At 41.7% G+C, this 71,631-nt stretch overlaps 1 protein-coding gene across 11 annotated transcripts; it reads left to right on the forward strand.

The window, feature by feature from the left end:
• Positions 1-918: 918 nt before the first annotated feature.
• On the forward strand, positions 919-32,025 carry PJA2 (praja ring finger ubiquitin ligase 2). 11 transcript variants are annotated; one of them, XM_085042598.1, is made up of 11 exons: positions 8,577-9,016; positions 9,840-9,967; positions 12,912-13,112; positions 16,663-17,704; positions 21,973-22,158; positions 23,063-23,101; positions 23,608-23,793; positions 25,874-25,982; positions 30,125-30,239; positions 30,523-30,638; positions 31,856-32,025. In XM_085042598.1, the coding sequence occupies exons 3-11, from the start codon at positions 12,914-12,916 to the stop codon at positions 31,934-31,936; spliced, it is 2,073 nt and encodes a 690-aa protein (XP_084898724.1). In that variant the 5' UTR covers positions 8,577-9,016; positions 9,840-9,967; positions 12,912-12,913; the 3' UTR covers positions 31,937-32,025. The 11 variants fall into 11 exon arrangements, with proteins under 11 accessions (XP_084898722.1, XP_084898726.1, XP_084898727.1 ...); XM_085042596.1 differs by lacking the exons at positions 8,577-9,016; positions 9,840-9,967 and adding an exon at positions 919-1,101; XM_085042600.1 differs by lacking the exons at positions 8,577-9,016; positions 9,840-9,967 and adding an exon at positions 919-1,101 and having other exon boundaries at positions 30,125-30,227.
• Positions 32,026-71,631: the final 39,606 nt, after the last annotated feature.

Raw genomic sequence — 71,631 nt, forward strand, 5'->3', positions numbered from 1 at the left:
CTCATTGAAGGCTGTGTTTTGCTTTTGTGCTGAACACAGGGCTGATAACACAGAGATGTTTTTGTTATTGCTGAGTGTGGATTGCACAGAGCCACGGTCTTTGCTGCTTTTCTCACTGCCATGCTGGTGAGGCTGGGGGTGCGTGGGAGGTTGGGAGGGGACACAGCTGGGACAGGTGACCCAAACGGACCAAAGGAATATTCCAGACCATATGACATCATGGTCAGTGTATAAAGTGGGGGGAAGAAGGAGGAAGGGGGAGATGTTTGAAGTGATGAGATTTGTCCTCTCAAGTCACCATTAGTGTGATGGGGTCCTGCTCTGCTGGGGATGGCTGAACACCTGCCCAGCCATGGGAAGCAGGGAATTCATTCCTTGTTTTGCTTTGCTTGTGTGCGTGCCTTTCGCTTTCCCTATTTAACTGTCTGTATCTCAACCCATGAGTCTTGTAGTTTCATCCTTTCAATTCTCTCCCTAGTCCTGCTGCTGGGTGAGTGAGCGAGCGGCCGCCTGGGGTGGGCTGCTGCGCTGCTGGGCTGCTGCGCTGCTGGGCTGCTGCGCTGCTGGGCTGCTGCGCTGCTGGGCTGCTGCGCTGCTGGGCTGCTGCGCTGCTGGGCTGCTGCGCTGCTGGGCTGCTGCGCTGCTGGGCTGCTGCGCTGCTGGGCTGCTGTCCGGGTTAACCCAGGACAAACCCCATAAAGCACAGCTGCACACCACCTGCAGCCCCATCCCGGGGCATTTAGGGACAACATCTCCCCCATGGCCACCCCTGCCCCGCCGCGCCCCGCCCCGCACCCCGGCCCCCGGCTGGGATTGGTCACTGCCCTCCGCCCTGGTCTCTGATTGGACGCTACGGCGCTGCGGGCGGCGGGATTGGCCGCAGCGGCGGCGGCGGGCGGGAGGCGGCGGCGGGAGCGGGAGGGGTGAGTGCGGCCCCGGCCCCGGCCCGGCAACACGGGGCGCCCTTAAAGGGGGCGGGCGGCGGCCGGGGCGCCAGGCAGAGTCACGGACAGCTGAGGGAAGGTCGCTTGTGTTGTGGAGCAGCGGCCTCGTTCCTTTCCTCTGGGACGGGCCTGCGGCCGAGGGCGGGGGCCTCAGCCGGTGGGTCGAGAGGGCACCGCGGGTGGGCCATGGTGGCCCCCGAGTGGCCGTCCGTGAGGGGCCGGGGTTGCTTGAAGGCTCGGGGGAGCTGGTGGGGTGCGCTTAAAGACAGCAGACACGGGCAGGCCTTCGGGGCAAAGGGCTTGCAATTAATTTACTTTTTTTTTTTTTTTTGGTTTTTTATTGGGTTTTTTTGTTTGTTTGTTTGTTTTCTTTTACTTTTGGTTTGGTTTCTTGTTTGGTTGGGTTTTTTTGTTGTTTTTTGTAATTCTTTTCCCACAACGCCGTGGCAGTGACTCAGTACCCCGGGGAAAGGGGGAGGTCCCTGTGCGGGGTCTGCTCTATCAGCCCATGCTGCCGGCCAACACCCGCTGGTGTGACAGGGTCACTGCCGAAGTGACATCATCGCTCGACATCGCTTCAGCGAAGTTGTGAAACACACCTCTCTCTTTGCTGGAGGAGAAGTGGGCTGAGCCAGCAGAGCCACCCCCAAACACAGGGTCAGAAGGAGTGTGCCTTGGGCCCAGAATCCAGGGGAGATTTGTCAGTGCTTGTAGCTGATGTGCGTTTTCTTCCACACGAGTTGGTTATAGTAATATATGTAGTTATACTGCACCGGGTGGGTTTTGCACCTGCAGGAGGGTAGTATCTCCTGCTGCAGGTTTGGGACTTCTCTTGAAGTGCTTGTCAGGAGCAGTGTTGGCAGTGGTGGAGCTGAGCATTCTCAGGATGCCCTGCACTGCTCATGGGATTGACTGGGTATTGCTGGTGAATTAACACTGAGAAATACATGAGTTACACAGCACGTGAATCTCCATGGTGTACGAAAACTTGGGGAGGTTATTGTAAGTTTAGAGGCTGAGTGCTCTGAAGGATGACTTTGAAAGTGTAGAGACTGTGTTTAGGTCCTTTTTCCATACTGTGGCATATTCAGCACTTCTTTTTTCAGTGCAGTTCTTGATTTGCATTTGTCTGTGCACACAGTTAAGTAGTTTGGAAGAATGACTTTTGATTGGATTTCTGCCACACTATCTAGAAAAAAATATGTACTGTAGCAATGAAGAGTGGTGTCAGACTGTTAGTGTTCTCTTTTAATGCAGAAATGAAGAATACATACTTTATGGATTGAAATTTCATTTGGGAGAAGTATGCTTATTTAAAGTTATGTAAGCAAATGTGTGTAATAAAATAAGTTTATTTGTAGCTGAGTCAGACTCTCACAGAATTGATTTCCTGCTGTTTCTCACCCACTAGAGAAAGGAAAGAGTCTGGAAAAAAGTTGTCCACAAAAGTCTTTATTTTGATGTTGCATTATAATGCAGGATTGGGAAGGTTCTGTGAGATGGGCCTGGTTTTTTAATTTCCTTTGCTGATGCAGTGAATTGCAATGCAGTGTAGGTATGATGCAAGAGTTCTTGACAGATCAAAGCCTCATCAAAATAAGAAATACTTGAGAATTGTTGCCTTGTTAGCTGATCCCATGAAAATGTATACTTCTGCAAAAACAGTTTAGCCTAGCAAATGAAAAACACTGATAGGATATATTGGATGAATTCTACAAACACTGCAAGGGGTATTTGTTGCAAAAGGTTGAGCTGGCATTGCTACCATATTTACACAGTAATCTCCCTGGTGGCCCATAGTACTTGTTGAGCTGTGTTTATTTTGATTCTCGGACTCTTAGGAAGGCTAGAATGAAACCAAAAGTATTGCTGTGCTGTACAGCAGTAGGGGCTGTTAGTGGGGCAGACAGTGTGTGGTTTGCCAGGTGAGTCGTATTCCTTTGGCATCTGAGCTAATTGGAGGTATGGATGTAATTTGAAGCTCCTAATACTGCTGAATACTATTTTGAAGGAAGGGAAGAAATTTGTTCTAATTGATTTATTCACTGATAGAGTAGTGACTGCCCTGCATTTTAGTGAATAGGTTTGTAAGTCTGGCAGAGCCCACTGCAGTTACAGTGGTGCTTCAGCAGTCTTGTGTCTATGTGTTTGGTAGTGTATTTTGACAGGTTCTGAAGGGCAACTTTGCATTCGTTTCAGTTGGAAAATGTATTTAAAGACTTCAGTTAGTACCTTGAAATAATGCTCAAATTACAGAAACAACCTCAAATGCAGAGTAAGAGATAAACCCAGACTACTGGAGAAGGACAATGAGCTCACCTCAGCCTTCTGTTCATAACATCCATGGGCAGGGGGTACTGCGATGGTCCCTAAAGGAGACACTGACCTGAACCAGTGTCTGGAACATCAGCTTCTGTGGTTTTGATAAACTGAACTCTGTGTTTCGAGTCCAAGCTATCAGGGGGATATCCTGCAGCACTTGTAGTGGTGCTTTGCGCATTTAATGTGGGGAGAGTTGTTTGAGTTGTCAAGGTGCAAAATCCAGTCGTTCTTACAAGAGCCTTGATTGTCATGCAGGCCACACCTGGCTGTCTGTTTATGTGGAGCACAACTATGACTTATTTATATAGGAAATTGAGATAATTATTGATGAGCTCATACTAATGAGTGCAGTACTCTGCAAGGGTGACAGAGTGGATGGTCATGTAAATTGCTAAATGCTCATGTGTCATGGTGGGAAAAATACTTATATATTCTGCTGCCAATGGCATTAATCATTCTGACTGGTTTTAAAACAGCTTTTCAAATTTGATTAATTTCAAGTATGATGTTTTTACACTAAATCCTTACACAGCATTTCAGGTAACTAAATATGTGACTGTGGAAGCAGAGAAAATTCCAGGTGGCACCTATGTGTGTGTGTCCTTAACAGTTACTAAAACAGGACCTGCAAAGTTTGTGGTTGCTCAGATTCTAAAGTCCCCTGTGATTTTTATGTATTGTTATAACATTGTCAATATCTCTCTGCTAGAGGCAAGGCAGGGAAAAGAAAATCCAAGGTGATAATAAATTCGAGATTTAAATGATGCCATTAGTTGATACTACAGAAAAGTATAATACAGAGAAATGGTTCTGATCCTGAGGGTACATTGTGGATTATTGCTCAGGAGATTAGTAATAATTGGTTATACCAAAGAGTCGTATCTTGTCAGCTTAGTGTCAGAATGTTCCAAAACATTCAAGAGAAGTTTCCATAACTGAGATGATTTCAAACAATAGCAAAATCTGTCTGCAGTTTTAGTGCTGCTGTAGTGAACTTTGTATGTTAAATAGGTGTTTATTCATTATGTGTTTGGTGAACCAATTATTTGTAGTTTGGCAGCTTAAAAGGTTTTTTTTGGTGTAAGGTTCTGACAGTACTGTCAGGAACCTGCAGCAATAGATTTGAAACCTAAAAACTGGCTCCTAGGTGATGGATTTGTAATGTGTTTCCATGATTGTAATAATGTGCTTTAGGTGAAAAGTAGTTGTTTTTAAAAAGAGATGACAAAAAAGAAAACAAACCAAAAAAACAAGAACTTGTACCATACTGAGTAAAGCCAGTGCAATTTTGTTGTGTAATCTTTCAAAAATTTTAAAAAGAAAAAAAGTGTGTAACAGTGATAAAAATAAATTGTGACTTATCTTCTAAGTTATGTGAAAACAAGCAAATAGGGTCAGGCAGTCATATTGTAGCACCAGTGGTTGGGAGGAAAAAACCCACAGATTTTTCCCTACACCCAAAAATAGATATGTATGACTGTGATTCTAGCCCTGGGGGCAGAATAAATATCTGAAATTTTGGACTATTTGTTTAGAGAAGTGACCGTGGGGCTGGTAAGGACCTCAAACATTTCTCTTGTCAGGCTTTTCCTCTCTTGCAGCTCTTCCTCGCAGTGATTCTTCAATGTATGTTTGTTTGAGTACCTTTCTCTAGGCTATGTTTCTGGTGGATATTCTTCAGCCTTGCCAGGCAATCTGTTTGAGGGGTACCATGTCCCTACTGGTAGAAACATTTCCCTTTTGTCATTTCCATGTGTTGTTTCCATGTGTCAGGGAAAACAGTGATCTTTTTGGATGGATGGTATTTAAAAGCTATGTGCAGAGTATAAGATCGGATTGTTGGTCAGGATACAAGGGTTACTTTCCTGTCTTGTAGTCATCACTCTAATACAGCTCTGTATGTTAGTATTTGCCAAAACAGAGGGAAGCATTGACTTGACTTTCGTATTCTGTGGTCATCAATAATCCTCCACTGCCCTTCTGCTGGACATTGGCAATGGCTCCCCCTTTAGTAATTCCCTCAGTTGTTTATTCCTACCTGACAAAAATATCTCATGTTTCTCTTTTAGAGAATGATCTTTCTTCTTCACAGGTATATTGGAATCACCTCATTCTGTTTCTAAAATTTGTAAGTCTTAAAGGCCCACCTGATTTCAGGTGAGGTCTCTTGTCTGTTGATTGGATGAGATGCTTTTGTTACCCGTATAACCAAGACACAGAGTTAAGTTTATGGAAGAAGAAGAAGCATTTAAAGTGGTGAGATTTCACTGTTCTTCAAGAACAAAACAAAAAACTCCAAACTTAAAAAAAAAGGTAAAAATTGCTTTCATCACTTCTGGTAGTGGTTAACATTTGATTCCATGTTTTTGGTTAACTTTGCTTTAATAAAGACACTTATTTAAGATGGTAGACAACAATTAAAAATATATCTTTGGGTCTCCTAGTGTGATGAATTATATCTCTCCATCATGTAAGAGTTTCCAGGTCCTGAACTTCCACCTTGGGATTGTTTTGTCATTTCTTAGTACTGTGTGATTGTTCTGGGGTCATCTGCATTGACAAAAGCAAAAGTGTGCCTTGTCTGCTTAAACCATAGAAAAGTCTTGGCATTTTTTTGATTATTGGCTTCTACTTGAAGTCTTTCAGCTCCAGAGAGGCTTTTCCTTCTCTGGAAAGTTGGTAATCAAAACTTAAACAAAAATACAAAACGTGAATGCCATAAAACGAGAGGACAGGTATGGGAGTGGGGTGGTGGTGACTGAATTTCTGGATATCTTCTGACTAGCAGTAGGTAAAATTTGCTACTTCTGTGCCTTTAGTACACCTATTTAGAATACGAAAACTTGTGCTGTTGGGGAAGGACAGAGATAAGAAAGTTTGCCTGGTGATTAGCAGCACATCATGGTGTTCTGTATTAACAGAACAGATTGCTACAGGCGCTACTGGCAAAGCTAGGCTTTTTGTTCTTCAAGTTACAATGCTAGCTTTCCAAGGGAGGGTGGGACTTGCTCTTACTTAGTGCATGGCATACACACTGCCCTCATCTTTAAAAGCTTTTAGTACTGCAGTTACTCAGTCTTCCCTCTTGAAATTTAATGTGTAATTTCTGCTGAAGCTATTAGTTAGGATAAAAGTTCAAAAACTGATTACTACTGTGGTAAGGCAGAGCTGTCAGTTTATCTGATCAGATCCAACAGAGGATTGAACTAAAGTCAGGGGAGATGAAAATGATGCATTGAAACTATTTACAGTTTTGTGAAAGAAAGTGAACAGGGCTGAGCTAAAGTCAGTGCAAAAAAACTGGAAATAATGCAGGAGTTGTATATAGCACTGAAGCAGAAAGACCCTTGGAGAACTGTGTGAAATCAGTACTGGAGTGGCTCAGTTCTGCCACCTCAGCTGTGCTAATCCAGCTGCCTGCTGAGCTTCTTAAAAATGAAGACAGGCTTAGATCCTCAAAGAAGGAGATCTGGCAGAGCTGAGTAAATTCATTCGGGCTGCTTTACAGCTTGACAGCCAACCATTGCAGCCAGGCCTGAAGCTGCATGAGAGCGAGCCAGCCTAACCCTGGTTCCTTGGCTGAAGTGACCAGATGGCAGACATCAGTACGGTACATTCTGTGCCCTCATGTTGGTCAGAAGAGCCTGGGTGAGAGAACGGGGCCTGTTCAGGATCTTCAACTCCAGGAGGATGTGTAAGGACAGAAAGGAGCTGCCTCCAGTGCTGGTTTGTAACAACTGACCTCTTCAGATACCTCTGTATGGAAGGTGATGACTGGGTTCCACTTATTAAGGGAGTTTTGGACTTGCAGAAATTTTGTCTCTGCTTTGCTTCATGACTTGCCTTGTGAATATGTCTAATGCATTTCTTTCAGGGCAACCTCTGATACTTTAACACGTACTCTTTAATTCACGTTTGTTAGTATAGTGGCAGCACTTGCTCCATTTCAAGTCTGGCAAAATTTTTCATAGTTTGGATAGAGTTGTGAATTGTCTGTGATGATTATAGGAGGTCATTAGTTGAGATTTGGAGTATACAGACAATATCCAACAAACTAATCCACTTTCTTTTAGACTGCATGTTGACTAATGCTTTGGTAAATGCAGAAATCTAACTCTTTGTAAAATTAATAAATATGGATGTAATATTAATAGACCATAATATTTCAGAACTTCAGTTTTGCATTTATATCACAAATTGCTTATAAAACCACTAGGTTTTGGGGAAATGCAAAACAGAAACTATATAGTATTTAAGTGGAAGGAAGCTGCTATTAGCTTGCTGGTGTTCATCCCCCTCTTTTGGGAGGAGACTCAGATCAGTATCAGAATATTTTGATATGATCGTGGCTTTTGGGGGTCTTCTGTTTCAAAATGTAATCTGAGAGATAAACCAAACACACAACTAAACAATTTTAATTTAAAATTAAATTGGTAGTTTAATTGGTGAAATTTACTGAATTTGGAACCACAGGCTACTTCCAGCCTCAGGCAAAGAGAAAGAAGTATACTGAGTAAAAACATGGACTTCATTGAATCTGTAACTCAAAGGAGAGGTCAGAATAACCAGGAAAGTTGAAAAGAAAATGCCTGGAAAATAAATCCCTGGAGCGTGTTCCATTTGTCAATGTACTTGTAGCTGAGTTGATACACTTATGGAAATAATCACCACTGCATTCTGAAATATCCTAGTGAGAAGTCTAAAGTCACTCCTAAACCAGAGAGTTTAAGGAAGGATCTCTTGGTTGAATTGACTGGATTCATAAGCAAAAAGTTTGATTTTTGCATATGATCCAGTGTACTGGTTTCAGCTGGGATCAAGCTAAATTTCTTCAAGGGTATTTGCATGGGACTGTGTTTTGTATTTTTTGCTGAAAACAGTTTTGATAACACAGGGGTGGTTTTGTTATTGCTGAGCAGGGCTTGCACTGAGCCAGGGCTTTTTCTTCTCACCACACCAGTGAGCAGGCTGGGGGTGCACAAGGAGTGGGGAGGGGACAGAGCCAGGACAGTTGACCCCAGCTGACCACAGGGATATTCCAGGCCATGTAGCATCATGCTCATCTGATAGGCAGAAGGAGGTTGACCAGGCTGCTGTGACTTCGGAACTGTCTGAACTTTGGTGGGTTGCTGGTGAGCAATGAGGGTTTTTTTGCATTATTCCTTTTCCTTGTTTTTTATTTCTTTGCATCCTTTTTTTCTTTTTTCACCTTAAAAACCCCAAAACTGTGTTTATTGCAGCCCATGTGTTTTTTCACTTCTGACTATCTTCCCCCTTCTACTGCGTGGGAGAGTGAGTGAGCACCTGTGTGGTGCTTAGCTGCCTACTGGGGTTGGACTCAGGCATATGGTTTTCTGAGGTTTGGATGAATCCCAGACAGTGAAAGTAAATTTTAACTTAATATTCATTGCTTTGACTACTAATTTGCTAGTGTATGTAGTTTGAAGCTTGTAAGGATAGTAAAAAAAATTAAAGAATTCCAGTGTTAATCTGCCCATAGTGGTAAGAGAAGAAAATTGTGACAGTAATATGTTGCTTCAGTTATTTAAATTGAAATATTCCTCTCCTTTTTGGGATTGTTGTGTGCCTTTCTTCTGTTGACTGAAATGAAGTACTCTCTTTGCAGCCCTGAGCAGTGGTGCTTAGCAAACTGAAAATTCTCCATTCTAATTCAAAATTTTTTAAAATTCATCTGTACTTGGAAGCTTCCAATACTGCATGAAAAAAGAGATGTAGAATACTGGTTCCAGGTAAAGAATATTGGATAGTACAGTTTAAAAGACAGTGTGAATACCTGCAACATTTGAGTTGATCAGGAGTGTGATTTTATTATGATTCAGAAATAGTCAAGGGAGAGGGTGTCAAGAATATGAGATGGTTTTAGGTTTTCCCCATTTGACAGCCAAATGAATTCATATACTTCTGGGAATAAATGCAGATTTATTTTTTTAAGATGGTAACCTAGAAAACAGTAATTGTGTCTGTATTACATGCATTCCCTTTTCAGACCTTGAATGTGACATCCGGTTGTTGCCTTGTAGAAGAAAATATTTTCTGTAATTCAGAGATGTAAGAGAAGAAAGAGCCACTGAGTAGGATAAAGGATTTGTTTGTTACTTCAATGTCAGGTGTTGAGAGTGGGACCGGAATGTGCATACAAGTCTTTTTATGAATGCTAGGAAAATCTGAAGAACATAAAAATATATTAGAAGACTGAAAAAATAGTTCTTAGAGAAATATTTGGGGCTAACTTCACGTTCCTTAAAATATAAGAAAGCTAGTTAAATACTTCCTGCAGAAAAAAATTATGACAACCCTTCCCTCTTTGGGATGAAACCCACTTGGAATTGTTTCCCCCTACCTCCCCAGTTTGTGCCCATTCCCCTTGCAGGCCCCCCAGTCACATTCTCCCAGGTTTTTCTCCTCCTGTATAGTAGGCCTACATGACCTGTAAAAAGTTCCTCTTCAGCTCTTGTAGCCCCACTTTAGGTACTGGAATGTACTGTAAGGTCTCCCTGGGGCCTTCTCTTCTCCAGGCAGAATGACCCCAGGTCTCTTAACCTATCCTCACAGGAGAGGTGCTCCAGCCTCAGATCACCTTTGTGACCCTCAGTCATGCACTCCTTGAGGCAGGGAAGCCGCTACTCTTGTCCTTGGTGCTCAGAGTGTGAGGGAGTTGAGGAGATAGGAGAATACAAAAGGTAATGAGTGGAGAGGGGGGTAAAGGGAGGTGACTGAGTTTCAGTGGGTGAGGACTGGATCCTGCCAGCATGTGTCTGAGCAGGAAACTCCAGTTGTCCCGCATCTGGCTCTGTAAATTGGTTTGGGATTTTTTTTCTCTATATAGTGTTGTGGTCAAGAAAATGGATAATTTATGAGCACTGAAGTTACAGTGCTAGGTTGTGAACACATGTATGCATACATCTACTCTAACCTTGAACACTTACCTCTGGAAAAACAGGGATTTTTATTTTTTTTTAAATCCATGTGGAAGAGGATTGGTTAGGTAAATCAGATGGATTTGGTCACGATTCTGAGGCTTTCTGTGTTTCAGCCTGTAATTTGCTGTCTCTAGGGAGTGGCGTCCTTAGTGCAGTACTGGCAGCAGTAAAGAGGAAGCACGCCACTCTGTCAGTGATTAAGGCAATGCCTGGGAAAGGCTGAACCTACCTGTTTAACTGCGTTTCAGGAGACTGTCTCTCCCATTTTTTTAATCCAGCTCTGGTAATCCAAAATTCTTTCCTGCTCATGATCCTTTTGCGGGATTCAGGTGACTGTAATAATGTTTTTGAAGTATAGAGGTGTGTGTATAAACATCTTAAGCCAGAGAAGTGAGTAACTAGCTTGTTTGCCCTACCTTAGTTACTTATTCACTCGTGTGTTGCTTCTCTAAGACTGATCAGTTTTGCAGAAATGCATTTTGTCAGAGGATGTTGAGTGTGCCTTGAACAGGTCTGCTAAACTGAGCTTCTGAAGCAGTACCTACTTCTAAGGCTGAGCTAGCCTGGAAGAAATACCTGAGAGAGGATATTGTGTGTCTCAGCTTCATTGCCTGAAGGGTTTCTTGTAAATTGGTCTCTGCATTCATGTGCCTAAATGCTGCTCATTTCAGGCATGTAGGTAAGTAAATGTGTGCCTCCTTCTCTAATTTTGAGGTATTTTATATCTAGGTAGAAGTTAGCCTCTCTTGAAAACCAAATGTGATATCCATACTTCCAGTAAGCGGTGAAAGCTTTCACTGTGTTGATCCAATAAATCTTTCCCAGGACAGAAAAATAACTGTCTTCTCTATCTTTTAAGAACAGTCGAATATGTGATGAGATACTCTGTATGCAAGAGCATTATTTGGAACAGAAAATGCAGTGCATTAGACAGGTTTTGTGTGTTGTGAACATCGATTTTTTAAAAATGAAACATTTGTATTCAGAGAGCTTGACTCTGAGTGAACATCTGTTTTTGAACAATACTGATGTTCTAGAGAACAAAATGAAATTAAGAGTTGGGCAATTTTGTTGTATTTTTGCCTTGTTTGTTTCAACCACTTGTTTGAGGACAGATTTCGGCATTGCTGTTCTGATTTACTAATCTAACTGTTGGATTTTGCTCTGCAGGTTTGGATGTGGCTGCTAATTGTCAGCTCCCTCTGGCAGTCTGCTGACCAACCATGTTGTAATCAAGAGAAATTTAAGAATTGTTAGAGCGTGCTTGAATAAAAATAACTTGCTGGTTGACTTAATAAGGATATTAACTACTGGCTAGTAGATCAGAAAATGAATTGTCTGTCCTAGTTTTTCTTGCATTAGTTACCAAGGTTTTTTCGTTTGTGCTTGGTGGTTTTTTGTTTGGTTTTTGGGTTTTTTTGCGAAAATACTAAAGTTTTCACCTTTCTAAAGACTGCAGGAGGGATATAGTTAATAACAAATATTTTAGCTTCTGGTTTTTAATGTAGGATGGGCAGGTCTGGACAAATAACCAAAAATATTTCCAGGGAAGATTATATGTAATCAAACTACATAGAGCTTCATAGATACTTGAGAAAAAAAAACCTTAGATACCTGCTAATTTTTTGCCGCAAAAGTTCAATGTCTTTCATATGTCTCTGTTCACAGATACTCTCTTTTTAAGGGTAGTGAAGAGATTAGTTGCACAGCCAGGAAATAAAAAGGCTTTCATATTTTTCTGAAGTCCATAATACTCTATATTAATGGTTGCAAGCTTTATCTTGCTTGTCTTTAATGTTAACTTTTTAATTTAGTGAGTTTCAAGAACAGAAACTTTTAAATTCCATATCTAGTAAAGATTAAAAGTAACCTAGAGGGACACAAAAAAGTCACTATATCTGAAATCGTTAACTTCTAATTGCATTTGTACAAGCAACAGCCTTTGGGCATGAACCTTTGTGTTAGATTATTAATACTGATAATACTGCTGATTTAAAATCTCTTGCTACAATGTTGGCAGCCTTTCTCCACTGTTTCTCAAGTTCCTTTGTACTCCTTATCCCATATTTTCTTGGTAAAAGCTGTAAGTTTCATCAATATGAAAAGCTGCTGTAATAAGAAGCAGCGTGTGGGCAATGCTTTGTATGGCCGTGTCTGAACATACTACCTCTTGCAGTAAGAATAAAGCCTTCTCCCTGGGACTTTTGTTTTAGAAGGTGTGATTTGATTAATTATAAATTTTCAGTCACAAAGATAAGCTAGCTAGGGCTGCCTGAATTGTGCTGTATTACCTGAAGGATTTTCCATTACAGTACTTGCAAATCATTTCTGCAAGCTGATATATGTGTTGCGTCAGATTTATGAGCAGAATGAAAAAAATAAAAAAAGCTATGACATCTGGGTTTGATTTTTAAGATTTTTTTCTTAAGTCAGTTATTTACTAAAAACTTGTTAAGATGGAGAAACAATGTTTGCCAATATTATTTAGTGCAGATGAAAACTCAGTTACATCCTTTCATAACATATAGGCTCAGAGCACCTCATGTTCTTAATAATCATATTGTTAGTGAAGCTCAAGACTTTAAAGAAATAGAAAATTCCTTGAAAAATGAGTATATCAAAGTGTTATGGAGGAGGGAAACTGCAAAGATATGTTACTGTCTAATGAGTGTTTCTATCTTATTTCCTTCATAATTTCATGTAGCAATGGGCCAAGGAATTGGCAAAACTGCCTGGCCCAAACCTGGAGGAGGATATCAGAGTATTTCAGGTAGAAGATACGAAAGAAGACATTCCTATGTTGGGTTCAGACCATGTTTGCATAATCAAGACAGAGATGGGCATCAAAGAAATGAAGACTGCAAACAATTAGAATTGGAAGATGGTCAGAAAGACAATTTTTTGTGTATGTACATAACTTTATGTATATGCCATTTAGTTGCAAACTGGGATGCTTGGGGGTGGAGGAGGAAGGCATATTGGAAAATGTGAAGGGAAGAAACTAGCTGCTTAAATAATGTGTAAAGTACATTTCCTGTGTCTTTAATTTGCCTTTATACTAAATTTCATTCTATAAAGATTAGATGATCTAATCTAACAAATCTGTATTAGGCTGTGTAGTTTTGGCTGAAGAACATTGATAATGACTTAATGCATTCTAACAAACTAGATAACAATAACATTGTATAATTCAAATTAGTTTGTCTTCAGTTCAAATTAAAAATCACATTTGGAAGAGAATACCTATTCTAACCTTATTTTTGGAACTAGTCTGTGAAATATTTCATGTATCACAAACCAGGTAGTTCTGTCCTTGTCAGCCATTGTGAAAATTAGTTTAAGCCTATAAAACATCTTTAAAAGTTCTTTTTTTTATTTGTATATACCAGTTAGACCATTTCCCTTTCTTGTTTAATGAATATTGGATGTTAGTATTTACCGAAATATCTTCTGTGGCATTAGCATCTGAACAATAATTTAGTAGAGGGATGCAGAATGGCTTTTTGGATTAGAAGAATGGTTCCGTTTCTTTGGCTGAGGCTTTCAGTTTAAAAAACGCCATTTGATACAGCCTTAGATCTTCCAGAGTGCCTGAGAGGAAAGGACTTGAGGGTACTGCTCAACACTGGCTAAATATGAGCCATCAGTGTTCCCAGGTGGCCTGTGTCAGCCAATAGTGTGGCCAGCAGAAACAGGGTGGTGACCAACCCACTGTGCTGGATACTGGTGAGGCCACATCTCAAATTCTGTGTCCAGTTCTGGGCCCCTCAGTTCAGGAAGGGCATTGAGGTGCTGGAGTGTGTCCAGAGTTGGGAACAGATCAGGGGAACAGTCTGGAGCACAAGTGTGATGAGGAGCAGCTGAGGGAGCTGGGGGTGCTCAGCCTGGAAGAAAGGAGGCTCAGCAGGGACCTTCTCACTCTGCACAACTGCCTGAGTGGAGGCTGGAGTGAGGTGAATGTGTGTCTTTCTGCCAAATAACAAGTGACAGAACAAGAGGAAATAGCCTCAGAGTGCACTAGGGGAGTTTTAAATTGACTGTTAGGGACAATATCTCCACCGGAGGGGTTGTCAGTCATTGGAACAGGCTGCCCAGAAAAGTGGTGGAGTCACCAGTTCCTGGAGGTCCTTAAAAGGTGTGCATACCTGGTGCTTAGGAGCATGGTCTAATGGTAGACTTGGCACTGTTAGATTTATGGTTGCACTTGCTATCTTAGAGTGATTTTATGGTTCTGCAAGGTAGCCTTTTTTCTTTCTCCTTCCCTTACAGACTACTTCGAAAGAGCTTTCTTACTCTAATTTTTTTTCTTTTTAAGTGATAATGGCATATTGCTGTTTTAGGTTTGTATTTGATTGTTCTTGTAATCTGTTGCGTAGATCATCTTGAGGTGGTTTAAATTTTTTGAAATTGAAACGTATTTACATGTGTTTTATGCATAGAAAAACATATATTTTCTATGCTTTCCTCTAGTTAAAGGCGTATCTTGTGTAAGGCAGTTTTGGTATTTGTGGAGGTCTTCCTACTGTCTCTCTATAATGTTGCCACTTTTCTTGTTTCAGTTGCACAGACGGCTGCATGCAGTTATTTTAGGGGTCATTAGATACATGCAGTTTAAAAGTGTATTAACTCCCTGTTCTTAATACAGTTCCTTTGTATGTTAATGAGTCTAATAACAAAATGGTTTTCCTTTACATTTGTTTGTGTTGTATTACAACTCTTCACATTTATCCTACAGAAACCTTTCAGATTGATGTACTTTCTTTACCTCCACTAGGCTACATTTCCCCCCAGTTGATACTATATTTGGGTGGGTAGGTATTACCTAAAATGCTGCATATTTCCTGGGTTAGGAGGAACTCACAAGGATCAAGAAGTCCAACTCCCAGCCCTGCACAGGGTGCCCTGAGAGTTGCATCATGTGCCTGGGAGCATTGTATAAACACTTCTTGCACTCTTATCAGGCTGGTGCTGTGACCACTGCCCTGGGGAGCCTGTTCCAGTGCCCAGACACCCTCTGGGGGTAGAACTTTTTCATGATGTCCAACCTAAACCTCCCCTGACACAGCTTCAGGCCATTTACTTGAGTCTTCTCACTGGTCACCACAGAGAAGAGATCGGTGTCTGCCCCTCCTCTTTGTCTCAGAAGGGTGTTGTCACTGCAATGAGGTCTCCCCTCAGTCTCATCCAAGCTGAACAGACCACGTACCTGCAGCCAGTCCTCGTGTGGCTTCCTTGTGTTGATCCTTCACCATCTTCATGGCCCTCCTTTGGACACTCTGTAACATCTTTATATCTTACATGGTGGTGCCCAAAACTGCCCCCAGCACTTGAGATGGGGCCATCCCAGCGCAGAGCAGAGTGGGACAATCCTCTCCCTGCCTGGCTGGTGCTGCTGTGCCTGATGCACCCAGGACAGGGATGTCCCTCTTGGCTGCCAGGGCACTGCTGACTCAGATCCAACTTGCCATCAACCAGGACCTTTGGCCTTCAGGTCCCTTTCCATGCTCTCCAGCATCTCATACATGACTCTGCTCAAGCTAGAGCAAGCTAGAGCAGTGGACTGGATGATCTCCAGAGGGGCCTGCCAGCCAGCCTTGGCTGTTAGCGATTTTGTGGAGGAGCTTCAAGATTCTAATTAGATACTGTATTTCCTGAAAGCCAGACTCTTAGTGCTGAGGGGCATGGCTCTGATAAGATTTCAGTGCCAGGAATTCACCAACCTGGGCATGGAGTAACAATTTAGATGAGATTTTGGACAAAATAGTCTGGACTCCTTGGTTACTTAGATAGTCTATTGCCTTGGTTAGGAGTTTAAAAATTATTTGAACAAGGGAATGATTTTGTAGTAGCAGCAGTATACATGTTTTTACCTTCTTTTACTCTTGCTGCTATATTTGATGTTTATTGTCCCTTTATGCAGGAGGTGTTCAAGTATAATATAACTAAAAGGCATTTGTGATGAAGCAACTATTAACTGTAATACCACGTTCAACACTGCTGTTTTCTTATGAGGAGTTGCACTCAAAGATGCATGTACAGTTCTCTTAGTATGTAATTTGTAGTAGCAATAAGTGCTGTATCTGAGTGTGGCAGATGGCACAATTTAGCCAGTTAATGAATGGATAGTCCAATATGGAGAGAAATATTCTTTCAGTTTTCCTGTTACAATTCCCTTTTATGTAAAACAGTGTAAAAATTTTACTTATGTGCATGTTCCTTTAATACCTTTTCCCGCATCTCATCTGTAGCTGAAATTGTAAAATTTATATCTGTTTCTATAGGCATAGTTTATGTAAATAAGAAAGTAAATATATTATAGAAGGACTGCATCTCTGATGAATATTTCTATCACTTTGTACTGCAGTCCTAGTAAATTATCCCTTCTTTTTAATGAGCAGTTGTAGATGAGAGTATTTCTGTTGGTTTTGATCATTCCAGTGCATTCTTTCTTTCAGCTTTCTCTGAAAGTTCCAGTCCATTGGTTCAAGTTTCTGCTGATTTATTAGATGAGCCTTTGTCAAAAGATGCTGTCACTAGAGAACCTGTTTGCCAAACTGCATCAAGCCAAACTTCTGAAGTGAACACATCACCATTTTCTGTACTCTGTAACAGTCTAGAAGGCAATCAAATCTTACAGGACTTTATAAATCCCTTTGAAAATTCTGAAGACCTTGCAGAATACATGTCTGGAGAGTGTAATGATTTGAATGGTAAGAATAGAATTGCTTTTGTAAACATTGACTCCTATGAGCCGGATAGCAGTGATGGAGAGGAAGAGGATGCTCAAGAGAAATACTCTTGGATAAGAGAAGCAGCAGGTTTAATTCAGGGAAGACTAGGTAACGTACTTTCTCAGTGTGAAAAAGAGTTGGAGTCTCTTAATGGCCTACAGTCCCAACTGTCTGCTTTCAACCACAGCACTTATAGGGAAAGTTGTGAAGAAGCAAGACCAATGCTTTTGGCATGTCCAAACAATAGGGTACTTAAATCTGCTGAAGATGAAGCTATACCAGAAATTAGCCTGAGTAATGCCAGTTATGAAACACAGCAGATAAAACATGTATTTGATGTTGAACTTGGAACCCCTGTACCAATTTCTGATGTATTAAACGTCAGTGATGGAGAGACTGACCAAGAAAATTCATCTGAGCTAGTAGTGAGACCTAAAATTAGAAAACAAAATACTGCAAAACAGTTGGAGAGAGAAAGTAATTTCCCTAGTGATGATGAAGAAGAAAGTGATTCCTGGAGGAGAATTGGAACTGCTGGTATCCAGCAATGCCATCCTGAGTGTCTCTTGAGAGATAGCAAAGAAGAGATGAGTTCAGGTGTGTTCTTTCTCTCAAGAATGCACAGTGATGAAAAGAACGCAGAAATAGACTTAAGAAGGAATGCAGCATCTCAAGAAAAAAACTATGTTCTGTGTGACGGTGCTTTTTGGCATGACTTTGAAGACTGCAACAGACATTACTTAATGACCCCCAGAGATGAAGACAGGTAAAATTTTGGTTTTGTATCTGTTTTATTATTGAATCTTTTGTGTAAATAATGTGCAAATCTGAACAATATGTTAGCAAATGAGACATAAAAACTTGAGGCATTTCAGAATATGATCAGATAACAAGATGCAAACTTTTCCTTTCAATGCTCCTTCACTTTTCTGGTAATGTAAAAAGTTTTTCCTTATGTCTGCAGTCAGAGCATCTTATGACTGAGGAATTTTACTTGTTTATTTTTATTTCATTTGTACTGAGAAGATGAGGGTAAAAACTGAAAGCCTTGTTCAGCACGGTTTTTAGCAAGTTATGGGTCTTTGGAAGTTCCCTTCTAGGTTTATTCTTCACAATTCGTTTTTTTGCTACCAAATATCGATATTCTGCATGGAAGCTGATTTAAGTTCTTGTCTGCAGCCTTTTGAAAGAAATCGTTCTTCCTTGTATTATCAGTAGAATAACTTGATAGGGTTGCTTATAAACCCTTTTTTAATGGAAATTCTTCAGATTAATTGGTGTTTCCAAAGTAATTAGTAGTTATTACAGTTTCAGATTTACAAATTGCTCTAACCTTGACATCAGGAGCAGTATTCAGGCTCCTCCTGTTTTGAATTCTTCACCTGAAAGACAGACTAATTTAGATAAACCTTATGTTGATTAACTTCTGTTCATAAAGCGTTGGTTGAGAACTTTTCACTGTGAGTTGGAACTATGTAACTGAGCTATTTGAGGGTAAAAACATTTCTAACCTTCTGATTTTTTATGGAGGATGCAGTAGTGTTTGTGATGGCTTTTTTCCCTATTTTTCTTCCAGTTTGCTTTCATCTTGTTGATTCTGTTCACAGCATTCTTTATAAGACATGTCTTCTGGATGTTGATGTGGCTCTTCTGTGTGTGTGCTTGCTGTTCATAAGCTAGCCTGCTTGGTCAATTGCATTTCCTGTGTTTTTGTAGAGAGAAAAGCATTAAAATTAATCTGCAATTAATCTCTGATCCTTAAAATATTGCAGAGTTGCAACTATGAGAGAACAAAATGCATTTTAAAATGGGATAGTAGACTTAGGGGGTTTTTTCTTCAAGGTGTAGGTATAGGGTTCTGCACTTGGGGATGGATAAGCCCCAGTAGCAGCACAGGCTGGGGGCTGACCCACTGGGGAGCAGCTCTGCTGGGAAGGACCACCAGCTGGAGGTGCTGGTGGGTGACAATTTGACCATGAGCTGCCCTTGTGTGCCCTGGGAGTCAGCAGAGACAGTGGGATCCTGGGATGCATCGGGAAGAGTGTGGCCAGCAGGTCAGGGAGTGATCCTGCCCCACTGCTTGGCCCTAGTGAGGCACATCTGGGGTGTTGTGTTCATTTTTGGTCTCCACAGTTGAGGAAAGACAAGGAGCTACTGGAGAGGGTCCAGTGGCGGCCCCAGAGGTGATGAGGGGTCTGGGGCATCTCTCTTAGGAGAAGAGGGAGCTGTGCCTGGTTAGTCTGGAGAACGGAAGACTGAGAGGGGATCTCATTAATGTAAATAAATATCCCAAAGGTGGGTGCCAGGAGGATGAGGCCAGACTCTCTTCAGTGATGCTCAGTGACAGGACAAGGAGCAATGGCCATAAAATAAAACACAAGAACTTTTTGTTCTGTTTGGTTCTTTGTCTGGTTTTGGTTTGAGAGCTTTGTTTGGTTTGGAATGTTGTTTGGTTTTTCTGCGATTTGATCAAGTTTTTTAATATGTATTTTACAATTTTATCTTAGATACTCTAAGATTAGCTGAAATACTCAAGTCTCTTGTTTTAGTTGTCTTTATTTTACAATCCAGGAATGACTTCCAACACACTTCAAAATACAGGTTTATACACAAACACTAATTCTAACCAGAAAAGAATATGCCTCTAATTACTGAACAACTGAAGAACATTAGATATTTCAGAGCTCAGGATTTAACTGTGCTCAATTCTGCAGAGGTGCAGAACATTACTAAATTGTCAGAGCATTTTAGATTTGTCACTTGCCAGAAGCATAGTACATGAACTTAGCATCTGCATGTGGATTTTCTGACACTAGTCTCTCTTCAGGCTGTATCCCCTCCTAACCTGTACCTGACACATAGTCCAAAACCAAATGGAGGGAGCTAATGGATATGATCCTCCTCCCTCCACCCCTGCCCTGGGACCTTCAAACACCCTTCCAGCTTAAAAACTTATGTGGTCTAACAAATATGCAAGACTTTCCCTTTCCACACAGCTTCTGCATGCTAGCAGAATAGCTGTGTACCTCCTTGAAGCAAAAATATGAGGTGGAGACCCACACTGCAGCAACCAACAGGTGAATGAGCTGAAGGGTGTAGTTTGACACATGTCAAATCCTCTTTTTAGGCAGCTCTGTGTAAACATGAAATATCGTTCAAGCCTTTAAACATCAAACTTTACCTTTCAAGAGTGAACATATTACTTCTTTGTATGGAGTAATCATTGACAATTTTGTATAGACTAATCATTGATAATTTACTTTTTAACATAAGTTTATGAAACTTAACATAAATATGGGGGTTCTAAGTTAAACACACATGATTCCTGTTTACTGGTTCAAGTTACTGTCATCATCAAGAGCATGTCAAGTAATCGGTCCATATTTCTTTTTGTCACGATACAATAACCAGTCACCATGCATCATGAAAGCCAATGCTATAATTGTAGAATAATTCCACTTCCTTCATGGCATTTTAATCTTCCAGCAGCAGCATTACAAATGTGGAAAAGATTATGCACTAACAAAAATTTTTGAAAAGTAAACCTCACCAGGAAGTAAACGAGTCATTTTCAAGTCCACCTGTATCTTTATTAAGAATCACAGAATTGTCACGGTTGGATGGGACCTTTGGAAATCATCCAGTCCGACCCCCCTGCCATCCTGCAGTCCAATCCAGAGCAGGTGATAGAGGAACAGGCCCAAGTGGGTTTGGAATGTCTTCAGACAGGGAGACTCTGTGGACTACTGTTTCACTGCTCTGCCACCCTCAACCTGAAGTTCTTCTTGTTGTGATAGATGTCAGTATTCATCTTTTGTTGGTGTAATACAAGATGCATTAGTCTACGTATCAGAATTTCTTAATAGATATTATTCATATTTTAAAGTAATCCATTAAAATAACCCAAAATTAGTAAATATTCCCATTTCCATTGCTTTTCTTAGTCATCAAAATTAATAGAAAAATACATTCCTGCCTCAAATTAAAATGCTTATATATAATCTGCTTCTTGAACTTATTTATTGTTGTAAAACTTGCCATGTATACTGTGCAGTTTTTCAAAAGCACTTAAAATTCAGTAAATTGGAAATTTTATTGGCATGTTTGTGTAATATTAGCTTAAGGGAATAAATTGGTGAGCTTGTAGGTAGGGAGGTAACAATAAACCTAAACATACTGGTTTTAGCAGATTTGAAAACCTTGCTGTGGGATTGTGGTTATGGATTGCTTTATAAAATGGGCTCAACTAAGCATGTTGGCTCTTTGCATTTTTGTTTTCTCTAACTTTTTGAAATGACATAGCTAATTGACTATATTTTGAATTTCAGTGTTAACTGTCACTGTAGTGATTGAACTTTGTAAGTGCCAGTACCAATGGTAGCAGTAGTTCATCCTTCTTAAGATTGTGCTAGCACTACTATTTTGTTTAAGCTGCCCATAGCTTTTTTTACTGCCCTTTTCTATGTGGTGGCTGAGCAAATTGTCTTTGAAAAACTCACTGCCATTCATCTTGTTTGGGCTAGTGAAATCAGATAGTTTGCAGTAAGTCATCCATTATATCTTTCTACCTTAAAAAAGACCATTCTGTATGGCTGTTGTGTTCTGAGAGCTTTTACTTTAAATTTGTTTGGCTGAGAGGTATTTATTTGTTTATTTGATTATTATTTGTTAATCAAGCAGTGCCACTGATGCTGTTTTTGTAATCTGGGTGGAAGATGTGTATAGTGAGTCTGATTTCTATTCTTGTTTCATGTACTCTGCTTATGTGGCAAGGGAAGAACAAACATTTTTACAAAGTAGGGTGGGCAGAATTCTTGAATTCTTTCTTACAGACTGATTTTTTTTTTTTTAATCAACTCTATGTACACTTGATTTATAATGCATCTATAAATAGCACAAGATTAATTTCTCCTAGAAAAAAGATTGCCTATATTGAGAGCAATGTTGATAGAAAAGTAGGAACTGGCAGAGTGGTTTTTTCCTTTCCCCTAAAGCAGTGTTTAAATTTGTACTCTGTTACCGTTTGAATTGCAGCTCAGAGTGCAGTGATGGAGAATGGTCTACAGCTGTGCCTTCCTATTTTACTGCTATTGATAAAGAGCAATCCTCAAGTGATGAAAGCTGGGAGACTGTCCCAGGCAGGGAGGAACATGACCCTGATGTGTCAAGGAGCAGCAGTGGTGTGAAAGAGGAGAACACAGACTTCTCTTTCCAGGAAGGGTATGGCTTTATTTTATTAGATAACTTCCTATAGCTTCTGGCATCAGCAATAGTAGGGTGTTCACATGACACTATACAGAATAACATCTATTCTAAAAGCAATTACCATGCTAGCAACAATAATTTGCCTACATCTCAATAATCCGAGTAGTTGTGTGTATTTCAAATCAAGGAAAGTATGGCATTTCATGCAAACAATTCTATCTAATAAAAAATACGGAAACAGTGGGAGTGCATTGACGTGTAGTGTCAATATGGTTAATAGGCTTAATATATTGCCTTAAAAAAGCCAGTTAGGGAAGTTAATTGTTAAGACATGTATGTTATGTAAACATCTTCTGTTACTTCTTAGTGCTTCTTGAAAATAACTTGTTTATCTCTCTGCTTTATTGCTTCTTGTATTTGAGTGATGCTCCTTATTTTCTGCAGCCCTATCAGTGATTAAAGTAAAATTGAATTACTTGCTTGCTCTAGTTCATGTAACTTACTTTTCTTTTCCAGTAACTCAGTGCTTTATAAACTTCAGCTGCCTTCACTATAAGGCAGAATTTGTAGTTACATATAGCTAAGAAGTGTGCTTGACTTTTTTTCTAAGCGTCTAATACTGACGCTAGTTTGGGTCTTTATAAAGCAAAGGCCACACCTAAGTGTTCTTCCAGCTTCTTTGACTCTTAGGTTCACAGAGAGTCTGTTGCCAAGCAGACCAATTTGTTGTTACTGCTTTTTTTAGTATTTTCCAAGCTTTTAGGACTTGGAGAACTAGTGTGATTTTGTGAAACTTTATGAAAACTCATCTCTTTCGGAACAACAACAGTATAGCTGAGTACTCTTTAACTTTCTTTGATTTGAACAGCCTGGAAATGTATGCATTTTTAACATAACTGTTTATTTTCCCTTTTATAAGGAAAGTGGGACTCACAGCCCTGTGGCTCTCAACATCCAGGTGACTTGTGCTCCTCTAGAGTATCCAGGAATGAGAGGAGTCTTTCTCTTGCAAGACAGCTCGTCTCGCAAGTAGCAGCTCTTTGCATTGCATGCAGGCCAAGCTTTGCCATGAAGGCTGCTCCAGGGTGTCAAGACAGTCTTTCTGCTTAATGCCTTTATGAACTTGTAGACAAATGAGGAAATGTTTAGTACCAAATTTATTAACACTGGCTGTCCTACGGAAAATGCAAAGCACACTGCTTACTGTACTGCTGTCCTTGAGCATTAGACAAGTAACTTTGCCATAGAATCCTGGGTGTTACTAGATTGTGAGTCTGGAGCTGATACCACTGGGAGTTTCTTGAATTTTTATGGCAAATGCTATGGCAAATTCCTAATCTGTGACTCTGCTGTCTGGGAAATGTGTCTGTTTATTCCTCGTGTTATGTTTAGCCTTTGTTGCTTATATGTGTTTGTATATTCTGTTAGCTTTTTAGTTTTAGCTTTTCATTTATTTTTATAAAGGGAGCGGACATCATTGGAGGAAGGTGAAATTCCTTGGTTACAGTACCAAGAAGAAGTAGAAAGTAGCAGTGATGAGGAAAATGATCCAATTAGTGAGTTTGTGCATCTTGGATTCTTCCTGTTGGATGGAAATAACAACCTTGAGGATGACTCCAGTGTGAGTGAAGACCTGGATGTGGAGTGGAGGTATGCATTTGATAGTTGTCTGCTTTAATTTCAGAGTTTTTGTAGTTACTATTTTATTTTTTGTGTAAGATGTCAAAAATATTCATGGCTATCAGCATGCAGTTGTGTCAACGACTGATAATCTGTTTTAAGGTTTAAGGTACTTCAAGTGCTGTGTATCTTCTAATGAGAGAAAAGGGAATAGATTTGCTAAGTCAGACTGTGATTTGAGAAAATTTTGGTGCCCTAAATATGCAAGGGATGGGTGTATTTTTTCATTTAATTCTCAGTTGAAGTATAGCAAAAGTAAGGAATATAAAGATAATCAGCATTCAAGTCAGTTGTATTTTATAATTGGTCTTTCCTCCTTTGAAATTTGTGTAAGTTAGCCATTATAAACCTATTTTACTTCTCTTTGAAATGCTGTGTACTTACCTAATATTAGCATAATTTTGAATGCTTCTCTCGATTTGTCGTTAGGTTACTGAAGGATATTATAAAAATTATAAAAATGCTGCAAATAGCAGGAATAAAATGATTGGAGCCACAATCAGAATAGTATCATGTATAATAGTATAATCTGTTTGTTTTAGAATGAGATAGACAGAAGGCTTTCCAGTGAGACACCTAACACTTGTTCTTTTCTGCTTATTAAAATATAAACTACAGGGCAGACATACCGACACTGGTAATTTCTCCTTGTGAAGTTATATTGTGGAAAAGCATAAAAGGGACTGATGCATGAGAGCCTAAACTAGAAGTAAGGCCTGTGTTCTTACACTGTCAGCAGTAAACTAGCGATGGAGTTGTGTGTTAGGGAGAGAAGCTGTGTTTTAAATGTTGGAGGTAAGCCTTGGTAAGCTTACTAGTTACTAAAAACAGAAACAAAGATGCTGATGGCCTGTTAAGTTTTGTGTGCTGAGCATATGCAGGCCTGTACATGATGTCACTTGTGCCCATATTGAGATTTGACTTCTGAATTTCTGAAACAGAACTCAAAAGAGCTGCCAAGCCACGAACTGTGACACATGAACATGATCTAATCGAAATCTGACTGTTAGCTGTAAAACAACCTTAATAGCATACATTTGGAACATATTAGCTGAACTATATGCTCTTTCAGAGTAAAAACTCCCACCAAGATATTTCTGAAGTGTGTATTGTGTGGAGTGTACTGTCACCTGGGGTAGGGAGTTGCAGAGCTGTCTCTGAGAGACTGGGGCTGCCCCATGTGGGACACAGATGTTTCAGCAGGCTCCAGTGGATCCACCACAGGGTGGGGCATCTGGGAAGTATTTAAGAAAGGATAAAAAATGCTGGACAGCAAGCATTGTGTAAGAGGGGAATGAGTATGATGTGAGAGAAACAGCCCTGCAGACACCAAGGTCAGAAAAGAAGGGGGAGGAGATGCTGTAGGTGCTGGATAAGAGGTTCCCCTGCAGAAGACCATGGTGGAACAGGTAAGGATTTACTGAAGGAACTGTGTCTGTGGAGAAGCTTTACTGGGGCAATTAGTGAAGGACTGCAGCTTGTGGGAAAGACCCATGCAGGAGCAGGAAAGTAGAGTGAGGAGGAAGTAATTGCAGAGAGGAACTACTGTGGACTGACCACAACCTCTCTTCCTTGTCCCTCTGCCCTGCTTTGGGATAAGGGGAACTTACAGGAATCAAGGATGAAGGAATGAAGTTTAGCCTGGAAATAAAGTGAGTGTTGAGGAAAAGGTGTCTTAGTTTTTGTCTTTATTTCTCACCATCCAGTTCCATTTTTGTTGGCAATTAATTTATAGAATTATAGGGCAGCCTCACTTGAAAGAAAGCTCAAGGTCATCTGGTTCAACCTTTTGATTAAATTAAAGCTTTTCCTAAATTGAGTCTGTTTTGTCTGTGGTGGTGACTGATGACTCATCTCCCTGTATTTATTTTGACCCATGAGCTTTTAGTCTTATTTACATGTCCAGTTGAGGCAGGGAAGTGAGAGATCAGCTGGCTGAGTATCTGGCAGTTATTAACAGGTGACATGCAATGATTTGATATGTGTAGACTTTGTGCCGTAACTGTTTGTTTTGAACATAAGACCATGTTTCCTAACCCATGTTTTGCAGACTACTTGAGGAGTTTGGTGATGGCCTAGGACTTGCTCAAGCCATTCCTTACATGGAACCTCAATTTCTTACATTTATGGCACTAGAGGGACGCTTAGAAGCTGTGGAGGTATTAAAATTTTTTTGGTGGGCTTGTATCAGTGATGTCATTACATGAATTTTTTAAATTGAATAATTTTTCAACATAATATGAAAATCTGGAGAATATGGGAAAAAATGCTTTCCTTTGTTAGCTTAAACTTTCAGGTCTGCGGATATGAAACTAAATCTTGGAAGTTCTTTTAAAGGTTGTACTACAAGAAGTCATTAATCAGTACCTACTCCTTTTAGAATATGTATTTATTTCCTCATAAGGGAAGAAAAGTTACTGATTTCTACCACTATAAACATATACTATTTAATTCTAAAGCATTTTGCTGAATTCTCTATGTAACAAAGGAAAGCTTATACTTGAATCTGCCTGTGAATAGTCCCAGCTTTTTTTTTTTTTTTTGCAAAAGTACATTTGGATTTCTCAAAATTTTTTTTATCAGTAGAAGACTTCTGTGTTTTGACTGTCTTCATTCCATGTATTTGAAGTTTAAAAAAAAATTTAAAAAACTCTACCCAATAATAAACAAGAAACCCAATCAGAAAAAAACCCACCTGGAAGAAAAAAAGCCTTTGATCTTTACCTTTTTCTAATCCCACTTCATCTGTCTGATTTTGGATAGACCAAAGCATTTATTACTAAGGATCAGCATGGTTATGATCTTTGCCTTTTGTGTGTCACTTCAGGTTGGTCAGTATCAGAGTGAATATAGAATTAGCCGAAATCCAGTTTGATGCAGTGCGACAATTTTTGCACTGCCAGAAATCTCCCCTGCAGGGTACTTGTCAAGATAAGAGTTAAATGATGCATAGACATATAGTGTGGTGTTACTATAGCTGATCTGAATGTTTTGTGGGTGACATAAGTTTAGGGCAGCAAGGGGCAGTTTGACTGCTAGCACCTACTTGGAAGGGGTGAACAGGGCAGGCTGTATGTCATACTGTGCTTGCTGACAAAATACCGAGGGCACTCTTAAATGCTCTCTTAAGCTAGCAGACATTGGAACAACCATAGACAAAGGCTTTTTTTTTTTCTATGGATATGTACAAAGTCAATGGTTTTCTGAATAGGCTTCATGGGTCTTTTCCAAGGCCATGGGAGGGCTGTTCCCTTAAGTTGGCAGTCATGCAATTTCCTTGTATTTTACATCCCCCAAGGTATTTAGGAGGTCATCATTCATGATCAAGTATCACAGGGTCTTCTCCACCAGCGCAGGATCTTGTTAGCATTACTCATTCAGAGTAATACTTCAGAACTGTTTATTCTTGTTATATGGAGAAAGTCTGCTGGTATCCTTATTGTAAAAGAAGTATTTTGAAGCTGTATAGAGAAAATTCTTGTCTCTTTCATACCTGCTGGTGCTCACTACATCAAAAAAACCAGAGCTACAGAAACAGTTGACCTCCTTTGCACCAAAGCAAGAGGATCTGTGTAGAGAGGAGAAACTAATCTTTCTTTTTTTTTTTTTAATCTACATATTAACACTTGAAGAGGAGACAGAGTTTATCATGACTCTTAAGTTTTTCTATCTCATTCCTGTGTAACAATATTTGCCTAGTTACTCTGTCAGAAGAAATGTGTGCAGTCTCGTCAGGGTGACCTGCAAAAGTAATCCTAGGTGATTATGTGCATGGGTGGCTGAGGAGGTTCTGTAATTACATTTGTGTCACCAGGAACAGAATGTCACTGAACACTATTAGCAAGCAGGCAGATGACTGCAGAGGTACCTGTGGTACAGGACACTCTGAATGTGGGAAAGCCAATTCTCTTACACAGCATTTGTGCTTGGAAGAAGCACTTAAGGCTGTGAAACTTTATGGTGGCCATAGAAGTCTGGCATATTTGGAATTAGCAGAAAGTGGTAACTGAGTAATAAAAGGAACAGTTGTATTGTGTGTGACCGAATGGGCAACACAAGTTTTGAGTAAGAATTCCAAATATTCCCTTCAAATCACAAGCAGAATATAGAGCACATCATTTTCCAGTATAAACTTGTTTACTAAAATTGTTCAGAAAATATGAGCAAAATAATTTACTGTTGCTTTGAAAGACTTGAAAGGGATGTGACACAATAAAGCATCCAAAATTCAAGTGTATCTTAGTTGGAGGGGAGGGAGTAGAAGAGATCTGTCCCAAATAATTATGACATTTGGAGGGGGGAAGTAATGAAAAGGTTAGATATTTGTTTTGAAAAGCTATGTTGTACAAGGCTCTGCGTACCTAAAAAGTAATAAAATGTATGTACGGTTTTTAATTTTTTCTTCCAAGTGTTATGAAGAAACTATGTAGCTGGAAGTGTCTGGTTTACCTCATTAGGAGTATAGATCAGGTTGGTTGCCTCTGCTGCATCAGTGACTATAAGTACTTCCTGTGCCAATTCACAGATCTGAGGAGCTCAAACCCCTGTAGGCTGTAACAGTCTTGATTTTAACAGAACAATGTCCAGCACTTTGTTTGTGGTGCATGGAGAAGTAAGCAGTCACACAAGTAATAAGAGGAAGAAAGTACAGGTATTTTGAAGATACATCTTACAAAAGATATAAAATAGGCACTGCTTTGCTTTGGGTTTGAAAATGTGGCTTTAAGCGTCAGAGTCACTGTAAAGCTTTGTATCTGTGACGTTTCTTTTGTGTAGGTTTTAACAGCAAGCAAGCAATACAATATTTTCTGTTAGAGGATACTAATGCTGGATATAAGCAGAGAAGTTTGACTTCTGTAATATTGCATCCTTTTGTGTGGCTGAGATCTTACCTAGTTTTTCCAGGTGTAGTAGTTAATCTAATTAAGCATAGTATTTTTACCTACAATTTATTCTCAGTTGTAGCAAAACCCAATTACAAATACTAAAATTGTCTTAATGTTAATAAGGTAGTATTGTCTGCTGTACTGGAATTTGATGGGTTTTAGCTGTTAAATTGGAGCAGTGTACTTATTTTGCAGGGGGACTTGCACACTGCACCAGGGATAACCCAAAGGTTTCCCTTAAACTGACGATTTCTAGATGAGCATACATGTGGCAGTAGGAGCTGTAAGTATTTTTTTAGCTCATGCTGAACTCTCTCTGCCACAAAGATGTGACCGTAGCTGTAAACCTGCTAGTTTAGATCTGTGTTAGCATGGTTGCTTAAGCTAACTTGTTACTGTGATCCAAGTGCAGGCATGTTTTCAGATTGCAGCTCCAGTAACTTTAGGGCAAGTTTAAGAGGAAAGACTACTGAAGGGGTTTCTGTATAATCCACTGTTCCTCTAGTATATAGAGCTTTTTAGTTAAGTGTATTCCCAACATTACAAAAATGGCAATCTATTTTATTCTTCCTACAAAGAGAGTTTTGTGGCCATTAGAGTAAATAATTTTCAATCTGATTGGAGCAGTAAGTAGCTGGACTTAAGGGATGTGATTAATTCACTCAGGATGTGAACCCAGTACTTCTGTGTTCTTGGTCCTTCAGTTTCAGTGTGTTTACAGTTCAAACAGGTATAGCTAGTACGTTTCTTAGCAAACATAACAAAATATTCTGTGTTACGTGATTTATTATTTTTTTTTCTACTGGATATCCTTCTAATGTCTTACATGGTTGAATGTATGATATACACAACAAATATACTTACTGTAGCCTTAGAGTCTTAAAGATTTTGTGTGGTGAAAAATTTAAGTGTAAAACAAAGTTACTTCAGAGCATTTTATCTAAGTTATTTTTTTATTTTATTTCTGGATCTTTACATTGTTTGTATAGCCAAGGTACTTAATATTTTTTGTTTGTGCCTGAGTAATTCAATAGTTGAAGCCAGGAAACACACTGATGAAGCATTTATTTTCAGAAGCAAAATGCAAGGACAGTTTTATATTGGCAAGCTTTATTACATTTTCAACCTGCTTCTTTTTCTGTAACTTTATAAAATTAATATATGTTTGTTGTAGATTAAGTTGTGATTCTGTCCTCGTACCCTAAGAAAGCTTAAAAAACAAGGCATTACTGATTTGACCTTATGTTTTATCTCATTCATTACAAAAATAAAAATTATGTAATGAATACTGTGACATACGTATCTTCCAATTTAAAAAGTAATCCTGCTAGGATTGGATTCCTTTTCTTGCTTGTTTTTGTATGAAATATTATACCTGTGAGTAAGAGAACTTCGTCTCTGCTTACCCCTTTCAGACTGCTCTGGCACAGTTGGAGTCTCTTACATTTGATGTTGAACAGAGTCATCCCCCAGCTACAAAAGAAACCATAGATTGTCTGCCACAGATTATCGTCACAGGTGACTACAATGGTACGGAAAAATAATGAAAAAGTAATTTCCACAAAGTTTCTAAGGACAAGTTCAACTTTCTGTAATACCATTGATGCAATATTTAAACATACTTATTGCATAATGCTATTTTAAGATGTTTTTAATCTGAGTATAATCTTGATCTGTTTGGAAGAACTAATCTTTGAGTTACTGTGACTGTATTTTGTAACCATTAGTGATACTGTTTATAATATATGTATTTTAATTTGAGATCATCTTAGATACAAAACAAGGTAATGCTTTTTCTTCTTCATGGGTTTAGGTCAAGAGCAGTGTTGTACTATCTGTTGCAGTGAATACGTGGAAGGTGAAATCATAACAGAGCTACCCTGTCATCATTTGTTTCATAAACCTTGTGTAACTCTTTGGTTACAGAGAGTAAGTACTACAAGATGGGTGAAGGATTTGTTGGGGTTTGTGTATTTTGTGTATTTTTTGGGAAGAAAGACTTTTAAATCTTTGGAAATGCAGGATGAAATACCAAAAAATAACTGGCTGTTAACTTTATGCATTTTGGAACCAAATTCTAGTGGGACTGAGGAAAGAAATTTATATTTGTACTTACCTGAAGGGCAATTTCTTTAATAGAGGGAATATTTCTGTAAGGGAAAGTATGTTTTGCTTTTGGCAAGAATGAAAGACAGGGATGAGTTATAACTTGTTTTGGTACAAGAAAAGTTTTCTTTACTATATTTCTACCATGAAGTAAAGAAGAGGGATTCATTTTCTTTGAGAAGAGCTAAGGGTCTGCTCTGTTTTACTGTAATGTCAGGCCCATTTATGGTGACAGCTAGGGTTGGCAGGAGAAGTACTGAAATGCCTGTAGATTAATTTTTTTAAAAATTACCTTTAGTAATTTTGTACTGTATTAGGTTTCATTGTCATAATCTGTAATCAGTTCCCTTCCAAATGTCTTTAAAAGGCTTGCATCATATTGAAGCTAGACTAAAACAACATTGATAATGAACTGGTATGTTTTTTTACTTGCACTTGCACTCTCCTTTATGTGCAGTGCAAGCCTGGACTTGGTAGTTCTCAGTGAGCCTAAGGTATGGCACATAATTTCCTCAAGACTGTAAGAGAAAGATTAATTGACTTCACTGTGGGGATCATATCAGAACACCTCTAACATGGAGAGTTGGTGGATTTAGTTGGTGCTAAATTTTTTTACCTTGATAATGTTGATTACCATATTTTCTTGTTTTACACATCTTGCCTTTTTTTCTGCTGTCAAAGTAAACTGCTACTGCTGAAAATTAGGACTAAATACTTCCTCTAAGATTTGGGTTGCACCTTGCCTTTTTTTAATCCTTGCCTCAGAAAGAAAAAAAGCCACCTGTGAAATTAATGCTTTGAAGAAGAACTTGGGAAGAACCTGATGCATTTGCTGTGTGTCTGGTGTAAAAGCAAAAAAAGGTTGTCTTCTGAGTTTGTGTTAGCTGTCTGTCAGCTCTAGGTAGCTGTGCCGTCCTGTTTGAGTTTGAGATGGTGCTGTTGTGAAGACACTTAATACTTTAAAAATAATAACTGTTTCAGTAGAATTGAATGCAGATTGTGCAAATGACTTGATTTTTTTTTTTTTCCTCTTCTTGTAGTCGGGAACATGCCCTGTTTGTCGACATGTGCTTGCATCTGTGCTTCCTGAAGCAGCTGGTGATAATGTTTTCTTTATTTGATTGATGATTCAGCACCTTTTGTTTAACATTGCTACAGGACCCTCACACTAGGGTTTGAAATAAAATCTGCCACCAAAATAAAAATATAAGTTTTGCTTGTATTGATTATAATGTGAAAACAATCCTGTGTAAAATATATATGTGTATATAGTCATGGATTAGCTTGGGTTGGAAGGGACTCTAAAGACCATCTGGCTCCAACCCCCGCCCTGCCATGGACAGGGACACCTTCGTCTAGGCCAGGTTGCCCCAAGCCCCATCCAACCTGGCCTTGAATATTTTCAGGGGTGGGACATCCACAGCTTTTCTGGGCAACCTGAGCCAGGGCCTCACCACCCTCACAGGAAAAAACTTCCTCCTAATATGTAATCAAAACCTCCTTTCTCATAGTTTGAAACCTTTCCCTCTTTTCCTGTCACTACATGCCATTGTGAATAGTCCATCTGCATCCTTATGGGTTCTGTTCAGGGACTGGAAGGCTGCTAAAAGGTCACCTTAAAGCCTGCTCTTTTCCAGGCTGAACAATCCCAATTCTCTCAGGCTTTCCTCACAGCAGAGGTGCTCCATCCATCTGATCACCCTTGTGCCTCCTCTGGGCTCTCTCCAAGTCCTTCCTGTGCTGGGACCCCAGAGCTAAGGCAGCTCTGCAGGTTGAGTCTCACCAGAGCAGGGCAGAGGGGCAGAATCACCTCCCTGCCCTGCTGCCCACAGGGCTTTGGATGCAGCCCAGGACACTTGGTTACTTGGCTTTCTGGGCTGGCAGTGCCCATGGCTGGCTCATGTCCAGCTCTCACCCACAGCACCCCCAAGCCTTTCTGGGCAGGGCTGCTCTCCATCTGTTCATCCCCAGCCTGGGCTGGCACCATGTGCTAGTTTGAAAACAAAGTAGTGGAGAAGTTAACTCCACATAAATATGCTGTGAGAGATTCCAAGTCAGAACTACAATTTAATAGGAGAATTAAAGACAATAACACAGAACCACAAAGTCAGAATACAGCCTAACACCTTGTCAGTCAGGGTGGTGGTAGCAGTCCAGTTAAATGGTGGCTACAGTCCCGTTGGAGTGATGGATGTGGTCTTGTTGAAGTGGTGATCCTGCAGAAAGATCTTACTCCTCTCTGGAGGTCCAGTGGTTGTTCTCAAGCTCTTGTCCTCTGGGCATCTAGTGGCAGTGGCCTGTGGTGTTCCAACTGCAGCTTTTATACAGGTGGGAATGTTCAGTTCCTCCCCTCTGAGCAGGGCATCTCACAATGGGCTGACGTAATTCTGTTAGTTATACCAGGAGATGTTGATGTCTATCATTGTCTCCTGTCTCCATAAGCTGTTAAGATAAGTGGTAGTAATAGAATACATACTTTTTCCTTACACCTTCTGTGTAACCTAAGACACGCTGGGGTTTGCCCTGACACAGGTGCAGTACCAGTACTTGGCCGTGTTAAGCCTCATGAAATTCCAATGGGTCACTTCTTGAGCTTGTCCAGGGCCCTCTGGATGTTATCCCATCATTCAGGAGTATCAACTGCACCACTCAGCTTTGTGTCATCTGCAAATTTGCTAAGGGACCATTTGATCCCTTCATCTGTGTCATTAATGAAGACATTTAACGGTACTGATCCCTGTAAGGATCCTCAAAGGATGCCACTTTTCACTGTTGTCCATTGAGGCTGAGCTGTTAACCACCACGCTCTGGCCATGGCCATCCAACCACTCTGCCCATCTAAGAGTCCATCATCAAATCTATTTCCAATTTAGAGAAAAGGGTGTTGTGGGGTATGCTGTCAAAGGCTTTGCAGAACTCCACGTAAATGATGCCTGTCACCCTTCCTTTATCCACTGATGTAGTTGCTCCATCATAGAAGGCCATCTGGATGGAAAGAATGAAAAAGCAGATGTGAAAAATAAGCTTGTGTCTGTTTAAGGGTCATGTTATCTATACATGGACTAGTACACTGGAAGCATTCAGATTCTGCAGGTACTGATAAGTTAATTTGTTTTGGGCAGTAGACAAAGAGGGAACACTTTTTTCTTAACTAGCCATAGCAACAGTAGTTAACATAATGTGAAAAGAACTTCCCTCAAGTCAAAGGGAATGTTCTTACGGTTTTGGATAAGGTTACATGGTAAGCTGTTATGAGGCAGTCAAAACTCTGTAGACACCTTCCTGGCAGAAAGTGCCTCTTTCCCCCTTCTTTCCTTATTCTGTGCTTCATTGAACACCTGAGGAAAACAAACTTTTTTATTTTTAATAAATATAGTAAAGCTGCAAAGTGCAGTTATTCTTTATCTCTTAAAAATAACTACCCACAAACCACATAAACTGCTTATGTAAGCTATGTAAAGTTTGGGATGAAACAGACATTACACACCACCTAGTTCTAGCCTCCCTGCTGTGGGAGATAGGTTGTTCCAGGGCCCATCCAGCCTGGCCTTAAACACTTCTAGGGACGAGGCAGCCACAGCATATCTGTACAGCCTGTTCCGGTGCATTGCCACCCTCACAGTAAACAATTTATTTCTAATGTCTAGTCTAAACCTTCTCTCAGTTTAAAATCCTTGCGCCTCCTCTTACCACTCCCTGGCCTCCCTGGTAAAAGCTTTTTTCAGCTATTCTGTGGCCTGTCTAGAGGGCTGCTCTGAGGTCTCCCTGGAGCCTTCTCAAGGCTTAACAAACCCTGCTCTCTCAGCCTGTCCTCACAGGGGAGGTGCTCCAGCCGCTTGGATGTCTTTGCAGCCCTCCTTGGGATCTGCTTGAGCATGTCCATGTCTTATACTGAGGACTCCAGAGGTGGACACAGCACTCCAGGTGAGGGGAGAATGCTCCATGGGAATGGAGCATGGAGCCAGAGTCCTCTCCCTTGAACTGCTGCCCACAGTCTTTTAGTACAGCCACATTTGGCTTTCTGAAGTGCCAGTGCATGTTGCTGGGTCACATCAGGCTTTTCATCATCCATCATCCCAAGTAGTTCGCAGTACTGCTCTCAATCCTTTCTCTGCCCAGCTTGTGTTTGTACTTGGCATTGCTCTGACCCAGGTGCAGGACCTTGCACTTGGCCCTGCTGAACTTCATGAGGTTCACAAAGGCCCCTCTCAGGCCTGTCAAGGTCCCTCTACATTACACCCCTCCCTCCAGCGTGTCCAGTACACCACACAGCTTGGTGTCATCGGCAAATTTGTTGGGAGTGCTCTGATCATCATGTCACTGACAGAGATGTTTGACAGTGCTGGTCCCAACAAAAGCCCCTGAAGAATCTGCTTCTCCCTGGTCTCCACCTGGGACCATTGAGCCATTGACCAGAACCCTTTGAATGTGACTGTTCTGTCAAATCTGTGTGTCTCCCGTTTAGAGACAAGGGTATTGTGTGGCACAGAAGTCAAGGACTCCTCTCAGAGCAGCAGGGCTCTGGAACCAGGATGATGCTTCTGTTCCCACAGTCAACACGAATCTCTTTGAGTGCAGTGTCCAGTTGGGTTGAAATCTTGTGGCCTGTTTGTCTTTACTTTCCCTTTAATTCTCTTTTGTTGTCCTTGTAACTCCTCTGTAATCTTACCTGCAAAACTCTTCCACCCATCTCACTCCTTGGACTAGGAATAGAAACAGATCACCTTGAAGTAACTCCTCAGGAGAAAAATCCAGTTCAAAACCACCCTTTTCTTTTTGAACTCTCTACAGGTTTTCTGCAGATTACCTGTGAGATCCAGCCCTAAATTGTCTGTGCATTATCACTTCCTACTTTCTTTTTTAACCTGCTTCCTTCCCTTCTTCCTTTGCAGAGTGTCCAAGCCATTAACTTTTCTTTCTTGTGTTTCCTGCCACCTGTATCTTGCTAACTTCCCCTCTTCTTTCAAACTGCATTGTGTGCTGTATTTAGTTTAGAGTCCTCATCCTGTTTGTTACCAGACCTGTACCCCCTCAACACTGGAAATTCCTCCAGGGCCTGATTGTTGCAGCCCAGGCTACCTCCAGTCTTGGTCTGTCTCATAAATTTTTCTGTGTTAATGAAAAACAAGTCAAGAAATGCTCCTCTGGTCTGTCTCCATCATCTTGGACTAGAAACTTACCCTCTGTGCTCTCCTGTATTTACCTGGACTGCTTGCAGTTTGCTGTGCCATTTTCCCAGCAAACATCCTGAATGGTGACTGAAGTCTTCTATTGGTATCGTGGCCTGCAAATGTGATGCTTCCCTGTAGATGAAGAACGAACTCTTCGCCAACTTCCTCTCCTTGATCAGGTAATATACAGTAGACATCATCCACAAGGTTTATGTTGTTGGCTTAGTCTCTAATTTCCAACCATAAGCTCTTGACTTGCACATTGCTGTTCTTCAAAGACAGCTTTGTGCAAGCAATCTCATTTTTGGCATAGATGATGGTTCCCCCAACTGCCTTTTGTTGCCTGTCCTTTTTTGAATAGTTTTTGGCCATGAATCACAGCACTCCAGTTGTGTGAGTCATTCCAGCAAGTTTCTGCGGTAGCAATCAGGTCATGGTCATGTCTCATCTTCTGTAAAGAGATTGGTACCAGCTGGATTCTCTTCTGGATTTTTAATCTCTTGCATGAGTTCAGTGTGAGATGACAAATATGTGGGCCTTTGGAGGCTGTTATGCCAAAAACATTCTAACTAATAATACCTTTGTGTTTGCTTTGAGCAGTTAATCCATTCCTCTGTTGGATCTGTCAAGCCTGTGGAATCTGAAGAAGCTTAATTCCTCATTTTATTTCTTAAATTTCTTTATATTAATTCCTCATATTTATTTCCTCATTATATTTCTTTCTTTTTTTTTCCGCTTCATCAGTTGTCCCTGGTCTTGGTTTGGAGTGGAAGTGATCAGTTAAAACTCTTGCTATGGGCAGTTTTTCATCTGCCTGAGTTCACCAGTTGTGACTATTTCAGAACCCTTGGTTCCACTTACAGTTTGGCACTTAGTGCACCGTTAACTCTGGTGCTTCTTTGACATCCTTGGAGCCCCAGGATGTGGTGCTGCTTTGTCCGTAGCACTTCCCTTGAATTTTCATACTCTACATCTAAAATAAATCTGCCACTGGCTTTGTGTGTGGTGTCACTTTCACTCAGAATACATTTCTGGTGCATCAGTGTTCTGACTCACCTTACCAGGCTTCAATTCACTGATCATCAGATTGACTTTTTCATTGTGGGAAATTCTGTGCTCAGTATCTGATACCAGAGACTTAATCATTATAAAACACCAAGAAAAAGGAAAAAAAAATAGAGAAAACAAAACACAAAATACCTCACACTCACCCAAAACCCCTTTTCAGTCTAGTAACTACTATGTGCAAAAAGCTAACAATCTTCCATTTTGAACAAACAGCCCAGTTCTGCACCAAGCACACTGGAAGTATTTTCTTTCTGTTGCTTCTAATGTGTTCTCTTGAATTTAATTGAAAGGTAGATGATCAAGCTTGTAGAGACAGTATTTAGGATCAGATGTTAAATCTATAACTGTTTCCGAGATGCTACCTTCTTGTTATATTTTTTAAGATATAAGAAGTCCCATATTCTTCTTTGTTCAAAGAATTGCAAGGTTGCACAAAAACTGTGTTGCAACAACATAATTGTTCTGAACATGAAGAAGAATGTTGCGGGTTTTTTCCCTTGAGAGATAGTTTACCCATTTTAAATTAAAATAATGATAATACTGTCTCATAGGAGAAGGGAACTAGCTATATAATCTATTGATATGATGATACAATTTGATATTTGTGCCCTATTTTGCAAAGCACAGACTTTTCCTGACTTTAGGGGATTTGTGGTTTTGGTGGCACTAGCAAGGCCCTGCTGAGGGATCCTTGGAACTCTTCTATTTTTCTGTTTGTTTTGGTTTGGTTTTTTATAACATCCTCTGTTTCAGAATTACCGCCTTACAGTTTGAATCCTGAAAACTGTATTAATACTGCAGTGATGCTGCTTGGCTTTCTGCAAAAATAGTTTGGTATATTGTCACAAAATTCCATTTGTTCTTGAACAAAATAGGAATGAAAAGGGGGTTTGCTGGGGTTGACAGAATTTGACCAGTACAGGGTTTTTAGTTGTTAAAGATCAAGAAAATAGTTGTTAAAGATCAAGAAAATTTATTTATACTGTAATCTTCCAGTAAGATACAGAAACAGATATATTTTGTTACACTGAAAAAAAAGTTACTATTGTTGGTAGGCTTATTCTTGCTCAGAAAGCCAAGGCAAAGACCAAACAAAATCAAGTTTCCTCTTTGATTGGCCAGCTGCTCTTTCACCTTGAAAATACATTCTTTTCTTTCCAGTTTGCTTTTTGTTGAAACAGATGTAATGAGGTTTTGTGGGACACTGAGGGTACAAAAAGAGAGCCTTCCTCACACTGGGGCTTAATTGACTGTGGAGTAGGGCTCGATTAGTGAATTGTAGAGCAGCTGGCAAGGACTAGTGGATAAGGCTCCTTGTCTTGTGTTACAAGTGGGCTGACAGTCATCTCTGTGTAGCTTTCTGATGTACAGACCTGGTATCAAATGTTTAAACCAGTGCTCAGGAGCCTTGAAGTGCCCCTGACTTTTGCTGTTGTGTCATTGAAATCCAGTGCAAACTTACCCAAACAAAGTCTGTCACTAGTCAGAACCAAGGGAGTACAAGGCTCCATTGTCAGCTCATGCCACATTTCTCACATACAGTGTGAAAAATAATTGCAAATAGATGTTCTCTTCCCTGGGTATGAAGCAAAGTGTGTCAGATGGCTTTGGGTGGAGAGAGAGGTTATTTTGCTGAGAATATGATGCATTTGGCATGGATGTAATTCACTCCCAAAACGTATTTACGGGTATATTATCTTTCTCTTTGAACTTGCAGTAGCATCATTCCTGAAAAGGCCCACTGTGTTTTAGAGAATTTAAGAGTATTGCCATAAGGGACACGTTTTAAAGCAGTAACATTAGGGTTGTTTATTTCATAAAATGAATGCGTGCAGCTGTAGGAATCCTGTTGCACATTTTCCTTTTAATAGGACAATCTCTCTGTGGTGATGCACTAACGTGAGCACATCTGAATTGATACTGTGAATGCAGTAGGTATCCTGTTCTGAAAAATGGCAAAGATGGGAAAAGAAAAACAACCCTGGCTCAGTCATTTCAGTTTTATCTGCGTGTTTTTACATTCCATGCTCTTTCCCCAGTTTTTTCTGTTGTTCTGTGTTGCTGAGTGCTTTAAGATATTCACAATAGAAACTAGGAAAATATGTTAGTTATGTGCAATCCTTTGGTCAAGGTGGTACACAGAGGACAGCTAAGCTGCATAATTATTTAGACAAGAGAGGTAATATCACTGTGTGGAGAATAAGTCTTTACTCGTTTTAGGCTACAAGCAAAATACGTATTTGCAGATCTTTATTGTCCTAAAATTCCACATAATTATAATTTTTTTCAGTCTTAAGCCTCTCTGTAGATAAATAATTGTAGAAAAATATCGAAATAATTCTATCATAATTAGAAAATTAAAAATTTTCTAAATTATTATATCATAATTAGAAAATTATATCATTATTTAGAAAAATATCTAAATAATTGTATCATAAATAATTGTAGAAAAAAACAACTAATGATGGTTATTAATGAGTAAGTATGAGGATTTAATGATGTCTTGAGGCCAAAATGTAAAGGGCATGATTTTCATTTATACTAAAGTCGCCTTGCCCTTCTGAGGCAAAAGAAAAGGCTTTCAAGAAGATGTAAAAGAGAATTAGGTAAGAAACAGGAAGGAGGATTATAGTCTAGCTATAGTCTAGCTTCAGCTACCTTTAAATCACAGTAAAAACAAGTCCTTTTTTCAGCTGTGAAGCAAAATTGTCTTAAGCTTACCAGACAGCAGCCTTTGAAAATATGTCAAGGAAGTCAATGAAATTTAATGTGATGGTGAGAATTATATTTTCCAGGGCAGGTTAGGTATTTTATGTCAGATTTTCTAATTGACAAGAACCAAGGGCTACAATTTTAGTGTTGTAAATGATACTGATTAGTGATAGTTAAGACTTAGTGGTTCTTCTGTAGCTCTGTGTTAGGAAAACGTAAAGAGGAAAAAAAATTCCTAATAAGAAATAAAAGTCATTGGTCAAAGTATTGCTTTATTGTATATTAAGTACCATGACCTGCTAATAATTTGGAAGATCATCTCTGTCTATGAGTAGAAGAGTTTCCCTGTGGATGAGTGGAATTCCCTTCTCTTACTAAAATCAGAAATTCAAACATGCTTTTCTAACACTGCTTTAATGCTGCAGTAGGAGGATGTCATCTGCAGGAACACTGACACAGATTTGAAAATGGTTTTTGCATATTCCAGACATCCTTTTTTAAGGTGGTAACTTGCTTTGCTAGTCAAGGAAGATGTTCTTGTCAGCAGTACTGTAAATAGGTTACTGTTAGCTATTTTAGTGGAATGAATTGGAGTTTGCGTAGAACTTTTTCTGCATATGCCTTTGTCTTCCTTATTGTTTTAACTTCCTGAAGCACAAGTCATGTAAGAAAGAAGACTTTGCTGTAGAGCTGAAGAATGTGATTTAGTCCTCATTATTTATATTAAAGCTCAGTGAGACTGTAGACTTTTTTTCTGAGAGTATGAAATATAACTAAATTGACCAACCCAAAGCAACTATAGAACTACACACAAAAATATCAGAGCCTGACTAAAGAGTTTGCTCCTGAATGGTGGGCTTTTGGGACATGAATGAATAGTGTCATTTAAACAGAAATGATTTAAGAGAACAGGGGATCCGCAGCAGTGTTTGTCACCTGCAGATAGTCAGTCCTCCTTTATTTATCTTTCCCTCTATGAGACTGCAAGTATCTTCCATGGAGCTTTTGAAATTAATTTGTAGTTCACTGGGTTTTTGGCGAAGAAATGCCCTTTGGGTGCTTTCACTTCATGCAGTTTTCCTCTGAAAGTGGCCAGCAGGAAGGGGAGAGATGGGAGCAGAGTGGTCTTTCAAGAGAATCCAAGCAACCTACAGTATCAACCAAGACCAAATTCAGTTGTGAGTAGAGGGAAGGAAGCCAAAAAAAGAAAAAAAAAAAAAAAAAAAAGAGTGTGTGGCATAAAAATGCTTTTGGTATCTCTGTCCCATAGCAGAAAGCATGGAAGCTCCCGAAGCACTGCTGTCTAGCCCACTGCACTCCTCTAGCTCTTCAGGAAATGTGTAGCCTGATGACTACAACACATTCAAAATCTCTTGGTCTAAATCTTATGTGACCTCTGAGACAGTTTCCTTCTGATTGAGAGGAATAATTTCCATTTAATCGGTGTCAGGGACACAGAAAGGATGCCTGTGTACCCTATTGGTTATTAAGGTTGTGTTCATGAGACACATGTGACCTGCAGAAGGGTCTTTATCTTAAATTGTCACTTCAGACTGTTTCACTGTATACTCTCCTGCCTTGAATGAGTTATCACATCTAACTAAAAAAAAGAAGCATCATTTCATTTGTTGAAAAATTAATTTCTGTTCTGTTGCTGAAAATGGTTTGATGAATGACAGTAATCAGAGGCATATTATTGCTAGTACAGTCAGTGTGTGTTAGTGGGGAAGTATCTGAAGGTAACGTTTTCTCCTTCCATACATTACAGAGGGAAGGTGTTTCTCTGTGTGCATAATTCAAGCACAGAACACCAAAAGCAACCTCTGGATGTTTTGTTTTCAGAGTTAATACATATTAAAACTGTAACATATTTAGGAACAATTATAGATGATTTTGACTACCTTTTAGGGTTTGTACTTGGGAAGCCAGTACTTCTAGCAAGTGTTCATCTTCTGTCCTTTGTTACTCATGACATCATGCATCTGAGGGAGATGACTAAATTTTTCCCCATCCACCTGCTGCATTTTTGAAGCTGTCAACAAGGCAGTATAATTAGTTAACTTGCATTAACATTCTGGTTGCCTTCTTATGCTGTGGATTGGAGCACAATGGAGAGTGCAAGATAGCCCCAACTCCTCTATAGTACCAGAACAACAGATGCACTCAGGGAATGTGCTGCAATGCAGGGTAGCATCTTGTCAGAAAGACTTTAGACATTATTTCCTTAAAAATTAAAAAAAGAAAAGAAAAACAAAAAAGGGGAGCATGTCAGTGCTGATCCAGATTTCCATAGGTTTTTTGCATAGTTTCGACACTCACTGGATAATAATCTGAATACTAAGAGATGATAAGACAGGGCTAGATTGAAGTACAGTATCTGAATAAAAAGTTTAGGGTTTATTTTTTACATAATTACCTGTCTTCAAAACTAAGATCACAACTATGTACAACATACGATGGAATTTCTAGCTCACTTTAGAGCTCAGGAGATCAGTTAGAAAGCCTTTCAGGCTTTTCATTATCCAAGCAGAAAATACATCAAATATTGATTAACTTCTTGAAACATTGTGATCTGTCATTACATCATTTTAATAAAAAAAAACCCTACTCTAAAAATAAGTGTATGTGTTTATATTGGCTACAGTTAGAACTGTTATCATGCAGCTTTTTGCTATCACTCTTACTAACAAATACTATTTGTGTCTTCCTATATCACATAAATTAGGCTTTGATGAAGGTCTAATTCTTCAAAATTCTTGCTCTTCTTTCTATGCATAAAATTAAAATACATTTGCAGTTCCCAAATGCAAAACACCAATGCTGTTATGTGACATTCATTCAGAGGCAAATTACTTTTTTTCTTTCCTGAGGTAAGAAAGCAGTGAGAGAGCAAAAACGTAGCTAAGCCTTTGTCTGTTTCCTTAAGTAAGTGAGTGTCTTGTCCTCTGTATGTGTGACAATTTGACATATGAGGCGATGACTAATTTTGCAAAATTTCAAGGGTATGATTTAGAATGGCAGAACTGGCTGAAAGATGTTGTGAAAGTTCAGTTTGAAATTCTAAAATACATATTCATTGCAGAGATGCTTACATGCCTGCAAGCATTTGCATTCCTTTCTCTGCTACTTGAAAAGCTAGTGGAGGGTAGATAGTACTAGATGCTCAAGTGTTAACCTTTCAGCCTTTAAATGTCTTAATCGTGAGCGTATTGTTTTCTTAACCATGACCATTATTATTATTATCCTTTTTTGTTCCCTGAGCATCTACCTAATATAACTGGGCAGTGATTTATAGTTCAAAGTAGGGAAGCAGAAGAAGATTGAAGGCTGTCCCTCAGTCTCTAAATACAGACTGCAGTGTGTCAGGGAATATTGAAAGCTTGGTTATTTTCCAGAAATTTTAATAACATCATCACCAATGTTGTGGTAATATTTTCACTGAAATCAGTGGAGTAAATTAATATTAAATAGATTTAAATTTTTCTTCACAACTGCATTATTCAATTCAGAAGCATCAATTCCTCTAAGAGCATTTATTTGTCACTACCTCAAGGTGTATGCCATTTGTTTTCTTTAGCTATTCATAAAATTTTAGTTTGTGGCTTTTATAATTTTGACCCAGTAAATTCTAGAGCACTTTGTTAAAGCATTAGGGATCATTGTCAGCAATGAAAAAATAAAAAAACAAAGGAAAAACATTACATTTCCTAAATGCTTGTATAAAATAGTGTGGGATTACACAAAACACTGGCTAAGAACTTTGCAGCAGGAGTGTATGGTCTGTGTGAGACTGAAAAGTCTGCAAAATAAACATGTTTTATATCCAAGTGGGCAGTCTTTCCTTGCCAGCTGTCTTAGCATGACCAGATCACGGAGTGATCTCTGCAGAGCTTTCATGAGGGTTGTGAAGGAGGACGAGACAAAGTCTTTGTGCAGTTTGACAGGTAGCATTGCAGTGACACTTTTCTACAAGAAGGCATCTTGGTGCTGGGGCCAGGAGGCTCTCTGGCACTTCACACTATTGCACTGTACATGTATTTGCTGCTGCACTTTGGCAAAATACTGGATTTCAGAAGTCATACTGTAGCCATAAATGTGTTGTTAAAGTGTATTAAGTCCTGCAGAGAGACCTCAACAAATTGGAGAGATGGGCAATCACCAACTGTGGAGTTTAAAAAGTGCAAGTGCTTTATTCTGCACCTGGGATGGGGCAGCCTGGGATGAAGGGACGGACTGGGGAATGACAGGCTGGAGAGCAGCTGCAGAAAGGGCCCTGGGGATCCTGGTCAGTGGCAAATTGGATCTGAGTCAGCAGTGCCCTGGCAGCCAGGAGGGAAATCCCTGTCCTGGGGGCATCAGGCACAGCAGCACCAGCCAGGCAAGTCCTGCTCTGTTCTGCCCTGGAGTGTCCTCACCTCGAGTGCTGGGGGCAGGTTTGGGTGCCACAATGTAAAAAAGACAATAAGCTGTCAGGGAGTGTCCAAAGGAGGGCGACAAAGATGGTGAAGGGCCTTGAAGGGAAACTGTGTGAGGAGTGGCTGAGGGCACTTGGTCTGTTCAGCCTGGAGAGAAGACTGAGGGGAGACCTCATTGAAGTTTGCAACTTCCTTGTGAGGGGAAGAGGAGGGGCAGACCCTGATCTCTGTGGTGCCCAGTGACAGGATTAAATGGCCTGAAGTTTTGTCAGAGGAGGTTTAGGTCAGATATAAGGAAAAAAGGGTCTTCTCCCCAAGGTTGTTTGGGCACTGAAGCAGGCTCCTCAGGGCAGTGGTCACAGCACCAGCTTGACAGTGCAAGAAGTGTTTGGACAATGCTCTTAGGCACTCTGTGACTCTTGGAGAGGGTCTTGTGCAGAGCCAGGGGTTGGACTCGATGGTCCTTGTGGGTCCTTTCCAGCTCAGGATATTCTGTGATTCTATGATTCAATTAATCAGTGATTCTGTGATTCTCCTTTAAGCCTGTTTTAAGGCATACTTTTTTAAGGTGAGCTGCCTGAGTTGTGACTCCTGGCTTAGTACCCCTAGCATACCTCTTTTCTTTGGTATTTGTAAGCAGGTGGTTTGTGCCAAGGTATCTTCAAAGGTGGCCTTTGTTGCTGCATGTAGCCAGCAGGAACTTACTGTGCACCATTATGGGATAATACACTCATAACAGGTAATCCCAATATACTGCTTCTGTACTGTCCAAAACCCGTGCCTCAAAGGTGTTTGAGAATCACTGAACTAACACTGATTACAGGAGACAAGGAAGGATTTATAGAGCACAGTGTGGGAGACCATATGCTTCTGGGTGCAGCCACAGGATCATGATCCATGAGCAGGACATTCAGCAGGGCCTTTGCAGCCCTTCTGTCAGTGCTGCTGCTGCTCTGCCAAGTACTGCCAGTGCCACAGTGCTCTCCAGGTTCAGTTGGAGGTGGCTCATGTGGAGCATTGCACTATTCCCAAATGGACAGAAGGAAGAAGGAGGCTTTGCTTCCTGATGCTCAAGGAATTTGAGCCAACAGACATTTGTGGAACTTCCTATCAAGAAAATTTGTGCCCTTCCAAGACTTAAAAGTAAAAATAAAAAAAGTATTTTTTGTCTCCGTGCTATGTTGTAATAGCTGGAAGGATGCAAAACTCATATTGTTTTAGAAGTCATTAAATAGATGGGTTAGTGTTTATCGTGTATTTAACAATGAGTACAATTCTGTAATTTCAACAACGTGATTTCAGAGTAACCGAATGCAATCTAGTATGTTTTTGCACCTCTTCGTATGTATACACAGGAGAGAGCAGTAAATCTTCAACATTAAAATAAGAGGGTGCAAACTGATGGTTCATTCACTTAAATATATACTTTATAGCGAGATGGGGAAAGCGCTGTCCTCCAGCTGTGCATCTCTCAGGTCTGCCAGGAATGGGTACATTTTGGGTGGTCTCTGCTTTGTTTTTGTGAAGGGATTCGGTTGTGTTACTGTTGCTGTCTGTTAGTATCATATAAGGAGATAATGTAACATCAGAACAAAACCTGAAAGCTGAAGAAAGTGTTGCTGTCAGTTGTGCACTTAAAAATACCTTTGGAACCAAAATATTTTTCTGTTTGGGCCTTCTTTTGCTGTAAGTCTGTTTTCAAATTTTTTTTTCAGAAAAGGAAATTTGAGATTGAAAGTTGTCATGCAGTTTTGACTAGAGCTGAACATAATTGTAGGTTGCTGCAGCCCAGCCTCATGCAGATGTCCTTTTTTATTTTTCAATGCCAAAATTCAACAGTTCATTTAAAAGTTGGTTGTCCTTTCTGCATCCATGGATTTTTATTTCCATCATTTACCTTCTACTAACACCCCAGAGAAAAGTAAAAAGGCTATGACAGTGATTGCTAGGGGGAGATACCAAAAAGTTTAGGGGGAAAAGAAATTTCATAATAAACTGTAGCACAGTTTCTCCTTGGCATGAGGCAATTTAGAAATAGTTCATGGAATTGAAAAACATGATTGGATACAAATGTATCACATGCCTTGCTCTGTATTATTATTTTGCATGTGACTGTAATGTTCTGTTCATTTCATCTATGCCCTTTTTTTCTGCATATTTGGAAGTGCTTTCCCACCTAAAATGAAATAATTTGTATTAAATAGAGTGCACATGAAAATACAAATTTTTTATTGTTTGGTTACTGGAACTTTATTGTTGACATTGGTCTGGTTGGTCTTAAAAGAAAAATTTAGATAGATTGTTCTTATATCTGGAATAAAATTTTAAAAAAATTGAACCCAATCCATGCATGTTTTAGCTGCATTGATTTCAGTCTGCTTTTCCATAGTTTGCTTTGGCATATTAAGTCCAGGCGGTGCACTGTGTTTTTATAACACTAGACAAATTGGACTCTGAAGGTGGAGGAGAGAAATCATGCTGTCCTTATCAGAAATAGTCCTGTGGTCAGCATCATCAAGAAGAGGAAGAAGCCATTGTTCTAAAACCTGGAAAATGTTTTTGCTGCAAGCAATTAAAATGAAAGATAGAGAGCACATACCTATTACATCTCTTGTAAAAGTGGCAGAAAGTTAAATGCTTTCTAATAACCCTTTGGTCATTATGGTGTTTCTGAGCACTCTGATGTGTATGAGGTTAAAACCTTTCTTTTTTGAGAGCAGGAAAAATGAAACCCACAAGAGAGGGGGAACATGGGTATATTATTTGTCTTTCACTGTCCTCTAACCTTCCCATCTTTCTACTACACAGTACAGTGCATCAATTGTCAGTATTGGATTTCCTTAAAAGGTCCCTGGAAATGCATTCTGGATTTGAAAAGTAGGTTGTATTATCTTTGGATGGATATATTGTATGTTTTTCAGAAATAGTAAGGAGGAGAAAAATATAATCTTCCTATTAATCTTCATGTGAAATATATTATCCTCAGTTGTGGATAAGTGAGCAGTGATCAAGCCAGTGCTGCCAAAAAGGCAGAGAGGAATGCATTGATTTAATCTGTTGGTTTGGAACTATTATTTTGGATTTTTCCATCTCTTTCACTGTTTGTTATTTTGGATTTTTCTCCAGTCAAGAACTGATTTCTTCCTCCATTATTCCTGTGTTTTGTCCAGTCATGAGATTTTTCGGAGGCCTCATGTTCTCTTGACTTTTCTTCTGCCCCCACAAGCTACCTCTACTCTATCTCTTACACTGTTTGTTTTTCTTTCCCAGCAGCTGCTTTCCCGTAACAATGCATTTCTCTCCAAACAGCTCCCGGAAGAGCTGCCTGCCCCTTTAGCCTGTTCCTGGGGAAGGAGAAGAGCAGAGGGTTGGGTGCAGCTGCCCAGGGTGTGCTGCAGCCCTCTGTGCCCATCTGTTCACCTCAATTCTGCTCCTGTCTGCTCCTGTAAAGCAGAAGGGAGAGGCACAGGCAATGCTGCCAGCACCAGCAGCAACGCCGGGGTTTCTGCCCAAAAGGAGACACCTGCAGACCTTGATAAATTTCTGGGAGTGGGTTGGTTGGGCAGGTGACTCTAAATTTTTCTTACTTTGAAAATGATGTTGTAACAGTGGTGTTTCAGTGGAGTGTTAAATCACTTTGCAGTAAGAGATTTCTACATTTAAATGTCAAATCAAATGGCTCAATCCACCAAGTGGCAGATGTATTTTAGTCAGCAGCGCTTTTATGAAAAAAACACTTTTAAGATTGCTCTTCCTGTCAAACCACCCAGCCTGGATGTGGGTGAGGGAGCCAGACCCCTTTGGCTTAGAAAACAGCTTCTGTGGGGTTGCAGAAGCGAGGGTGGCCCAGGCCAGGTGTGGGGATGAGCCCTTCACTGCCTCCCCCAGCTCGAGAGGCAGGGAGCAGTGAGTGACACTACAAAAACTCTGCTTCAGGGCTAAAGAAATGACGCAATTCCTTGTGCCACGGGCACCAGCTTAATCCTTGCCGGGGACCTTGTGGATGCGTGAGCTGCAGCATGTGGCCCAGCTCCTGCGTGCCATTAATCAGCCTCTTGGTGGTTCCTCACCTTGTTGGATGCTTTTCTCACTTTTCCTCTGGGATGCTGGGCTGCCCACAGGGTGGAGAGTGGCAGCTTCCAGAAAGCATCCAGCATCCAGCTGTTGAGAGCCTGGGTGCCTGCCAGTCAGGGAGCTCTTTTGGCTCTGAAATGGAGGAAATCAAGGAGACAAGAGAAAATAAACCAAAACCAACAACTAAACAAACAAAAAAACCAAAAAAACCAAACACAAATATTTCAGGGAAAAAGAAAATGCAGAGAGATGTCTAAGATGAAAGTCCAGACAGCTTTAATTATCACTGTGGTTATTTATTTATTTATTGTTTGTTTGTTTGTTTGTTTATGGTCTTGCTCATTAGAGCACTGATCCATCACAAGTCCCCTCTCAGCACCAGGCACTGACAGGGGCTGTGGGTGGGGGGGTGCAGGCTGCAGGCTAGTGGGGGAGAACTGCTCTGCACCGACCCCCTGTGACAAACCAGGGGAGGGGACGTGCTCAGGTGCCTCAGCACCTCTGTTTGTTAAAACCCTTTAGGGAATGTGCTCATGGGGTTTATGTGATAAATGTTTTCAATATTGAGAAGTGTAGCACAAGGCATTTTTCTTCCTCTGTGGAGAAAAAAAGGATTTTCTTCCAATTTTCTGTGCTTTTGTGCATCTTTCCTATTAGGTAGTCCTGGAAAAATTAACATGAATTAGCTTGTAGTAAAACTATAATTTGCATATTTTTAAGATGTACATTAAGTGCTGGTTGGCAATGAGGAATACCTTTTAAGCAGGTATTTAAGCAGGTATTTTAGCATTTTCAAAGGGGAGGGAACAACTGTAACCTGTATTTTCTTCCTCATGGAGGTGGTCATGACACAGGGATTGGCTTTTCTGATGTTAAAATAGAGGCACCTGAGGAGATGAGGCAGAAACTGGCGGGGTTCACTTGCCACCCTGAGCAAAGACTTCCTCCATTCTCTCCTTTGCTGTAAGTTACTGCCTTCTCTCTGGTTGGGGATGGGGCTGCAGGGAATGGATACAGGATCTTGAGGGGTTTTTTCACACAGATGTCCCTATTTCTGTCTCAGGGAGGGAAGAGCATGGTTCCAGCAGTTCTTTCTCAGACTCTCTCATGTTCCTTAACCTTGTCCACTTCCTCTCAAAGCTCTGCCATCATCCCTTTGGTCAAACACCTCACACAGGAGTCCTCGCTCTGCCAGCCCCTGTGACCTAGCAGTGCAACATGTCAGCAACAGCAAAACTGGCCATGCCTGGGAACAGTGACAAAGGACACCATTCAGCATGGGACAGCTTCTCACTGCTGAGGTCATCCCTGCTCTGAGCTCAACACTCAGTATTGTGTCTCACCAGCTTATTAATGGAAAGTTATTGCCAGAGGAGTTTTTATAAAGCGTATTGCAGCTCAAACCACCATAATAAAGATTTTGAGCAATATCAGTGGGCCACCAATTAAAACGCTGAGGTGTTCCTTCCCCAACACATGCACATACACACACATGAACATATCTCGGTGTTAGTGGGCCTTGCATTGAAATGACAAAACACTGTGTTTCTGCTTTAAGATTCAGTACAGGTCAAGTGACTTGCTGAGTTCAGGTAGTTTCAGGTTGCTACATAACTGAATCATTCTGCTTTTAAAAATAAAACTAATCTAGAAAAATGGGGTGCTTTTTTTGCTGTTTTTCTTCTTTTTTTTCATTACTGTTTCATAACAAGTGCTGGAAATGAACACTTTCCCCCGTTTAATATTGAAGCTGCTACTTAATGCTGCTGTCGAACAATAATTTAACCTTAAAAAAAAAAATCAAAACTTTCTGCTGTCATTTCAGGGACTTTAACATGATCATCTGATCTCCAAGGACAGAAAAAGTGATTACTATTCAAGGGGGAAAAAAGTCCACTCCTATTTTAATTAAAAAGATGCTATGTTTGTGCTGGAAATTACTGCAAAGTGTAAATTAAAGATGACATTATTTCCTTTAATCAAAGTTATAAAACATTTATGTTATTAGTATGAATGCCTAAAAGAGACGAAAATAATTTTTTTCGCTTGTTCCAAAACTTTGCTGAGGACTGGAATGTGTTTTGTTTCTCTCATTACTTTTGGTTATTTACAGTATGTAAATCACAGGTGCTGTAACATGAGTTCTGCATTAAAGACACCTCTCGATCTCATGCCACCACCAGCTGGGAATTTCTACTTACTTTCTTTTTTAAACTTAGTCTTGCAGAAGACTTTAGCTCTTGTTTTTTTCCTTGTTTTTTTCCTTGTTTTTTCCTTTCAAGGAGACACTCTGACACAGTATCTGACATAACATTGAGGTTTTGAGATCCTGAATCTTTAGAGATTCTATCCAGGCCAGAGGGTCTAGAGATGGTTTGGCTGGCTGCAGTGGGCCAGCCCCACTGGGCCTCCCAGGAGCGCTCAGGAGTGACAGCTCTTTTGCCTCATAAATCAAGCTCCTTAGCAGCCACTGCAGTTCATTTTTCCCCATGAGAGTCTTCAGTCGGAAGTTGCTCCGTGTAAGGACATGAGCTGTCACACCAGCCTGGGCTCTGACTCAGATGGTGTCTGTGTCCCTGCAGTGATGAGTCAGGCATGTGTCCCTCAGCTCTTTCCTTGTCTGCGTTCTGCATTGCTCTTGCCAACAACCTACCCCAGTCCTGAGTGTTTGGCAGCTTCCACTATTCAACTGAACATCTGCAAATTCCAGAGAAGTGTCCTCTGTGCAGGAGGGAATAAATACCTCAGGTCCAGCACAGCATGGGAAATACTACATTTCTTACCCTGATCTTGAAACCTACAGGCAGTAACACCTATGCATAGCAATTGCAAACCCTGGTAGATGAGTTAATATGCTTTTCTTTTACCAGTGATTAGCACACTGTGGAAAGGCTGAGGGAAAACACTTCTGAGAAACTGTCATTCCAGTTTTAAAGAGAGGAGGACTGAGTCATGGGAGAAACCATTTCCCCAGGCCCCTACACTGAATTGTGACAGAATCAGAATTAAAACATCCTGCTTTTATTTTTCTCAAGCATTGCTGCTGCCTTTCATCTGCATCTTTTCTGCCTTCTGCACTGTTTCAGATTTTCTTGACTTCATGTTTCTTGGTGGTCTTTTTTAAATCAAAGATGCAAAACTGCTTCATCTCTTCACTTATTACCTCCACTTCTTTCAGGTCCCTTATCTCCCACCTCATATTAATTGACTCATTCCCTTCTCCAGAGTTTAGCACAATCAAAACTAATTATTATTGTACAGCTCCCTTTATGTTTTGGGCTGAAATTGTGACTTATTAATAATTGTACATCTGTACTGATGAGAAAACCAAAATACTTGACACACTGAAGTAAGGTGATTAACTTTTAAATAGATCTCCATTTCATCCTACCCAGCTTTTTGAAGACACCATGAAGTCTTGCTAGATCATATTTATTCAGTCTGCTCAGAGAACTAGTGAGTAAGGATGCCTGTGAAAATGCTTTTGAAGGTTCTGGAGTCCATCAGTGCTGGTCACTTTTTAAGCACCACGCCCTAAGGGCACAGGAACAGGTAATTCCAAAATGTTGGAAGTCAAGCAGGTGAGGCAGAAGGCCTGTTGGCTGAGCAGGGATTTTCCTCTGGAGACAAAGCAGGAAAGAGGAGATGTGTGGCCAAGGTCAGGGGACATGGGAGGAGTACAGAGATGCTGCTGTGATGATGAAAATTCATTAAGCCAAAATTCAGCTGGAGTTGAAGCCGCCAGAACTGTGGGGACAATGCAAAGAGTTTACTTAAATCATAAATAGTAAAAGGCAGTGCAGAGGTAACACTGGCCCATTGCAGGATTCGAATGGTCACCTCCCAAACAGGGACAGAGACAAAGCAGGGGTGTTTAACACTTTCTTTGCCTCTGTCCTCAACACTGCTGGCAGGCTCAGGGGGTCCCTGAGCTGGAGGACCATGACTGTGAGAAGGATCAGCTCCAGAGGACCCTGAAACTATGCAGGTTCTGCTGCTCCAGCTGGGTCCCTACAAACCTATGGGTCATGATGGGATACTTCTGAGGATGCTCAAAGAGCTGCTGATGTCATCATGAGCCTCTCAGTGATTTTTGAACATTCTTGAGAATCCATGGAGGATTCATTCAGTTAACTGGGAGGTCGTGAGCACTGCCCCACTTTTCAAGAAGGGCAAGAAGGATGACCCTGGAAACTACAGGCTTGTCAGTCACACTTTTACTGGTGTCACTGGTAAAATTCTGGGGAAAATTATTCTTGAAGGTATCGAAAAATCACCTGAAGGACAAGGCAGCCACTGGTCACAGCCAGCACAGCTTCATGAGGGGAAAGTTCTGCTTGTCAAACCTAATTTCATTTTGCAACTAGCTAACCCACCTAGCAGACCAAGGGAAGCCAGTTGATGTAGTTTTTTGGATTCCAGCAGAGATTTCAGTATTGTCTCTTACAGGATCCTCCTGGACAAAATGTCCAGCACACATCTGGATAAACACACCCCTGTGATGGGTGAGCAGCTTGTTCAAGGGTCAGGCACCAAGGGGTGTGGTGACTGGGGTGACATCACACTGGTGACCTATGACTAGTGGGGTTTTGCTGCTCCATCCTTAGCCCTGTGCTCTTCCACATCTTAATAAACAACTTGGACGCAGGACTCAAAGTTACACTAAGTAAGTCTGCTGATGACATTAAACTAAGAGATGTTCGCAAGAGTCTGGAGAGCAGCACCATGAAAAGACACCTTGGGGTCCTGGTCTGTGGCAAGTGGGATCTGAGTCAGCAGTGCCCTGGTAGCCAAGAGAGACATCCCTGTCCTGGGAGCATCAGTCACAGCAGCACCAGCTGGGCAAGGGAGGGGATTGCCCTGCTCTGCTCTGGGCTGGGGCTGCCTCACCCCGAGTGCTGGGGGCAGTTTGGGGTGCCACAATATAAAAAAAGCATTAAGCTGTCCAAGAGTGTCCAAAGGAGGGCCATGAAGATGGGGAAGGTTCTGGAGCAGAAGCCATATGAAGAGTGTCTGAGGGCACTTGGTGTGTTCAGCCTGGTGAGAAGGAGACTGAGGGGCGACCTCACTGCAGTCACAATATCCTCCTGAGGGGAAGAGGAGGGGCAGGCATTGATCTCTTCTCTGTGGTGCCCAGTGACAGGACCTGATTAAATAATGTGAAGTTGTGTCAGGGGAGGTTTGGGCTAACTCTCAGGAGAACTTTCTTCCCCCAGAGGGTGTCTGGGCACTGGAACAGGCTCCCCAGGGCAGTGCTCACAGCACCAGCCTGACAGAGTGCAAGAAGCACTTGGACAATGCTCTTGAGCTCATGATGTGACACTTGGGGTGTCCTGTACAGGGCCACAAGTCGGACGTTGATGATCCTCGCAGGTCCTTTTCAGCTCAGGATATTTCATGATTGCATGATTTTTTTCCTACGTTTTCTTTTCCCAGCTAGAGGTGCTCTTGTTAAAATGCTTTTGGACTGCTTTGTAGGTAGGTTTTTTATATATATATACTTTTAAATTACTTTAAAAAAAATAAAAAATTCTGTTCTACCACTTAAAAGGTAGTTTGGATCCCTTGACCAAGTAATGAAATTTTGTAAGGCATAATGCTGGCTTTTGCACCACTAATATAGGACACCACATCCTCTCTAGAGCTTTCTGCTTATGTCAGTCCTAGGTGGCACAGAAGGAAACTGCAGACCCAGAAACACATTACCCAAGGACTTTAAATTCAGAGCAGTGCAATCTTTGAAATATTGAGAGCTAATGTAATGTGTCTTGTGTTCAAAACTCGTGTGTGACTGATCAGCCTCTGTATGCCTTGTTCCACTAATGTTCTTGTCTAAAATCACACAGTGCTGCTCTAAGTGACCCTGGTGGGCATGGCAGTGAGTGCTAAAGCTGTACCTCACAGTGCTTGCTAGGTCACATTTTGATCAAATGTGGGGAATATGTGACCTACAGCTAACTAAACATATTTTTTCTCACAGGTCCAGCTGAATCAGTGAGACGTGTCTGCGTGTCTCAGGATACCAAACTTGTGACTTGAAATACATTTTATCAATTACTTCTTTGGAAAAAGTAGCCAGAGTTGATTAATTAGACTTCATGTAACCTCTAAACTAAATGATGGCTATAAATTATAATTTTCAGCTGAGATGTTGGGCAACTTAGTAGAAATAGCTTTGAGATGAGATAAAGTGTGTAGAAGTTACATGTCTGAATTTGTTTCTAATGCTGTCCTTCAGCCTAAGAACAATGTACTGGTTCCGGGAAGAAGGGCTTATTTTATCAGAAGTGAAACAGTGAATTTGTCTTGCACTTTGTTTTGTAAGGTGGCTTGCAGGCCTTTCTGAGAATATGGATCCTCTTGTCTAAACCCTGTAATACCCTTACCTTGAACAATGTTTTAGCCATCTGCCACAGTGACAGCATCCCTTTATCTTCTGGGTAGTCCAGATGAGATTGGTGCTGGTACTGAGCAAGGAAATCTGTGAGTTTTCTTAATTCTTTGTGTTTGTATGAGGAAGCAGAAGGTGGTCCTTGCATATGTAGCAAACAGGATGGAATCTGATAATATCAGTGAACAATCCTGCTGTCTTTGTCTGATTTCCTCTTCCCCATCCAAAACCAAAACAAAAACCAAAACAAAAACCAAAACAAAAACCAAAACAAAAACCAAAACAAAAACCAAAACAAAAACCAAAACAAAAACCAAAACAAACCCAAAACAAAACACTGCTTTCACCAAAGTTGACCCAAATTCAGGCCTTGGTAACAAATATTATTATCCTCTACATTGTGCAGTTCATGATGCTGTAAGAAGCTTTTTTTTCATTTACTGAGTGGCACACTTATGGCATAGTTTTAAGTCCTGGAATATGCATACTGAAGTTGTTTTCCATAGCAAATGTCGGGGGTTGAGTACACTTGGAATTTCTTCCCATTCCTGTTACTAAGCAACAAATAGTTGGGTGGTTTAGAGCCATCAAGTCTTTTGTAAAAGACAAAAGGTGTGCTTGGGCAGGGCACGGTAAGGGAAGAGCCGGCCTCAGCCTCGTGGTTCGGACGCTGGGAGGAAAGGCGGCTCTTTGCTTTTTCGGCTGTGACCAGAGGAAATCCAACTGTGCCCTGTTTTTCTCTTCTCCTGCCTGGGTGAGCTTTGTTCAACTTTTTTTTCCCACTGGGAAGGGCACGTTTCCCTGGGCTGCGTTTTTCTCGCAGCTGCTGCTGGGAGAGTCCGGCTGCCTCTGCTGCCTGCCCCTGCCCTCTGCCGCACGAGACTGCGGCGTCTGCTGCGACTGCAAAAATCCCTGCTACCTCGCTGGCTGGCTGGGAGAGAGCAGCCGCCTGCCCCTGCTGCCCTGTTTTCTCGCTGCTCCAAGCTGCTTTGCTGCCCTCCACGCTTTCTCAGCCTGTCCGCCATTGCTGGCTGCCTGAGGCTGACCTGACCCTGCGCCACAGCGCCACCCGCAGCCGCTCAGGAGTCATCGCTCCTGCCCTGCCTGGCCAGGAGCTCAACAGCGCCCCTGCTGGCTGTGACCGTGATTACACCACATGGGAAAAGGCTCGGCAGCTCACAAGTCATCTGCTATTGGTTTTCTGGTTCTAGTTGTGGTTGCTATTATTGTTATTGCTTGTTTGTAGATACTATTAAAGAACTGATATTCCTTTTTTCCCATACCTTTGCCTGAAAGCCCTTGATTTACAAAATTAAATAATACGGAGGGAGGGGAAAAAATCACATTCTCTGTTCTAAGGGAAGGTTCAACCTCTCTTGGCAGACACCTGTCTTTCAAACCGAGACAGCAAAACAGCACTAATCCCTTCATACAGTGGAATCTTGTATTTTCCCCAGCATTCCAGTCAGCATCAAAATTTTATCAAAAAGTTCATTGATTGAAGTTAAACTACACCCAGGCAGCTGTGATGCTGTTAGTTATTGCAGGCTCCCTAGGGGTGGTGTTTAGTACAGAAATCCTTCTGTACAGCCTCCCTGTGCAGTGATCTCCAGCAGACCCCCTGTTTGCTCTGACTAATGACAGACTAACCTTCATTTGAGGACAAGTTGACAAAAGCAAGCTTTTAAGAGGCAAAAAATTGAGCAGCTGAGTTATTCAATACAACAAATTCTTAAATTGATGTAGTGAACCCTACAGGCTACAAATAGTGCTTGAAATCCTAATTCAACACTTCAGACCTGTTGTTGGATGATGCAAATGCAGGAAAGAGGCTGTTTTACTATTCCTTTACAATCTAGGATCAGTGGAAAACAAAAGCAGAGGACATCCATCATAGTCAGAGAAAGCAGTACTACTTTTGGAGGAGGAAAAATTGTGCATTAATTTTTCTCTAAACACTTTGTGCAGCACATTTGTCATATATCTGGATCAAAGAATGGTATAAAGAGACAATGCAGAAGAAATCTCTATTCACTGCCTCAGTCTTGCCCTCAGATATATGGTTGCTTATATATTCCTGTCTTAGCCATACCTCCTAAAAATGCAATTACAGCTTAACCTCTAGCATGGATAAAACATTCTGCCCTTCCTTAATACTTTTTTTTTGTTTTGGTCCTGCTGTAACAGTAGTAGTGCTGGTACAGCTAGAGAGAGACAGCAAAGAAACAAGACAGCAAAACTTCGCAAAAACAGACAGTGCTACATGTCCTTGTAAGGTACAGCTCTACTTCAGAGAGGTAATATGGACATCGAAAAGGTGGTATCAACCGTATTAAACACAGATAATATTTATTATTGGATAAAGTTAAGAGGCTGTGCTTCTGGACCTGCAATTTACCTCCTCCAGCCCTCTAGTTTCCCCTGTCTCCTCTTGGTTTAGTCTTTTGCCATATGCAAAACAGGAAGCTCTTCCAAGGGAGCTACTGGTGTACTATGCTTTTTGATCTTCCTTCTTATTTGCACTTGAAAATCTTAATGTTCCTTAATCCTCCAGGGGATTGCTCATTTTGCTGCAGAGCAAAAATTTAAGCCGTCTCTAAGTAAGTTGGAATGCTGCTTCTTACAATGGAAAACAATTGGCAGAGAAATTCAGTTTTAGTCAGAACTTGTGCTGCAGTTTGGAAGACACGCAGTCCTTGATTAATTTTGTAAGAAAGGCAGTTGTTTTTTCCAGGGTACTCCTGTGTATTTCAAAGGAATAATTACTATATTTGTCTCCAGTTTACAGCAGAGTGAGGAACGCTGTTCATTTCAGGGAGGGATGAAGGTTGTTTTGGAACACTGTGTTGGTTACCAAGGATTGCACCTCTGGTTGTTTGGTTTGATTTTCAAGCAAACAGCATTCTACTTAAGAGATATTTCTGTGGACAGTACAGTGCAATCTGTTCTGTCCCTGGTGGAAGGTGGAAATGTGGAAGCATGGGCAGGAAAGAGCATTAAGGGATAACTGGCAAATACCTTTGTCAACCAGAATGGAAGCAGCTTGATGCACAAAGTATTATTAATGATTTTCAAAAACAATGACATGAGGACCAAAATGTTCTGGGTCACCAGTTTTGCCCTAAGGATGCTGCAGGAGCAGGGAGAGGTGAAGTATGCTCTGAAAAATTTGTAGTGGGCTGTGGAGAACAGTTGGGAATGATTCAACAATAGCAGGAGATGTTTTTCCTTGGTTCAAACACAGAGATAAAAAATCAACAGCTCTGTTCCTTCTTTACATAAAACAGACCTTTAGTAGTCAGTTAGATTGTACTGACTGTAACATCAATTTCCAGCCTTTTCTTCGTGGAATTACTGTCTCATGTTCTTGCTAGGGTCATCCCAAAGAACTAACCCAGATGGCACAAAATTTGTTTCAGCCCACTCATGCTAGGAATTAGACAACTTTTAATGTACCCAGCTTGCTTTTTTTTTTTTTTTTTTAATGTGTTGAATATTGTTTTCTTCCTATTTTAATACCCAGTGCTGGTGCCCCACTATTCTGGACATTGTTTGCATGGAGCTGGATCCTTCTCAGTGAAAACATAAGCAGTGCTGGTGCAAGCAAGGTGTTGAGGGTCCCAAGCAGAACACAGACATGGGAGAAATTATTGTGAAAACAGTGTTAAGAGCACACAACTTCAATGTCTTTTCTATTACCAGGGCAAACTTACCATTCACTTTTAAGTGCATCACTGCTGTTTACCAGGGCAGAAAACATCTGACAGCCACCTTATTTCACGTTTAAAAACTAACTTTAGCAGTTCAAGTGTGTTTTGTTTTGGTTTGTTTCTCTCTGTTTGAATTTCATCTACCATTGTGCAGGGTTTGCTTGTTCCTTCTCCTTGGTTACTCAAACCTTTCTCAATGACCTATTGGCTTGTGCCATGGTTTGATCCTGGACAAATGCCAGGCACCTATGATATCTGCTCTCTCCACTCTCCCTTGCCACAGCTGGGCAGAGGAGAGGAAATAAAAGTTAACACTCAAAGGGCTCATGAGTTGAGATAAGGAACTGGGAGAAGATGCACTGAGGAGAAAACAGGCTGAACTTGAAGTTGTAAAGTGATTTATTGCTAACAGTCAGAGGAAGATAATGAGAAGTCAAATAAAGCCCTTAAAGACACTGTTTCTCCGCTCACCCTCCTCCATCCTTTCCCACCAGCAGCACAGGAGGACAGGGCATGGGGGTTTGGTCAGTCCATCACTGAGATCTTCTGCTGCTCAGGGAGATGAGTCATCCTCTGCCTTGCCATGGGGTCCCTCCCACAGGAGACAGCTCTCTGTCGACTCCTCCAGTATGGGTCCATCTCATGAGCAGCAGCACACACACACATGCTGCTGCAATGGGAGCTCCCGCCACGGGCAGACAGTCCTCCCAAAACTGCTGCGATGTGGGCCTCTTGTCTATAGGGTGCATACCACCAAGGCCAGGCTGTTCCATCTCGGGACCAAGGCCTCACTCTCCACTGGGACTCCCACTGGATCACAGCTTCCTCCAGGCATCCGCCTGCTCTGGCATGGGCACCTCCCCATGGGCTGTGGGTAGATCTCTGCACCCCTGTGGACTCCATGGGCTGCAGGGGGACAACCTGCTCCGCCCATGGTCTTCACCATGGCTAGCAGAGGGTTTTCAGCTCTGGTGCCTGGAGCACCTCCTCCCCCACCTTCTCCACTGACCTTGGCGTCTCCATGTTGTTTTCCCTTCACATATTCTCACCTCCTCCTCCTCCTTCTCTAGCTAAAAAGTGTGTGCTCACATTGTTTTGATTTCTTCTTGAATATGTTATCACAGAGGTGTGACCAAGATCTCTGATTGGCCCAGACTTGGCCAGCAGCATGTCCATCACCTTCAGCGCCATCAGAGATTGGGTCTGCTGAACGTGCTGAAAGCTTTGAGAAGCTTCTCACAAGACCATCTTTGTGGCCCCCTCCCACTAGCAAAAACTGTGCCAAGCAAAACCAACACAGCTTGAAATGTTCTTTGCTCCCTCGCTACCTAAACATATCTCATTGGCTTTTCTGGACATCTGTAGCAATAAAGCTGCTTAATTCCACAGTTCCTGGAGTCTTTGGGCCCCTATGTCAGGCACTGGATACATTTAAATTTCAGTGGGGGTGTTCAGTATTAACTAGCTTTTCCCTGTGCTGCTGGAGCTGAACTGCAAATTTTGCTTGCAATATACCTGTGTAACATTGACTACAGTGAAGTTTTTCTCCCTCTTTCCTCACCTGAATTTGGCTGGTTGATTCCTCCTTTTTTCCCCCTGAGCTCTTTGAACTTTCCTTTTTCTTCTGCGCTCCATGTTTTATTTGCCCTGCCTTTGGCTTCCACCTTGCTCTCTCCTTAATAGACCTAGTCTCTATTATGAGGTTCACTTCTCTTCCCTGAGAAAGAAGGCAAGAGGATTTGATGCCATGGAAAGGGGGTTGTACATTAGTTTGCTTCCTCTGCCTGGTTCTGCACATGTGGCATTCTCCTCTTCCCAGCAGTGGTGAGCAAATCCAGAGCTGTGGTAACTCCTCTCCATGTTGCTGTGTGGCCATAGGGTGGCTGATATGGGGATCTGTCTTCTGCAATTCCCAAATCATATGAAAACACTTCTGTCAGTGTGCCCAGAAAAGACTAATAAGAGCAAGATTGTGGCTGAATTAGAGAGAGGAGTGACAGATCTTTAGGGTGGGCTTTTATTTGGTTTCTGCTTTCTTTTCCCTCCCAACAGAAATGCAGAAATTCTAGCCTTTTTAACCCAAAAAGAGCAATTAAAAGGTGAGAATCTAATTATTGCCATGGCTTAGAGTGAGTTTCTACAGGGAACAAAATGAACCTGGAAGGAAGTGGAATTATATGATTTGCATAGGACAAAACCATCACTGCTTTGGAGGAGCTGACAGTACGCCTTTCTACAGTACATGTGGTTCCCCAGTCTAGCATATTGACCTTTCAGACTAGTCAACAGTGACTCATGATGCTTTGCACCTTGAAGGCTGGCATTTTATGCAGAACACTTTTTAATTTTTTTTTTTCAAAATTTCTTGTCAATTATGGCCTCAGACTGAGCAGAGGTTGGGTGAATATAATCATTTAACACATCCCAGGCAATTTATATTTTACAATGCAAGAAAACTAGAATTACCATGTTCCTTCCCCTCTCTTTCTTGCTTGTTTTGGCTGTTATATTGCCTCTTGCATGCTACTCCAAAAATCCAAGTAAAACCAGTGCTCCACATTTGTTAGCCAGACAGGTCTGTAGATTTTGCTGTACAGGCAGTGTTGCAGAAGGAACTTTAGGTGTAGCTGGGAATGGGGATTGTGCAGCTCCCTGGAGTTTGGAGGAGGTTTCCGCTCTCTCAAGGCATTGGAGGTGTGGCAAGCAATTACAGCAAACCTCCAGAAGGCTTTTGCACATTTCACCATCTTCTTCTTTCAAAGCTTAGGTGCTCTTTCAAAAACTGGACAGTAGATGTTGCCAGGTGTGTGTATTGCACTCAATGCAGTACCCTAAAATATCATTCCATTTTGCTGTAAACTGTGTGTAATAAGGAGGAAGAAGACTGGTTGGTAAGGGAGAAACATGGCAGAAAAGCTGTCTCTTTATTGCACCGTGTTTTCACTGGGAAAATATTTGCCCCTGGGAAATAACAGGATTCTTGCCCTGAACATTCAAAAACTCCATTTCAAAGGGTCTGAAAAGGCCTTTAGTGTATAAGACCTGTTTTAATCTGTTGTTACATGAGGTATCTGCAGTAACATAAAATAATACTGTTTTCAGAAAAAATATATAATGTTAAAGGAAAAAGGTTAGTTGATGAAACACAATAGAATTAAGCAGGAGTGCTGACTCACCAGCTTGCTCTGTCAAAGCAGGAGTGGTTGGACACTCAGCTGGGCTCTCAGGAGGAGACACCTCAGGCTCCCTGTGAAACACAGCAGGAAGGGCCTGCTCTCTATCCTGTCCATCACTGCAGCTCCACAGATTTGGCACAGCTTTCAGGGAGCAGATGCTCAAGATACCCAGAGCCATTTATTCCTGCTTGGTGTGTATACTGCAGAAATGTGTTACCTGTGTGGGAACTTCAACTACTGTTAAATTATTCAAACTACTGTTTAACTATTGAAACTACTGTTTAACAACTTTTCTTTGCTGTTCATGATTGGAGGTTTAATGATGCTGGATCAAATCCTGAGAGGAAGACTGGCCAGGGTTGGAGGAAAGGGACTTTATGACATGGAAGACAATACCACCATAATAAATGAGAGGACAGACTGGACAATAGGTAGGAAGCACCTTCTAATCTGCACAGAAGGATCAAAAACAAATTTCTAAGATGAATAGTGAGGTGTTTCAAAGCATTTATTTTTTAAGACAGACCTTGAGCAGTTTATGACTCAAACTGATGTTTCATGTATGTGGGAGCTGAAAGTCAAAATTTTTTTTTCTTCTGTTTTCTTTCAGTGCAAAGGTTTTAAGACTTATATGTCCTTTTAAAATTTCCAAACTGTGCACATAATATTTTGTTGGAGGGTATTGTTGCAGTTTATATTGGACTTTATTATAGTGCAGGTATGTTTTATGATGTTGATAGATGTGTCCTAATTGTGCAGGACGGGAAACCATGAGCATAAAGACATGACAATTTTCATAATGAATGACTAAACACTATAAGAAGTTGCTTGAACAAATACCCAAAAAGAATTTTAGTACCTTATCCATGGTAGCAGAAGCTTCAGAGCAGGGAGGAAAGAGAGAACATATTTACTGTGGTTTGGGTGCTGTTTTGTATTTTAACAGAGCTTTCTTGGTAGATCCTCTTTAGTCTCACAAGAGTAGATTTGATTTTTCAATTTGATTATGGTGCATCTGAGAGCTTTCAAATGGTGCTGAAGCAAGGGACAGTTGTGAAAATTGACACCTGCTGATAGTGTCCATACCCCTTTAAGAGAAATACCTTTAAAACTTCTGTTTCTTCCAAGTAGCTGTCAGAATGCACATGGATGTGGGAAGGAAAGAATTTCCTGTTTGCAAGGAAAATACTTTGTGGTAATTGGTAGGTGCAAGGGATGAAAATGCGTCCAGGAGGGACTTACAAGGGTGGTGACAAATCAGCAGTCTTGAAAAGCCCTTGACAAAGCAGAGCCATGGCTTGACTGGGATCTAAGAGTAATCTGTAATATTCTTTCCAGTCTTGAAACCTGAGTCTGAGGGCTGCAGAAGCCTTGAAATAACTTTCCATCAACAGCCAGGCCAATTCCAGTCACAGCAAGGGACAGTCAGAGGGACCTGGAGATGGAAGACCACTCAGTCACCAGATACCCTGTGTTTGAATGCTTTGCCTGATACAAAGCAGATCTGGGGTGTAAATGAGCCTTCCATGACCCTCCTGATCTCAGCAGCTGCATCAGCACCAGCAGCAGTGAGACACTGAGGAAGCCTGGCTGGGATCCCTGCTAAGGGCACTGCTCTCCCCTGAGCCAGCTTGGTGGCAGCATCACTGGAGGGCCCACCCAAAAACCTAATGAATTTCTGGATGCTACCACATTTGAAAGCGATACAAAATTCCCTAAATTCAGGAGCAATTAAACCTAAACTGAATATTTTATGGAATAATTGTTTCTTTAGCTTGCAGCATCAGAGGACAAATGCTACTTTGGGGGGGGAACTAGTCTATGTATGAACTACTCCATGTGTATTTAATGGTGTCACAGAAGTCATAGCAGAATCACACCTTCTCTCCCCTCCCCCTGACTCCTTTGTAAAGTATCTCTGAAGCAAAGCTTACTGACAAAGAAAAATGAAGTGCTTAACTTTGATCTTCATGAACAAGAAATTAGAAATAGACAAGACACATCGGACACTTGGAGTAAAACTTCTTCCTGGTTAAGTTTGCTGTTCTGCAAGTGTTTTGCTGTTCTTTGAAGCCCCATTTTATGGCAGCTGATGTTGGATTTCTGTAAAATCCAGACTGTACCCACAGTTTTATGCGTGAGTGAGGGGTGTGCGGTGAAGGGTGATGGACAAAGCCACAGCACCATCTGGAGAGCAGCTGCCACCTCACTGCTTGGAGCCAGGGTGGCCCTGATGGCCAGACCTGGCTGCCCACTGCACCCACCTGCCTCAAGGGCTGGCCTCTCCTCCATGGGTCCCGGGCAGCCCCCAGACTGGGTAGTGGAAGGCTGAGACTTCCCAGGACAGCCCTGCCTTGATTTGGTGTGTGCTGCTTACCCAGTGTCTGGACAGTTACACTAACACCTCCGTTCATGCCTAGTTTAATTAAGGCAAAAACTGCAAATTTACGGAGCAGGTAACATTTTTTCATTTTTCAAAATCTGTATTGTTGCACTCTCTTTTTTCCCATCCATGCTCAGCATCACTGAAGCATAGTCCTGTCATCTGAGCTGGACTTAAAATGTTAGCATTTGGACAGAAGGGTATTAGAGAAGTTCTGCCTCCTTCTGCTCACCTCTGTTAATAATTTGCTCTATGCCTTTTTTAAAAACTGGATATGTAGTAAGATGACAGCTGTGCTTTGTGTGACTGGATTTCTCTCAAACAGAAATAATCAGCTGTCACATGGCTCAAGCCATATAGCAGAGACCGAAAGAGGAGTTTCAGGAGAAAAATACAGATAAAATAAACAAATTGAGAGACTGAAGTGAAAACTCATTCTGTGAGAAACAGTGCCAATATTTTGGAAAAGAAAAATAGACAGAAATTGTTGCACTTGGATGTTTGAGCAATCTTTCCTACCGAACTGTCATGCATTTTTTGTGACGCTGTGACAAGCAAGGAGTCGGCCAAGATGGGGCGGATTTATGGAAGCAGGTTATCACTGCAGGTTTATCACTGCAATGTTGCACGGGTGCTTCCAGACTTGTTCTGTTGCAGGCTTTGAGTAGGGGTGAACTTTGGGGGGCTGTGCTCTGGTGCTGGTAACCCCACCCCCATCTACCCTCAGGAACCTTAATTGCCTTCCTTTCCTGCTGCAGCAGTGACAGCCTCTCCGCCAGCAGTGAAATGCCTTCGATACGTTGCCTACTGTGTAATCAATAGCAAGGAAATTCAATGTGCTCGCAGTGACAAGGGGCAAAGTAATGGTTATGGGAAGGGAAGGAAAGGTAACAGCTGTAACACCCCTGGCCTGCTCTCCCCCCGGCCGCGCTTGCCTACAGGATGTCCACAGAAGAAAAATGCCTGATTGAATAGTTTGCACAGAAACCAGCTGTAAATCCCTTGGGCAGCACAGTTAGGATGAAGTTTGTCAAGTGTGTCTTTTGTGATTGTAGCTCTAACGAGAGCTCTGCTGATGTGTTTTTCATCTAGCAAAAACTACATTGCCTTTATTCGCCCTCTGTTCACAGATAGCTGTGAGGATTGAACTGAATTTTTAAATGATTCCTGCTAATGCATAAATAATATGTGCTGACTTATTTGAGAGTTGGTCCTATTTCTTACTGAAAAATATTTACATGTTTATTAGGTAAAATAAAAAAAAACCTATTAGTAAAGACTGCAACTCAATGCAGGGTTTCGCTTTCATTTTCTGCTCTACTTCCTCTCGTAATCATGGAAGTTGGTGACTACCTTATAAAAAAAAAAGTAAAAATCAAAAACCCAACAACAACAAAGCACGTGCACAATATCCTGCCAGAAACCTCTGAGAACAGATTAATTACTACTTGCAGCACAGAACTCCTGCTGGTGAAGGAAGAAAAGATGTTGTAATGGATACAGGCTTTTCTCTGAGGAAAATACTTAAACATTAACACAAGCATCAATATGCCATCTTGAAGAGGTGGGATGTGGGTCCTTATTGCAATACTCATGTTTTCTCATGTCGTTGGAACCTTTTCCTCTAGCTTTTACCCCAGACATTTCCTACAGAGCCATCTAAATCCTCAGAATCTGTGGACATACCCACTGTCAAATGCAGTAGAGGGCAGCCAAGCTCCTGCATGTGTAGGCAGGGTAATGAGGAGGTTTTATTGGGTGCTTAATTATGAGCTTCTTAATGCAATTGGTGCAAAATGGGTCTGCTGCCTTGGAAGGCAAGGTGACTTTTCCACCCCTCTGCCCTGTCCTCCCCACAACACAGAGCAGCTGTGCAGGTGAAAACTGGGTTTGTTTGAGAAGCAGCTCTTATCCCATGGCTCACAGTCCTGTGCTCCTATGTGGCACTCAGCTTGCCCATGCACTGTAGATTACTTACCCTATCAGCCCTTTTTCTTTGCAGCTGTATTTTCCCCAGTCTGCCTGGCTACAGCCTGCTTCATTTACTCATAAAAATAAAATCATATTTTAAAAATATCTGAACTTTAGAAAGTTGGTGGCTCTTTTTGCTCCTCAGAATTTGCATAGATGGGCAAATGAAGAGCCATAGGCATATGAAGAGTTCTTGTTCAAAACAACCAAAAGCCCTAAATATCTCAAATATCTGAAAATTTAACATATTTTTAGCTTTTTTTTTTTTTTTTTTGTGTGTGTGAGTAATAACATTTACACAATCAGGGAAGAATCTGGTGACTACAAAGTCTTTTGTTTAGGATATCAACTGCTGTCAGAGAAAATGATGAAAGTGCAGCTTTTTCAGATTTTACTGAGAAGGTAAGACTGGTGTTTATTATCACATCCTGCATAATGCGTCTTACTAGTGTGCACTAGTTTCCTCCCTAAATAAGAATTAAGGACTAGTGCCATCTATCCAGCCTTCTTGCTAAAAAGAGGAGTAAGAACCATGCAGGAAAACATATTTTTCAGAAGAACGAGCTTGTCCCTGTATTGAATAATTTTCCTTTCTTCTGAGGACTTGATCTCCTCTCTCCAGCTTGGTGAGGTTGGGGATTCTCTGGAGAGCCATTCCCTGTGGCAGTCCTGCCACAGCCGAGTCTCTGTGACGTGACCTGATCCAAACGGCACACAACATGTCAGCCGCCTGTCATTTTTCCACTTGGCATGCTGCAGTGTGCTGTCTGTTCTCAGAAACAACAGCAAAAGAAGGAGACTTGGAAATGTGTTTTCTGACACACAAATTGGTCTCCCTTGGGTAAAGTACATTGCTGTCAAAAGGGAGGCTGCAGATAACTCTGCTTGCTGCATGTGGAGTGTCTGTGCCACTTAAGTATCACAATGCCCTCCTCAGCCCTAGATTATGGAGCATTTCTCCAGAGATTCAGTAGAAAACACATAAAGAGCAGGCTCATTCCTCAGGAGGCTGCGTAGTATTTTTGAGGCTAAGCTTCCCACATGAAGAAAAATTTTCAAGGTTTAGGAACACATTGGTTCTTGTCTACAGCTCCCTTTAAAAATATATTTTAAGACTAATTACTTAGTAGTCATGTAATGAACTTTTTTAGAAATTTAGAAAGAAAGCACTTAATGACATTTTTGTGAATTCTTGATGTTACAAAATTGGTAGTTGATCTGAGAACAGAAGAAAACCACAGTTGAATACTCAATGCAGCAGTACAAAACCTGAGGGCAGCCCCCCCCTGCTGCGGGGGAGGGCTGCCCTAGAACCGGAACACGCAGGATGGTCATTCCATGGCCACGAGCTGTGGGGCTGGTCAGACGCGGTTCTTGTAGAAGCGTTGCAGTTTTAGAAAGGCAGCTGTTTGGTTCCTGGTCTGCATGGTGTTTTTATTGAGGAAAACAGGGGAGGAGTGGGGAGACTGGGGAGGGGGAAGGGAAGGCGAGGGAGGGTACAGGTTCCATATGAGTCCAGAACCAAAGAGGCTGTTCCGGATCTTGCTGGGGATTTTATCTCTAGGGATGGGGGGCGGTCCTGACTCACATCCAGTCAGAAGGGGTCAGGGGGGCGGGGTCAGGGACAGGAAGGACACACGTTACAACAAATCCACTTTTTCTCTTATACAAAAGGAAAAAAAAATTTTCTAGTTTAGAGTCTTTTGGAGCTGGTAGAAATTTCTTCAGTAGGGCTGGAGTTGAAGCTGCTTGGCTGAGGTCAGGTATATCTTGCTGCTCTGCTGCACGACGGGGCTGTGCTGTCTGCAGTGCCCCCCCCAGCTTTGACATGCAGGGAGAGGGGCAGAGCTTACACACAGCTGGAAAGACACAGGGATTTTTGGAAAAGCAAATTTTTAGAGAGCATGGTAGAGGGGCTATTTGGGGAAGAAGAGGGTAGAAAAAAAGGGGGTGAGGAGTGATTTTTTAAGGGTGATGGTACAAGGGGGGGACTGGCAAGGCGCCTGAGAGTATCGGTAGCAACTCAGCGTCCTTTTTGACGGGATGCAGCCTTGCTAGTTACCTCCTTATCAGAATGGGAGGGAAGAAGGGACATGGGAAGGAGGAAAGGTATTAATAGGGGTAAACAAAACATACTGTAACTCGAAAAAGGGTTTTAACTAAAGAAAATACCTTTCTTTTTTGAGGATTGGGTGGAGAGGGCCTTTTCCGGAAGCCCTCTCTAGCCCAATTCTCAAAATGCAACACTTGTTAATCTGTCTAAGGTTAAAATAAAAAAGAATGAGCTGGGTTTTAAAACAGAGCCCTACACCCTGCCGTGTTCTATGACTCAACCATTCACACTTCTGCACCCCCTCCCCTGGGGGGTGCCTTTAGCCATTCACACGTTTCCCACCCCCTCCCCTGGGGGGTGCCTCCAAATCACATTCATACAAACATTCACTCCTCCTCTGCTGCAAACTACACCTTTAGCAGAGGTCCAGGGTCGGAAAATTTCCCTGAATAGGCACTGTAGGCGCTATCGGCTCACCACTAGAGTCTCTCTTACTCTTGATAGACTTTTGCCGACTGACAAGACTGGTCACCGCTTTCCGGTCCCTTGCAGTCCTCTTCATCACTGTTTTATCCTCAGCAACTCAATACAGACTTCACAAGTTTTCTACAAGTCCCTTCAGGGTCCTCTTCTTGGGACTCGCCTGTGTCTTTAAAGAGTCTCACAGCTCGCGGCCAACGCGTGTGCTGCACAGCAGAGATGGTGTTTGGCTGTGCAGAGTTGGTCTCGCCGGGGGAGGGGCGCCCGCGACACAAAATGGCGGCTCACAAGATGGCGGCGCCCATGTGCGGGCCACGCGGCCAGGGTGGTCTCCGTCTGCAGCGCAGGCAGCGTCCCGCCGCGTCGGCGGCTCCCCGCCGTGCGTTCGCCGCTCCGCCGCAGCCCCGCGCGGGCTGGCGGGGAGGCGTGGGCCCCGCGGGCCGGCGGCCAGCTCGGCCCGGCCCAGCCGCCGCCGGCCTGGCCCCCCCCGCCCGGCCCGCCGGCCCGGCACGGCGCGGCCGCGCCGCCGGCCCGGCTCAGCCCTTCGGGCCGGCCCGGCCCGGCGCGGCCGCACCGCTGGCCCCGCCGTTCCCCGAGCGCCGCCGGCTCCCGCCGCCCCCCAGCTCCCGCGGGCTCCGCTGCTCCCCGGCGTGTCTAGGCAAGTTCTTACCGCTGCCCGCATTCTCCACCAATTGCAGCAGTGCAAAACCTGAAGGCAGCTCTCCCCTGCTGCGGGGGGGAGGGCTGCCCCAGAACCGGAACACGCAGGATGGTCATTCCATGGCCACGAGCTGTGGGGCTGGTCAGACGCGGTCCTTGTAGAAGCGTTGCAGGTTTAGAAAGGCAGCTGTTTGGTTCCTGGTCTGCATGGTGTTTTTATTGAGGAAAACAGGGGAGGAGTGGGGAGACTGGGGAGGGGGAAGGGAAGGCGAGGGAGGGTACAGGTTCCATATGAGTCCAGAACCAAAGAGGCTGTTCCGGATCTTGCTGGGGATTTTATCTCTTAGGATGGGGGGCGGTCCTGACTCACATCCAGTCAGAAGGGGTCAGGGGGGCGGGGTCAGGGACAGGAAGGACACACGTTACAACAACTCAAGAAGCAGAATGCAGAAGTGAAGAAGCTACCTGGCTGCTCTCAGTACAAGAAGGCAAACAAGATCCAAGCATTGCTTTGGGTGTGCAGAACTGAGCACTTGTGCCTTCTAAGAGGAGCAGCTGCCAAACCCCACATTCAGATCCCGGCTCCTTGTCTTCACACCTAGAACAGCAAGAGGAAGAGGAGGCATGCTCAGAGCTAAAGAGCAGGACCTTTCATCCCCGTGTGGCTTGGCCATCTGGGATGGCTGCTAGCCGGTGGGCAGTGTTGCAGCAAAAGTCATTGCCAGTTTGGGAACAGCCACTCGAACAGCTGCTGTGCTTGCTTGGGACTGCAGCAGTTGGTGTGTCAGCAGCACAAAGCTCTGTTCCCAGCAGAGCCTTGCCAGCTTTTGGCAACAACCAGGAGCCTTAATCACACTCCTGGATGGTTGCTCAGATGTTGGGAGACCACACAGTGGTCTGTTGTTCCAGACAGTGTTTCTATCTCTGGCCTTACTGCTGGAAACAGAACTTAAATGCCAAGGTCTCTGCATAGTCTTCTCTGGTTTATACAAAAATGTGATGCTTCAGGTCTTGACTGAGTTTATTGTATCCCATGTAGTGAAAAGAGGGAATTCACCATATGAGCAGTGATGTGATACAATGGGACCATTGGATGCTGCGTTTAATTTTTCATCCCTCTAGCATCAGAAGCTTGAAGTGTCCAAACAAGTAGTTGTGTGCTAAAACACGCACAGTGAGAATTATTGGTGTTTTGCTCAAGTCATAAAAAAGTGGAGGGGCAGAGCAGGCCCACAGCAACATCGTGGGGCCTGGCATTGTGTGCTGAATTCCTGCAGCAGACACGGAACACTGAGCCCAGCAGTATTTCTAAATGTTCCCACAGGTGCACTTCTTCTGGCTTATGTTGTTGCTGAATATAGTCTGCACAGCCTCCATCACTCTTGCCACAGCTCTCTCTTAAAACACACCAACACATTCAGAAAAAACCACACAGGCATCTTGAAGGCAGCTCTTAGCAGTGATGACAGTTGTGTTCCCTTCTTGCTGTCATACAAGTATGTCTGGTAATAAGAAATCAAAATGTAAATTCCAGTGAAATCTCATCAGGCACACCTAGGAATCTCAGGAAAGAAAGGCTTGTTGTTGAAAGGACATTTCCTAGGGACTGGAGTAGGGCAGCTGAAGTCAGATTTATTCAGAGACTGTCTTGTCAGGAAAAAAGTGTACATTTAAGTGTGAATGTGCCCTTGTAAACATGATGGGCACTCTGTTTTTTGGGTTCCACATTCTGTTCCTTTCCTTCCTGCTTGCTTTCTGTGCTTTGTGAGGAGCAGCATGTCATACCTGCCCATTTGAAGCATTACAGTAGCCTATCTGACCTCAAAGGACCTGTCACGGTGCGGCTTTGGCTGGAGGCTGTATAATGGATGGGTTATTCTCAATGGGAATATGAGAGTCACAAATCATTTCCGAGAAATCACATTATAGACTTAAAGGCCAGTGGCAAGTCAACAAAATGCCCTTGGGCCTAAGCAAACTTTTGTCCTGGATCACAGAGATCACTAAGTTTGAGAGAAATAGATGTGGCACTGGAAGTTGTTTTTCTGCTTCTGCAATGAAATATTTTTGTTCAGTATAAAAATAAATGCTTGCCATTTGCAGTTTGTTGGGCCTTCAAAAGATAATGTGCAAGGCTGGACCCTCAGGCTTACTGGTGTGTGTGTCCAGTGAAGGATCCACAGGGTGTGGGCAGTCTGACATTCCTGAGCTGCTGCCCTGGTGTCTGACCATGGCCCACGTCTGGGAGCTTCCTCCCAGGATGTGCTGTCTCTGGTGGTGTTGGCCACGGCTACTGCACAAAAAAGTTGGGTTCACTACGCAACAGCCAAGCATTAGTTTATCTTTCAACAAGTGAAACGAACAAGACTTAGTCATATCAGTTTCCAAGAGCAAAACCAATCTTCTTAAAGCAGAATATATGCAATTCATTATTCATTTTGGTGAAACACAGAGTGCACCTTGCTGTGCAGGCCAGCTGCTCATTTATAAAATTGATTATGCATTCTCTAAAGCCCTCTCTAGGGAGCAGCTAAATTGCATCCATTGCCACC

This window comes from Lichenostomus cassidix, chromosome Z (assembly GCF_008360975.1).
Source record: "Lichenostomus cassidix isolate B80296 chromosome Z, HeHo_3.0, whole genome shotgun sequence".
Taxonomy (NCBI): Eukaryota; Metazoa; Chordata; class Aves; order Passeriformes; family Meliphagidae; genus Lichenostomus; species Lichenostomus cassidix.

Excerpts from the sequence above, each read along its gene's own strand:
- PJA2 (XM_085042596.1), top strand. The coding sequence starts at position 12,914 with ATGGGCCAAGGAATTGGCAAAACTGCCTGGCCCAAACCTGGAGGAGGA. Across the intron at positions 22,159-23,062 it reads GACTTCTCTTTCCAGGAAGG|GAAAGTGGGACTCACAGCCC; the intron begins GTATGGCTTTAT and ends CCCTTTTATAAG. Across the intron at positions 30,240-30,522 it reads CGTCACAGGTGACTACAATG|GTCAAGAGCAGTGTTGTACT; the intron begins GTACGGAAAAAT and ends TCATGGGTTTAG.